The sequence below is a fragment of the Hibiscus syriacus genome, unplaced genomic scaffold (genome assembly GCF_006381635.1).
Source record: "Hibiscus syriacus cultivar Baekdansim isolate YM2019G1 unplaced genomic scaffold, ASM638163v2 tig00111208_pilon, whole genome shotgun sequence".
NCBI classification, from domain to species: domain Eukaryota; kingdom Viridiplantae; phylum Streptophyta; class Magnoliopsida; order Malvales; family Malvaceae; genus Hibiscus; species Hibiscus syriacus.
In genome coordinates this window covers 691,428-762,429 of record NW_024063020.1, presented here as the reverse complement: position 1 = coordinate 762,429, position 71,002 = coordinate 691,428, and the positions used below count along the sequence as shown (strand labels likewise).

Genomic DNA, 71,002 nt, shown 5'->3' with positions numbered 1-71,002 from the left:
CCCAGTTTGCTCCATTCGCAAAGGCTAGGATTCGAACCCCAACCTTACTTACGGGACCTAATATAAAATTTATTTTAACTCTTAATTCAATTATCTTTTATAATTATTAATATTCAGTTAATCTAAATTAAGTATTATAAAGGCCTATTATGATGACGAGATTTACAATTTAAAAATTAACTTAATTTTATTTAATATAAATATATAAAAATAGTCATATAATACTATAATAAAGATTAAATAAAGCTATTAATCGAAACTTATATTTTCAATTTTATTCCTTTTAGATTTTATATTAATTTTTTTGAGTTAATACTAATTTTAGAATTAAATAATTTAATCACTATTATTATTTAATCCTAATTTGATGTCCAATTAGTACACTTATAATAGTATTTAGATTCATTTGATAATAATTATGAGTAAAGAGGAATATTATACTCTTTAGAGGTTTCACGTTCGAGCAGTTGTGTTTATAGGTGTGTGCGCACGTTGTTAATAAACTAGAAAAATATCTGAATATATATTACCTTATAATCATCCCAAACTACTCGAAAAATTATGAAATGTATTGATCTCTAGATTCTGAACATCAACGGCAGGGATTTAAATAGCGGTCCGCGATCGCGATAGCACCCGTGATATAGCGGTAGCGGTACCATTCGCGACCGGTATTATATGAGTTGATACCCGCAGTCCCCGCAATAGCGTCCACTATATTCGCAATCGACCCGGTCGAAAACGCGATCGCAATCGCTATTTGAATATCTGATCAATAGTAAAATATAAAAATTGATATATGATCACATGATTTCGATTGCAGGATAGTATCTGTTTAGAATTTCCTTAACTAATTCATAACGCACACATCTAGCGGACACAATAACTCGATCCTTTCGTTCTGTATAATTTTATATTTTATTTTTTAAATTTTTTTGTTGAATTAATCTATCAATTATTGAGAAAACATTAGGTTATTTTGGAGACGAGGCTGGCTCCTTACAAAACCTTAGTCTCTTTGTAAACGTCCATATAAGCATAAGCGTCAAACGCGTAGATTTGAACGTGAATTGCACTAATGAGAAAACAATTTTCGAAACGAACAATAAAGCAGAATATATATTGCTAATTAACGACTCATCAGAATCTCCATTGTCCTGTTTTTCAGCTGTTACAAAGCCAACACAAGAGGAGGAAGAAGAAGAAAACAGAGTGTTGGGGATTATGTCTGGAGGAGTAACAACCTTGGAATACACTCCGACATGGGTGGTGGCTGTCGTCTGCTTCGTCATTGTCTTCATTTCACTTGCCGTTGAGAGACTCCTCCATTTCCTTGGTAAGGTATGTTCCAATTTCTGCATTTGTGTCTCTGTGTGTGTGTGTGTTTGATGACGTGTCTCAATGACCCCTTGATTTTCAGTACTTGAAGAAGAGGAATCAGAAGCCTCTCTTTGAGGCCTTGCAGAAGATCAAAGAAGGTGTGTAAAGTTGTAACACTAAAATATGGAGTTGGGATTCGGGTTTCGTGTCGTATCGGATGTCGATATATGCATACATGATATATGTTTTTGTGTGTGTGTGGATTGTAGAGTTGATGTTGCTGGGATTCATATCACTGTTACTGACAGTGTTCCAAGAGAGTATCAACAAAATCTGTATGTCAAGTGATTTGGCTGATCGATGGCTGCCTTGCCGGGAGAAGAATGGAGTGATCAAAGAACACTTCCAGACCCTTTTTTCGTCCTTTCATCCCGGTGGTATCGGACGTCGTCTTCTCGCCGAAGCCTCCGATCCCGCCGTTGCCTACTGGTACCTTTTTTACTGTAAGCAATTCTGGAACTTGGATGGAACCATATGCTTTATTAACTGCAAATGTGTCCAAATTCAATCCAGGGGAAAGTTCCATTGTTATCGACCACAGCGTTGCACCATCTACATATACTCATCTTCGTGCTGGCGGTCGTACATGTGACTTTCTGTGCTCTAACTATTGTTTTCGGAAGCGCAAAGGTATGTTTCCCCATTGAGTTACTCTGATTCATCTGATTCTAATGCCATGTATAATGCCACTGCTTTATGTTTCCTTCTGACATGTCCTTTTATGTATGATTCAAGATCCATCAATGGAAACGTTGGGAGGAAATTTTCAAGGATATGGAATATGATCCGACCGAAGGAATCGAATACCGATTGCTATTAGGATATACTTGTTGGACTGCATATTTACCAGTCCACTATGATATATGCTTATCCATTGTCAACAATGCAGCACTGGGATTGTTCAAAACTTTTTAACTCTATACCTATTTTATGTTGCACATGTTACTTTGCAGTTGTGAAAACAAAGAACACCCAGGTCCAAGAGCATGATTTTATACGGAATCGGTTCCTCGGCATTGGAAAGAATTCAGAGCTACAAGGATGGGTGGTAAGTCAAGATCTTCTGGTCATGATCATCTAACTCTTTGGTATAATAACACAGTAACAGTTTTTATGGCTTTGATTTGCTTTCAGTATTCTTTTTTCAAGCAATTCTATGGATCTGTGACGAAATCGGATTATATAACACTAAGACTAGGCTTCATCATGTCAAGTTAATCGGATTAACCTTATTTCGTTCCGTTTTTTATTCATTTTCGATGCATCAATTCTCTTCCCTCAACTCCTGCAAAATTTCTTCTCTTAGACTCATTGCAGGGGGAATCCAAAGTTTAATTTTCACAACTACATGATGCGTGCTCTCGAAGCCGATTTCAAGAAAGTCGTCGGGATAAGGTCAGTTTATGATAAAATGACGCTAACTGCAGTTTTCTTGGGTCCTACACTTCAATCAAATAGTTCAACATATGCTTAGCCTCATAAGCATTTATGTCATTGCTCACCTTTGGTGAAGAATAATGCTTTCTCTATGTATTCATCAACATATATCAGATTCTAAACTTTCATTTCATCAATCACTTAACTACAGTTGGTATCTTTGGGCATTTGTTGTCATCTTCATGTTGCTGAATTTCGTCGGTAAGTTACCGAACTTATTCGAATTTTCGGCACGAGTCTTGTTCTTAGATATGCACTTGTCACTTGATGAGACATGGAACTATGGTGTTAGTTGCTGGTTTCATGTCTGAATCAGCCAGTGAAGATTGTTAATTTTTACTCAAAATCGATATTCGGTTCCTTCCGCAGGTTGGCATACGTATTTTTGGATAGCATTCATTCCCTTCATTGTGAGTGATTCAAATAAACACTTAAGATTTATTGTACCATGTTGAATCAGCTAAGGCAGGCATATTAATTATTGCATTGACAATGGTTTTCCCTTTGGTAGCTTTTGCTTGCTGTTGGCACCAAGTTGGAGTATATAATCACACAACTAGCTCAAGAGGTAGCTGAGAAACACATTGGTTCAACCCTCGGATAACCATTTCTGGTTCAACAGGCCGCGACTCATTCTCCGACTCATTCGCATCATCCTCTTCCAAAATTCTTTGGAAATGGCCTTTTTCGCCTGGATATGGGTAAAACACACAATGTCCTTGAAACATTACCGACATGTCATTCCCCGTTTATTCAGTAAACAACAACCTTTTCTTCTTCCATACAGGTCCAATACGATTTCCACTCAGGCATGATGGGTCAAGTTCGTTTCATTATCCCCAGACTAATCATAGGGTATGAACACAACAAAAGAAACTCGGTTTCAAATCTGTTTCTTCTCCGTGTTTCCGATAATATATTCAACGTTCAAGCATTAACGTCATCTTATTCGGTCATTATTAGGGTACTCGTTCAGTTCGTATGCGGCTATAGTACCCTGCCCCTATTTGCATTTTTCACACAGGTAACATTCAACATGAACAACAATAACCAGAACAGGAGAAGCTGTTTTCTTCTGTGAACTGATACAAATCTTGGGATTGATTCATAGATGGGAAGTTCATATAAGAAGGCGATATTCGACGAACATATTCGCGAAGGGCTGGTTGGTTGGGCGAAGAAGGCGAAGAAGAATAAGGGCATCGGTTTCAAAAGGTCATCCAATGAGTCTAAACAAGTTAGTCCCAGGGAGGAGTCTCCACTGGTATTTGAGATGCAGAAGGTTAATGCAAAGGAGTCTTCATCTTCATCTCCAGTATGAGGATGAAACTTGCAGAGATTGGATCAAAGTTAATTGGAACATACAGAAATTGACAAAAGATTCAAAGAAGCACATTAGATCACAAAACAACCACCAATCGACCAGATACAACTCACAAAGCTATGTCCCCTTGTCTCTTCAACATGGGCAGAAACAGATGTAGGATTTTATACTAGGAGCAAATTTATAAAATTTTAGGGGGAGAAAACATATTGTTAATAGAAAACACAAAGAAAATTCTAAATTATACGAGAATTTGAAATTTTCAAGGGACAGTCGCCTCCGTCAGCTTCCCTCGATCCGTCATTGATCGTATATATGAATGTTCTGTAAAGATCTTACAAAAGATTGTGTTCACCAAAGAATGAAGGGGGACTTGGCATAAGACATATTATCATGGAACAAAGCTTGTGTTCTGTCTGGACTAAATCATGATCTCTTTGCATGGCTTGGGTGGAGATTTATAGGCTGAAGGGTAATGCTGTGTTACAAGTCACACATAGTCAGAGTTGGTTTTGGAAGAAGATGCTGAAACTTAGAGCCCTTTTGCCTGTTGTGGGTTGCTCTCAAACTGATTTTCAAGGCTAGCAAAATATGGGAGAAGCTTGACAATACCTTGGTAATTCATACATAGCTTGGCATGCTGCGGTTGATAGGCTTGTGGCTAGGGATGGATTTCACCTAGACTCGACAGGTTCTGACTCGATTCAACTCAGTCGAATCAGTTTTCTGTTTTGAAAATTAAAGTTTGGTTAGGTCGGGTCTTAATAAGATAATGTCAAGTTGTGTTTAGGGTTAAAAAACCCAACCCAATCCGACCTATCATAATATTATAGATGTCCCTTGTAAATTTAGGGATAATTACAATGATACATCTTTCTATTTTATTTTATTCCAATTATGTCCTTATTTTACTTAATAAATATGAACTTTTTTAATATATACATCTATGTCGGGTCAGATGCAAATTTTGACTTAAAATATCATATCGAATTTTGAGTCGGGTGGGACTCTCCTAAACCCAGATCAGGTTGGATACATGTAGAGAAATTTGATTTTTGGGTCAGGTTCGAATGGATCAAAAACTCGACACGACCCAGATGTTGATTGTGTAATGAAGAACTCGAGACCAGAGACCATTTGTTCTGGAGCTGTTCTTATTCCAAGCAACTCTGGTGTACTAAAACTGATATAAACATAAGAAAAGAGGTTCAAAAAATTGATGATAGTAGCAATAATACAACAAATTTTGTGTAAGTACATTAGTATAAGTGCCTCATTACCTACGGACGAAGCAATCAATGTTAACAAAAGAACAAATAACGATGAACAATGAAGAAGACAAGCCATTCTTTGACATACCGAGCTCGAGAAACTTCATATCTTCTTCTCTCATTTCCTTGGAATCCATCGTACCATGTCGACGATAACCAGCATCGCTGCAACTTGTTACTTTCTTTACGAGCAATTGAACCAGCATGGCCAAGGAGAGTGTACAAAAATCTTTTCTTTTTCATATTCAACGGCAAAGGTTTGATAATGCAACGTGTTTTACACAGTTGCCCGTTGTTGGACGTTCCGCTTCTCATCCAATCTATGCCGAAACAACTTTGTTACGGCTCTCCTCTCACAATCCTGCAATTGAAGAAACCAAAGATGAATAAGTTGTCTAATTTTAAAACCCAAAACCATTTTCTGTCAGAGTTCTTTACCTTGAACATGTTTAAATAAAAGGGCTTGTCGGGATTCATCTTTCTAAATTTCCGGTATGTATACGCGAAACTTAGCTGATCGCGGGGAGTAAACCGCTCAACCTCATTGAACCAAAGACATGAGAACAGATTCGACATTGGGGTGTGTGCTCTAACAATGAAAGAACCTTCAGGCACATCTGCATACACAATACCGAACACTCCAAACATCAAAATAAAAGCACAGAATCCTGTAAGGATGCTCGAGTGTAAAAGTTCTTACTGCTAGGAAGAAGCTTGTTAGGATCCGAAGCATTGAATTTTTCAGTCCATCAGCCTGATAGAATTCAAATTGCTCGTCGATGACTGTATGATTATACTTGTTCAGCTTCTTATTTTGTGCAACCTCCTCCCAGACACAATGGCGGTCGTAGTGATTAGAAATGGCATACTCGTGACCTTTTCGCCACAAGAAGTAGTCCAGGAGTTGTAAGGGGTCACGCTGTAAACGTAGTTTGCTGTCTAACCAGATTGAGTACCTGAGACCGGAAAAGTTTGCAACAAATGTCAATCCTGTCTAACTAATACATCCACAAAGTAAATAATCGTAAAATACAAATTACTACTGCTAAAAGAAAACTTCATTCATGAAAACTGCCACGAAATGTCAAATAAAAAGCCAAGCTAACTGTTGGTCAGGGTTGGAGTATGTTATAAGATAACATAAAAAGAGAATACTAACTAATAAAGAATCCGAAACATACAAAAAGCTAGTGGATGCATTATGAGATAAAAGAGTCCAAATATCCAGTTCAAACCTTGCAAAAGGAAATAGTCGATGCGGTAACATTTTTGGTATTTTCCACTCTGCGCATATCATCATAAGGAAGATTCTTTACAACCACTATCTTCCATAAACCAATAAAACCACCATCCGGTGTTTGACCGTCTGAATAAAGTGTTTGCACCGTAACTTCATCCACAAACATAACAAAGCAGACATTTTTCTTGATGAACGAGTAACCTATCAGGAGAAAATGATGATTGTGCCATTGTTATAATCCATATCACGTTTGCTCAAGTAATTCAATGATAAACAAAATGGTTGGCATTATAACCATTAAAGAATGAACAGTGTGATAATACATGTATGAATGAAACCATGCAGAACATGGTCTAATAGATTCAAATAATGAACGACAGCAGTGGCATGTCCTTCCTCCCAGTTAGATTTTGTGCCATTCAACCTAACGGGAGCAAGCTTTTTGTTTTTCAAGCTATGCCGTTGTTTTTGCTTTCCACCTTAAAAATCTTAGCTCCAGTACATACTCATGTCACCTCCAATCAGAGTCGGGGCTTGGGTGGAGGAAAGGGACAGAGACTTGAACGGAAATGCTGGTGGACACAGAACACAATCTGGCCTTTGCCGACCTAACTGAACCAAACAATGTTTTTCGGACATCTTTGCCAAACTCGAGAAAATTTTGGACAGTTATAAATTGATGGAAAGCGGAATAGAATTTACTTTGTTTTCTTTTGGCATCAGAAACTGTTTGTTCTTTTTCTCTTTCCAGTCTGAAGTCTGTGAATTAATACAGCCTCCGGCATTCAGGAAACCTAGAAAGTGCCATACAAAATGGAAAACACAAAATTTGCTAATTCTAAAATAAAATCACAAATCTAATGCAAACATCAACATATCATATGAAGAATAATAATCAGTACACCCAAATGAAGAGGATGGGTTATGACTGAAGACAGTCTAAAGAAGAGATAACAGGGAGGGAGGAGGAACAGAAGTACCAAAGTAATGCTTGCATGAGTAAAGAAAGGAGAACGGAAAAGAGAATGCCTACTTATTTCTACTCATATATATGGCTAGATACACATGTATGTGTGCATGGTGAGGTTGTCAACAGCAACATAAAGGTTCTCTTATTGATTCGTGATTGAACCTAAAACTCAAGTTATCAAACAGATAACCTAAAACATGCATGCAGATATTCTATAATTCAAAAATAACCACAAAGGACACTGATACCAAGTTTCCCAGAAGAAAGATTATCCCCATACCATTTTGCCAGCAGGTGTCCTCAGGCGATCTGAATTTCCAAAAATGCAAGATATGACAGCAATGTGGCACCTGCTGATATAATTCACATCATCTTCAGCCAGATCAAAGCCAGTGCTTGGATATCCTTGTGGACCTTTAACAAACCCACAATTTATCTTTTTATCACGTGCCAAAAAAGATTCCTCGCGTTCTTGTAAACTCTGATGTCCCACAAATTTTGGTTTCCATTGCTCTCCTTTAGGCTTCTCCATTTGTGTATACTGTAAGGAAAATCGTGCAAACTTTCGACTTTCTACAGGCTCCACAAGGTGTGTTGAATTTATTAATTTCATGTCACAAGAGCCTAAGAATTAAAAGTAAAATGTTATTCAAGAAGAAGAGGCAAATTTTTTTTTGATAGGAATAGGATGTCTCATTTAAAACCTCCTTCTAAGTAGTCCATTGCCGTAAGGCAAGAACCCTCTAGAAAAAGGAGGAAAAGAGAACATCAATTTATTAGAAATGAAACACTTACAAAAAATAACATACAGAAGAAAACACACTCCTACAAAAATACTTAAGACAAGAAACACTCCTACAATACCTCACCACATAGAAAACACACTCCAACTAAAATACCAAAGACTAGAAACACTCAGCCAATACCCTCCTTAGCCAGCTTATCCGCCTCACAGTTACAACACCTAGGGATCCACCTGATAACGATCTGATTTCGAGAAACAGCAGACACTATCTCCTTCACAAAAATAGATAGGTACAAAGGGACAGAATTTTTGATATTTAATCCATTCCACTGCTGTCTTTGAATCACTTTCAACAATAAGCCTACCCTTCGAAGCCCAAACAGATGAAACAAAGATGTCAATGCCTTTCTTGATAGCCTTTAATTCTGCTAGGATGGGAGTATTAGGACCAACATTTATCGAAAAAGAAGTCAGAATCACCCGATTCCAGTTCCTAAGAATACCCCCAATACCAGCCACCATCCCCAAACTACTCACCGCTCCTCAACATTCATTTTAAAATAATCCATAGGAGGAGGAATCCAGCAAGACCCAATGCTGTTCAAAACCTTGAAGTCTGGAAAGTTGTCTGCCACAGAGGGGTCACCAATTAAAAAATCAACTTGAGTTGAATACCGAGGAAACTTTGCAACAAACCACTTAGCTAGTCTGAAACGAACAGTAAAAGATAAAGAAATTCTGTCTAACTTTCCCTTGTCGAAAATGATCTCGTTCCTTAACTTCCAAATGGACCAAAAAACTGCCCCTGGAATGAACTTCCAAATAACTGATTTTGGCCTCAAAACAGCCCATGAACTGAGCAGTTTAGGGGGGTCTTGTGGAATAGTAAGCTGAATATCCCAGTACCCTATAATTTTCATCCATAATTCCCAAGAAACAGGACAAGAGACAAACAAATGTTGAACTGATTCTGCCCCTTGATTACACAACGGGCAGAGAATGATCCCCCCTACATCGATCCCCCTTCTCAGCAACTCCACTCTCACAGCAACCTTTTGATGAGACAACTGCCAAAGAAAAGTCTCCACTCTTGGTGGAACTAACCCCAGCCAAACAACTTTCTCCCACTGAACTGATTCATCAATAAAAACAGAAAAGGAATTCCTACACGCTTTAACAGAAAACTGCCCATCTTCCGAACCGACCCACAACAAGAATCCTCCAAAGACTGAACCAGATTGATGTTTTAAGACTGTCCAATAACCCAACCAACTGCTCAACTTCCCAATCACACAGGTTTCTCCTGGTCATAATGTTCCAAACCCACCCAGACGAGCCGAAACTCCCAAAATCAGCTACCTTACCCAATTTATTTGAGGAAAGAGCAAATATTCTGGGAAACAAGAGTTTCAAAGGAAAATCCCCATTCCACGTATCACTCCAAAAGTAAATCGACTTACCATTACCTATTTGAAGCTTAGCGTGAGATCTAAGGCAGCTTCCAATGACATCATCCTTTAAATAGCTGTTCACAATACCCCTCCATATCCAAGAGTCCTTTAAAGAAAAAACTCTATTGATATCCATCGAATGACAGCTTACATTATGTTTACTACATAAAAATTTCTTCCACATCGAATTCTTATCATTGGCAAACTTCCAAACCCACTTTCCCAACAAAGCTCTATTAGTAACCTTCAAATCCGCCACTCCCAATCCTCCTCCACTCAACGGCCTACATACATAATCCCAGCGCACCCAATGCATTCTCTTCTTGTCTTCCCTACTCCCCCATAAAAAATCCGACATCAATGAATTCAACTTTGAGAAATAGTAGCAGGCATCTTAAACATAGATAGGAAAAAAATAGGTAACGATGATAATACCGACTTTATTAACACCAATCTACCAGCCAAAGATAAAGAAGTAACTTTCCAACCAGCCAATTTCTTATTAAAATTGGCAATAACCGGATCCCACAACTTTCCGAATTCATTCTTGCCCCTAAAGGAAGGCCTAAGTACTCGTTGGAAAAGAACCAATAGCACAGCCAATATTCGTAGCCCATTCTTCAAGGATGTCACTTTCCACATTAATTCCATAAAGTTTGCTTTTAACTAAATTTAAATGGAGCCCCGTCATTAAGCCGAAAATCCTCAAAATTCTTCTAACATTCTTAATCTGTGTAATAGACGCTCTACAGAAAATAATTAAGTCATCTGCAAACTGAAGGTGGGACAAAGAGAAGGGATTCTGATTTTACCAAAAGAGAAACCTTGAAAACAGACCCAAGTCCACTGCTTAGACAGCATCCTATGAAGTAATTCCCCGACTAAATTGAACAGAAGAGGAGAAAGGCTACAACCTTGCCTCAAGCCTTTAGCAATAGAAAACTCTTTAGTAGGAGACCCGTTCACTAATACCGAGATAGAAGCTGTGGAGATACACTGTGATATCCAAGAACACCATCTCTCTCCAAAACCCATCTCCCTCATAAGCCTTTGAATAATATGCCATTCTATTGTATCATAAGCTCTACTGAAGTCCACCTTGAAAACTACCCCTTTAAGTCCTTGCTTCCTCCAAGAATCAATTCCTTCATTGGCTAGAAATGCACAATCCAACAATTGTCTACCCGGAATAAACGCGAACTGAGACGGACTAATGATATCCTTGACACAAGATATAAGTCTTTTTGAGAGAACCTTTGAAAGGATCTTATACATGCTGCCCACAAGACTAATGGGTCGAAAATCTTCAATGTTCTCGGGAATACATTTTTTAGGAATCAAAGTATAAACGTATGATTAACTCCATGATCCCACATCTTTCCTTGATAGAAATCAGAGAAAAACTCCATGATCTGCTCCTTTAGGCTTGCCCAATATTTCTTATAGAAACCCATGGTAAACCCATCCGGGCCCGGAGCTTTAGTACTATCCGAAGAAGAGATTACTTGCCATACTTCTTGCTCAGAAAATTCCACCTCCAAAGATGCACTCTGAATTGCAGTTAGTTGTGCAAATTCCAAGTTTAAGCCCTCAACCTCCATTGCTGATTTGGTGTTATACGTTGCCTTAAAAAAATTGAACACAGTACTTCTAATCATTCCTATATCCGAAATAAAATCTCCCTTAATTTTCAACGAATGAATAGTGTTGGCTCTATTCCTCGTCAAAGCACTCAAGTGAAAGAACCTTGTATTTCTGTCTCCATCCTTAATCCATCTACTCCTGGACTTCTGACACCAAATGCTCTCCTCAATCCTTAATAGCCTCCACAACTCCTTTTTCCCTTCTACCATCTGGTCCCACTCCCCCTGGACAGGATCCCACCTTGCGACTTCCTTTCCCAATTATCTATCTTCCCTTCAAGAGTCGCAATGGAGTCTGACAGCCCAACATTACTAATTCCCTGCCACCTTCTGATCTGATTTTTGGCCATCTGTAACGTCCTAAAAATTCCCCATAATCCCTCTTATTCTTCTCATCTCCCACAAGGTTTACAACAAATCATCAAAGCCTTGTTCTTGTAAAAGATAATTGAAGAATCTAAAAGGTTTGGGCCCCAGTTATACAAAAATCTTTCAACAACACCGGTTTATGATCTGACACAAAATTCGAAAGGAGGTTCTGTGTAATCTTAGGAAAACAGTTGAGGAAAGTGTCACTTATTAAGAACCGATCAAGCCTAACCCATGTTGAAACTTCTCTGTTGCTACTCCATGTGAAAGTCCCTCCTGACATGGGCAAATCAATGAGCTTAGCTCGCTGCACAAAAGTTCTAAAGATGTTTATTGTGTGCCAGTTCTGAGCTTTCCCTAGCTTTTCTTCCGGATCAATATACGCATTAAAATCACCCCCTATACAAACCGGTAAATTCATCGAAACAACGAAACACAACAGCTCCTCAAAAAAGGCCTCCTTTTCATCCTCAATTGCAGGGCCATATACATTAATAAAAACGAACTCCTTATGATCGTTTATAAATTTCCCTACAAGCGCCAAAAATCTGCTGTGCACATGCTGAAAAGTGACTTTGAACATATTCTCATTCCATAAACAGATCAATCCGCCCTTAGACCCCTGTGCTGGAGAAACCTTCACTCCCTTTAACAGATCCCCACCTAATCTCCGTACAATAGACCCCTTACAATGATCGAGCTTGGTTTCTTGAATAAAAACCATTACTGGTTTGACCTTCTAACCAGTCTAGCGCCAGAAACAATCTTCTCTCTCCTCCCTAAACCTCTAATATTCCACGACAGTATACTAAAATTCTGCATTAAAAATATCACTCCCAACCACCCAAACCAAACTCAACCGATCACAAAACCTAACCATCATAACCATCATCCTTTACAACCTCCGATCCCTTCTCAAGGCATAAAATCTTTTCAATAAATGTCTCCTTGCCATCCTTGAAAGATATGCCTAACATATGCTCACTTCCCACGTGGCCATAGCTTCCTCCACCAGTTTAGAAAAAACAGGAGAGAAGGCAGTGTTAATACTGACCAACTCCAAGGCAAGATTAATTAAACCTCTTCTGTTCTTCCTGCTATTTCTCCTGAACTTTAAGGAGGAAGAGATATCCGCTTCCACGCACTCCACGTCTTCTAATGAAGGCTGATGACAGTTTGTGCGGTCTGAACCCTTCTGATCTTGAATCGTAATAGCCTCTGAACCAGTAAAAACAGCATCATTACTCGAATTAAACCATATTCTTCTGTTCCTCGACCTTTTGTAAACTCTGGCATAATGACCTTTTTTCTTTTTTCCATCCTGTGCTGCACGCAGAGTCATACAAGTAGTAACTGGAAATCCTCTTTTCTTCCTCTTCACACTAATCTCCTTGTTTACCTCCTTCACCGATTGACTACAACTTTCATCTGCATTCTATTTTCTTCCTCCTCCTGGACACCCTCACCTTCTTTATCTCTAAGACCACCACTGTCCACCTCTATTAATTCATGGAGAGACTGACACTTGTTATGCTCTTCTAAACCATCCCACTTCAACTTAACAGCCGGCCCCTTAGGAATAATTTTAGTTACTGGTGAAAAGGAATCCCAGTTAGAATCAGATTGGGCTGAGCAACTCTGATCCACAACATCTCTCAGCCCAAGACCCGCGTACTCCTTATTGGAAACTGGCTCCATTACACATTCCAGATTCCCTGACAGCCCATAACCATAGGATTTCGTGTAGGACGACTTTTCAAGAGAATGTTCCCCACCTTCCTCAAACCCCCCACTTTCTACAACTTTTTGCCCCCACGTGCCCACCTCTGTCCCCACTACCTCTGCAGATTTTCCCCGACTGTCTACTTTCTTCCCTGAGCTATCACCGTTAACTGGAATTTCCTGTAACTCTTCTCCGGAAACATCTGTGGCTGCATAATAGCTACCTCCCAAAGAAATTTTAACCTTAAAGATCTTCCATATGACCCTACTATGATGGACTCTTGAATGTCATAAGGACTAGCAGCCCTCAACAATAATCTCGCCGAAGAGAGATCTTCTTTATTTCTAGTCTCGTCCAATATACAAACAAGATCTCCCCACCTTCCCGCTAGTTTTTCCAGAAATGGTACATTCCAGCAAAGCAGTGGTAACCCTACCAACTCTACCAAGCCATACGCCAATGGAACACCATCCTCACTCATCACCGGTGATAACCATTGAAACCAGGAAAACAATTTGTCTCGGTAATTCGACCACGCCTTAACGAAGTCTTCATTTGACTTGAACATAACAATGACAGCATTCGTTACGAATCCCCAGCTTACAATCTTTACCTGGAACCCCTCCTTTGCCATAGCCTTCTTCACCATGTTCGGCTGCAGGGGATATTTGACAACCCCTGTTAATGAATACTTCACCCAACCATAATCATCATTGGGAATGTGCATATCCCATACATTCCTCACTTCATTATCTTTCAAACCCTTACCTCCTTCACTCTCCACTATTACTTGCTCCATGTTCTTCGAACTATCCCCCATCACCACCTCATCGTACGTTCTGCCATTCCTCAAACTACTCGCTTTTTTCGTTTTCACCTGTTGCCAACCCCTGTCCCCTATGACTTGCTTGTTACCTGCTGATTGAAGCTTATTTCCCACTGTTCCTCCTCTACTATTTTTCTTGTACTTTGCCACCCCCACTGACACTCGCTTCCCATCAATCAGCGTTCCATTCACGTTCTGAACTGCTCTACTACAGCTTTTCTCTAACGCAAATTGCACAAAGGCAAACGTGGATGATTTGTAGTTCGGTTTAAAAATAACATTTGGAATATAGACCCTAACTACTTTACCATACTGGATGAAAATCTCTCTAAGCTCACTTCTCGTAACTCTCTTACTAAGGTTATCAACAAAAACAGTCCATTCCTCATCGGAGGATGGACGACCCAACTCTCTCGCCATCACTGTATTCTCACAATTACCTTAGTGTGACCTTTGTGTCAAGTTCGATGGAAGGGGTCTAATTATCTTTGATTCTATTCTTCAGTTTTTTAAGAATCAGTGGATTGTTGAATCTGACAGCAAATCTGCTGTGGATTGGATTAAGAACTTGGAGAATTGTCCTGCAGGTTTTCGGGATTTAGTCAAGGAAGTTGCTGATATGATTAAGGTTTTGCAGGGTGCTATTAAATGGGTAGACAGAACTGCTAATATTGAAGCAGATACATTAGCTAAGGCTGGTATTGGATAGTTTTCTTATGTTTGTTGGGTTTTGTTGTTTCTCTTTTATGTCAGATGTGTGTCAAAGTGGGTTGAGGGTTGTTTTTGTAAGGGGATTGTTTGTTCTTAAACATTATGTAATCTTTCAGTTATTAATAAAATTTGAGGCACTCTTTTCCTCCTTCCACTGATTAAGGAAAGCCGATCGGTGTTCCTTTAATCAAGAAGGGTTTTTTTAATGAGGCCTCCACCTCCTATAAAAAAAAGAATACATAATTTCAGCAGATAAAGAAACAAGGAGAAAACTTAGATCTAGAAATTTCATGAGGCCCTTCTTTCTTTCTTATCTTTTCTTTTTCTTTAAGAAAGCCTTTAATGGTGTACAAGAACTGATATATGAATTTAAGATGCATGGATCTCACCTCTCAGCAAGCTTACTGAATCAAATTTATTGTTAAAGAAAAATCTGAGCATAATATCATCGATCCTTGACTTGATGGAGAAGCACTATTTTCCAAATGAGGCCATTCCAACAAGATTTATATTGGTAAAGAGATTCAAATTAAGCTAAATTATTTTCAATGAAGCTATAATGGGCACTTTAAATTTTTAATTTGTGATTGTTAAGCATCCAACCTAAAAGCAACAAATGTGGGATAAAACCAATTAACACTCCCTATCATGTGTAGCAAAATAAGGGCCTATATGAGCTTAAAATACATAGTTGGGAGAACAAAATATGAAAGAGACCAGTTATCATGCCATGTCACTGCAACTTTAAAGTTCTGCTTGAGCATCGAATGTATAATATACATGTTAGCTGAAAACTGGTGTTTTAGCCTTTCCTACATTACTTTGAGATTATATTTTAAAATATTCTTTTGTAATTTGATTAGGATGCCACGTAAGGAAAATGTTTTATCAAAATCTGACAAAGTTGCTGTTGTTTAGATGGGTGACACGCCATCAAGAATTTAAAGGTAAGAAATATGTTCGCATAAAGCCATCAAGAATTCCTGTTTTTGATCTCCCAACTCAAGCCTTTTAAGCTCTTCATATTAAATCCACATTCTTTCCTTCTAATTCCTTTTAAACAAACAGAAGTTGCATACAAACCCACCAAATGAATCCTAATCCTCAAGGTTCTTTCAATCCTAATCTTTCCTAGTTCTTTTATTTTCAAACCAAAAATTACTTGTAAGCCATAGGGAAAGAAAAGCAAAACAGAGTCTGAAGATTTAGGCACTGTTTATCATCTTCAATCAAGCAGAATTAAATGTACACAGACAGACAAGTCTATGCATTGTGTAAGGATATTTGGCATGAACTTAAAAATTGTATAATTACCTGAAAATTTCCGGCGCCTTGGCTTTTTCTTTGAAACTGCTTTTGAGCTTTTTCCAGATTTAGGACTAAAGGAACCAGCATGATGAGAACCAGCATTAACATCAACATCTTGAGAGGCCTCCCTAGAGAAAGTGGATTCTTCCTTAACCTCTTTGACAATATGTTCTTTGCGAGTTTTAGCATTCAAGGAAGTAGAGGACTCATTAACATTCTCATCATGAGATTTTGCTTCGTCTAAAATATAGTCCTTGTCCCGTGCAAAATCATCATATTCATCCTTTTGAGTATCACTAGAATCAATGCCATCATCATAATTGTCATCAGCATCAACCTCATCACTCATTCCTAAATCCTTACCATCAGAAAGCTGATGACTATTTCCAAGTTCTTTTTTTGATTTGCCCCCTCCCTTCAGAGATGCCTCATATTCTGCTTCATACATTTTTAACTCATTGCGACCAACTTCATTGTACAACCCAGCAACTCTATGATCTAGGTTCCCGTCGGAATCAAGGGAAGCCCCATTCTCATTCTTTACTTTCGTGAGAACATGGCCACCATCAAGATGCACATATCTAGAATATGTGATGTTGTTCTCTACCGCATCCTCATTGTAATCATCATCCCTCCTTCTATCATCCCTATCCCAATATCGTGAATCGCGGCCATGTGATACAGACCCATTGCCAAAGTTAAGGATTTTAAAATTTTCCATTCGTGTCACATTTTTGAGGAAATCAGAATCAAACTCCTCCAATTGGTAACTATTTAACCCTGCAGCAACATACATCTAGTTAAAAAGTTTCCCTGGCAATAGATCATATTGGTTTTTCATATTTGGAATGTTCAAATTAATCAAAAAACATTCATTCTATTACCATTAGCTCAAAGGAAAAAAGTCAAACTTAATCCCTAGAAGGAAAGTTATTCCTCTCATTTAACCGAAACAAATCAAATTTTCATTATTCTAATGACATGAAAAGGTTGTCCCAACATGATAAAATCGCATATTCTAAAACCTTCTAATTTAATTTAGCCACAAATAATAATTTCTCTTTATGCTTGGAACCTAAGCTAATTCAATTTGTTCCTCTCTTTTCTATCTATTTTTGTGAATCCAAATGAATCCTAGCTATAAACAACTAGCATTGATCCATAAATAAGGAAGTAATCCATAAAAATGTGCTGATAGCCAGTAGCAAACGAATTCTGACAATTTACTCTCTCGCCTTTCTTTTTTTTTTTTTCCAAAGCAGATCGAGATTTCTAAAAATTCGCACTAGAAATCGAAAACAGACCTTTACGATTGTCATTATTATCAGCAGAGATGTAATAGTATACGAGAACAGTTACAACAAGCACGAGGAACAAAACAACGACGAGAGAGCCGAAGTAGATTCGGCGGCTCCTGTGGGCGCGTCCCGATCGGCGCCATCGAGCCGCCTTGTTACCGGCGCCTCCTCCTCGAACACCAATGGCCACGTGATCTGGCGCCGTCCCATTGCTGTATTGATACTGTTGCCTGTACTGAGCCATTCTAGCATTGTAAAAAATCTTTTCCTCTCTCAGTTTCTACTTAGCTTACTCTGCCATTCAGGAAGGGGAAAAAATATATAAAAATATTATATACTATATATTGTATGAGAAAAAGAGGAAAGAGAGATTTTAAGTGTGAATTAAGGAATGCATTTTTAGAAAATAAAAACAAAGAATTTGTTTTGAGAAAGTTTGGGGAAGAAAGGATCGGAGATGATTTTTTGAACAAAAACTAAAAGGGTAAATTACATGGTAGGTCATTGAAGTAGAGCTTAAATGATCATATTAATTATTTTAAGGGTAAATTATAGTAATGGTCACTAAACTTTTCTAAAGCTTTCATTTAGGTCTCCCAACTTTTAAAACTTGCAATATATTCCTCTAACATTTAATCTGTTTGCAATATGGTCCCTATCGTAACCGGCCGTTTGACGCTATTACATTGCCATTAGTACGTTTACAATATGGTCACTGAACTTTTAAGGCGCTTGCATTTAGGTCTCCCAACTTTCAAAACTTGCAACACAGTTCTCAATTTCATTCTAAACCCCAAATTCCTTTTCGATCTCAAATTTCCTTTTTCACTTCTCTCTTCTCATTTTCAGTGTAACTTTTCAGTCGGGGATGCATGAGAAATTCTAATCTAACTTTGAATTATGTGGATGTGTTGACTTGAATAAGGGTTCATTGAGAGAAGACCCGGCCAAGGGACTATCGGGACCATCAACGATTCCAGGTGTAATGTTAGATACATGTCATTTCAGGTGAAGCATAGATGTTCGATGAAATGCTTGTGAGAAAAAAATGGGGTTAGAAATACAGAGTTGACAAACACTACTAAGATAAACTAAGTATTATTGTTGAAAGTCATCAACAAAGTTGGAATTATTTTGTATAAATGACATATAATAATTTCTTCATTTAATTCTTGTGGTTAAAGATTTTCCAACAGATGATCAAATATAATGAAATCCCAAACAACACATTCATCTCTCAGTCTCTTTCGCTCACATGCATTCTTGTTTGGTTTTTGTTCTTCAATTGTCTTTCATCTTTTTATTTACAAAGAAAAAATGGAGGAAGAATTGTTGGAACGCAACACCGATTGCTTTTATTTCTTAGCATCTCCCCTCACTTGCAAGAAGGTATTTATTTTCTCTTTTAGACTATCCGGAAGTAAGTTTTTCCTCTTTCGCACTTTCCCTTTTCTGCTCGCATTGTATGTTTTTTGTTGAAATTTTTATGTTTCTCGAATTGCATGTCAATGATCTGGATATTTAGTGTTAGTTTTGAACCAAAACCATCTAATTTTCCTTCTTTATTCTTAATCAAAACTTTTAGTACTACTTATGAAAGATATTCAGTCTATCAGAATAGAAGTGAAAGAGGGTCCTAGGCTAATTTTTTTTTATCTTCTTGTTTGAGTTTTCTTTAAATCAGGGAAATGGTTGTGAGTATTGACACAGTGAAATCGCCAAGCTCAATCTGAGAGACTGCTGGTACTAGTTTACTGGGAATTGTATTGATCTAACTTGTGGTTTTCGGCACCTGTGAGCTCGTATTCTTTTTAATAAGTTTATTTTGATTATGAGATTGATATATCGTGAATGAATTGTATTTTTTTACATGTTTGTGAATTTTTACAATTGAATTGTATTGAATTATAGTTTTAGAATACAATTCTGTATGCACGCAACTCGAAAGAATCATAACATGGTAGTATATTTAAAGCAGCTACTTGAACCTGTCATGATGTCTTTCGAGTTACGAAAGAGACTGAGAGGTAAATGCGTTGTTTGAGACTTCATTATATTTGATCATCTGTTGAAAAATCTTTAACCACAATAATTAAACGAAGAAATTATTATATGTCATTTATACAAAATAATTTCAACTTTGTTGGTGACTTTCAAAAATAATACTTAGTTCATCTTACTAGTATTTGTCAACTCTGCATTTCTAACCCATTTTTTTTCACAAGCATTTTATCGAACATCTATGATTCACCTGAGATGACATGTATCTAACATTAGAGGTGTGAAAAAAAACCCGATCTGACCGATCCAATCCGTTGATCCGATCCGCCGATCCGTATTTTAATTTTGGATACTTCAGATCGGGTATCCGAAATTTTTTTCGGGTTATCGGGTCGGATACAAATCGGGCAAAAACTATTTTCGGATTATCCGAAAACCCAAAAAAAAAAAATTGGGCATTTATTGCTTGGTCTGTTTTCCTTTCGTCTAAACCATGTTCGCTTAGCTCCTCCCTTTGTTTTCCATATTAAATTTTCTACACGTCTTTGTTCATCCATGGTTTGTTTGACAAGTAACGGAAGCCATAATCTTGGAGACGGGAGTACTTGATGGGGGTTCGTGCGACGCCGACGCATGAGCCATCATCACTGCTATCATGGCGTTCACCAATCACCACCGTGTCTGCTGGTATCTGCAAATAAACGCTCTCAAATCCAATCCAATTCTGATCGCAGAAATTAGAAATGGTTTAGACTAGTGGTATGTTTTCCTTTCGTCTAAACCATGTTCGCTGAAATTAGAAATTGTTGTTTTCTTGCCTCGTCTGTTTTCCTTTCATCATAGCTAACAGTGTTTCGATTGGGCATTTACTGTGCGTAAGCTGTTTGACAAAATGCTTGAATGAGCTTTTAGGTGTGCAAGGGATTCTCATGATTGCTTAGGGCATCCCTCTCGCGAGGCTTTGCTTCACATACGCTCTATTTTCCACCATTCTTTTTCTTCTTCTTCTATTAACCCCTTTGCTACCAACATCGAAGCTTTAAATAAGAAATTCGTCTCTGTAAGTGGAAAGGGGAAAACGTATGATGTCTTCGATAGTGTTGGTGATGCTCTGATTATGTTTAACAAGATGATTTGCCAGTACCAAAGCCTTCAATTGTGGAATTCACTAAATTATTGGCTGCCATTGTTAGAATGAAACATTATGCCATTGTCGTTTCTTTGTATAGCAGGATGGAATTGCTAGGATTTTCCCATAATATTTATTCATTGAGCATCTTGATTAGTTGTTATTGTTAATTAGGTCGGGTTGATTTTGAGAAAAAATAGGAATATTTTAATTTCTGTTAAATTTTTTTTTTTGAATTTTTTGCCAAAAAAATTGGATTCGGATCCGGATATTCGGATATCCGATCCAAAATTTTGGATCGGATACGGATCATTATTTTAGGTATCCCAAATTTTTGGATATCCAAAATTTCGGATCGGATAATATCCGATATCCAATAATGCATACCCCTATCTAACATTACACCTTGAATCGTTGATGGTCCCGATAGTCACTTGGTTAGGTCTTCTCTCAATGAACCCTTATTCAAGTCAACACCTCCACATAATTCAAAGTTAGATTAGAATTTTCCATGCATCCCCGACTGAAAAGTTACGCTGGAAATGAGAAGAGAAAAGCGAAAAAGGAAATTCGAGATCAAAAGGGAATTTGGGGTTTAAAATGAAATTGAATATTTTGCTGTAAGTTTTAAAAGTTGGGGACTTAAATAGAAGTGCCTGAATAGTTCAGTGACTATATTGCAAACATACTAATGGCAATGTAACGGCGTTAAATGACCGATTACATCGAATACCATATTACAAACGGACTAAATGATGGAGGATTGTATTACAAGTTTTAAAAGTTAGTGGACTTAAACGAAAGTTTTAAAAAAATCATGTGACCATTACTATACTTTACCCTTATTTTAAATTTGAAAAAGGGTAAAATACATCAAATTTTCACTAATATTTGAGTAAATTTTTATTTTCCCTCCTAAAATTTTAAAAATAAAAAAATTAATCATTAATATTATTGATTTGTAACAAATTGATTACTTAACATTAACAAATGTTATTAAAATAACGAAATGTTGACGTGGAGTGCCAAGTCAGTGTCATTTACTTGTGAGAAAATACTCTTCCACTTTCAAAAAGCATTTCCAAACTGTTAGGATTACCAAAAATGACAATTTTTTAAAAAAATCTTTTCTCTACTCAAGCTAGCAGGGGTGTTCATTGTTAGTCTAAAATTGAATTAACCGACCGAATTGAAATTTCTTTCGGTTAATAAATTTTTTCAAATTTCGATTTCGATTGATTCTGTTCGAAATCGATTAATTAACTGAAATTATTAAATATTTAATATATTATACATATATTATTTAGCTTTAGGAGTATTTAAAATTAATTTTAACCAAATCAACCAAAAATATTAAATATACAATATATTATTTATAAATTTTGGTTAATTTGGTTAACCGATCAATTAACCAAACTTAATTCAGTTTGATCGGTTAACTAAATTACCTATTTGAACATCCCTACAAGCTAGTTTTCATCAAAGACGGTGAAATTAACTAATGTTACTTTGAAGGTAAAAAATTTTAAACTTATCAAGATTCAATAAACTATTCATTTTATGATGGAAAAATGATTGCGATAATGTTTATCGCAATCATCCCCAATTTCGGGACATGAGGTTTTTACCAATGAAATTATCTCTTATCTTATCGAAGATATTCGAAGGAGGTACAACACAATTTATCATCTCTCAAGACATTTTAGCTTTTGAAACGATTTCGATTAAAGATTTGGCATTAGGATAGGCTAGGGTTTGCAGCAATCTCGAGGTTCAAGATACTCTGAAAGGCATTTGGGCATATCTATTAGTAGTAGTGGACGTGTACATACTCACTCCGAGGTTTAAATTTTTTTGTGTTAATTATTTATTTTATTATTGATATTTATCTTAAAATTTTATTTATGTTTTCTTTATACGAAAAATCTAAGGAAAAACAGTGTTAATAAAGACGGAATAAGTGACACGGGACACAAACAGAGGCAAACACAATACATGCGTTATTATATAGACCCTCGTTGATTTATTTATTTTGAGAAATAACCCTTATATTAGATCAGATTTTACGTTTTACAAAAAATAAATTTCATATGTTTATTATTATTTTTATCTAAAATTAAATGATTTTATCTTAAAAAGTTAATAGGTCTTGCGTCCTATAGAACGCGAAGTTTATTAAACACGTTTTATAAAATTTGAAGTAATCTTACGTGACGGTTTAATGAATATTTTTTGAGAAAATAACCTCATTGACCAAAAATACCTTATAATATACGATTTTAACCAACTTTTTTTGGATTTGCCAAAATGACCAACTAAATCGCAATGCGATCGATAATTCGCAACGCGATCTCCGGTATCGCAAATCAGTTTCCAGATTCGCAACGCGAACTTGGACTATCGCAATGCGAACTTGGACTATCGCAATGCGAATATGTAAATCGCAATGCGATAGTCGGCTATCGCAATGCGAATATGTAAATCGCAATGCGAACTTCGATTATCGCAATGCGAATATGTAAATCGCAATGCGATAGTCCAAAATCGCAACGACTGGTTGTATTGCATTTGTTTCTTAAGAATTTTCTCTAAAAAGATAGTATTCGCGCAGACGTGTCGAAGACACGTATTACCACAACCACGACCACGATCACGACCCGACCCGAGACGAGACGAGACGGACGGAGGCGGCGGCGCGCGAGAGTCCCCCTTGTTCTCTATCACTCAACAAAGAAAGTGGGAAAGCCAAGCCTTAAATACCATTTCCAATAGTGTTTTCCAATACTATGTGGAATTGAGCATTACCAATACTTGTTTCCAATACAATGTGATTATTCAGGAAACAATTAACAATCACGCACCTTAAAACAACTGAATCGGCAACCAATTGCATTAGTATTATACGATTAAATATGTCATAATTAAATATCAATCGCGATTATTGCAATTTTAAGCAAAACATTCAAAAATAATATCACTATTTAAGGCTCAATCCCACATAGTATTGAGAACAAGTGTTGGTAATGCTCAATCCCACATAGTATTGGAAATACTATTGAGAATGGTATTTAAGGCTTGACTTTTCCACTTCCTTGTTGAGTGATAGAGAATAAGGGGGACTCTCGTGCGCCGCCGCCGCCGTCTCGTCTCGGACCGTGGTCGTGGTCGTGGTAATACGTGTCTTCGACACGTCCGCGCGAATACTATCTTTTTAGAGAAAATTCTTAAGAAATAAATGCAATACCGTCGTTGCGATTTTGGACTATCGCAACAAACTTGGAATAAATCGCAACGCGAACTTGAAATAAATCGCAACGCGAACTTCGACTATCGCAATGAACTTGAAATAAATCACAACGCGGACTTGGACTATCGCGTTGCGAATTATCAATCGCATTACGATTTAGTTGGTCATTTTGACAAATCCAAAAAAAATTGGTTAAAATCATATACTATAAAACATTTTTTTGTCACTGAAATTATTTTCTCATATTTTTTTAACTAATCTCGTTGGGGTTATTTATAATAATAATAATAATAATAATTAATTGGGGGAGGTTTAATATAATAACGCACACAACACGACTAGCTGTCCCTGTCGGTGTTCCGGGTTGTCTTTCCTGAAATTCGATGCAGTAATTAACAATACGCTGTACTGCAATACAACACGTTTCCCCATAAAACACACTGAACTTAGTACATCAAAAGAGGAAATACAATAAAATAATACAAATAAAAATAAAATTCTAAAAGTAAAAACCTGATCAAATAACTTAAAAATAAGAAAAAAAAATATTATTAACGGGTGAAAGATAAGCATTAACATAATAATAATAATAATAATAATACTTAAACTAAACCATTAAAAATAGTAATTATTTTTACAGTGATTAAATGAATCGTTATTAGTGACCTCTATGCTAAGTACATAATTCCTTCATCATCCTCACTTAAGACCCCCTCAACCGATTCAAGAGCATGAATACGATTATGACGCTTGGGGCTTGAGGCAAAACTGTGAAAAAAATGTCGTATTGTTATCCCCATTTTTCAACCAGTTCGCACGGGCATGCTATACATAATATAATTCATCCCTATCAGCCTCAATATTCAATTGTAGTTTCGTATCAATGATTTCCCCAGCACGCCATCCATAGAAGATAAATCTGCTAACTCATCCAATCTATGTTTCAACTGAGACGTCGTCATGCCCTTCACTCCACAAACTTTTTTAAACCAACGATCCAGCCCATGACAAACAAAATTTAATTTATCGAGGACCGATCCTTGTGCTTCTCTCTATAATCTCGCCACTGTATCTTCACAAGAGTCTTCCACTAGCCAGGAGGCTTCAAACCGAAAATGCCACCTTCGTGGAATCAGTGTTTGCCCATTTAATTTTAGCAATAAAGAACAATGGTCCGAAAACTTTGTGGGCGATGTTGCAACAGATAGTTCGGATATTGAGCCAACCAAGCATTATTTGCAAAACCCATATCTAAACGTTCCCTTATATTATTTTTTGCCCTTCTACCCCTCTCACAAGTGTACCAAACCCGAATATCCTATATCCTAAATACCACAATCTTCAATCGTTTCACTGAATGCCCCCATTTATCTCTCACTCCGAATCAGGCCTCCTACATTCTCATACGCAAATAAGATCTAATTTAAGTCACCCAACACAACCCATGGCACATCCAGGATACCATTTAAAGACTGCAACAAATCCCACAATTCAGCACGGCTTGCCTCTTTTGAGGCCCCATAAAAATCGGTTAGTCTCCATGTTATCCTACTGTCATTATTTGAAATCAAAGCATCAATGTGTGATACCGAAAATGACCGTAATGAAACACTTACCTCTAATATCCATGCCAAACATAAACCACCACACGCTCCCCTCGAGTCCACCTTAATACCCTCCGGAAATCCTCATCTTTTACGTACCTTCTCCATACTAACTCGCTGTAGTTTTGTTTCCACCAGAAAAACTACAGATGGATTGATATCTCTCAGCACATGCCTGAGACGTCAGACTGCTCGGGTCATCCCTAAACATGAACATTCCAATTGATATTTTCATGGTATTCGGTTGGCTTTTAACTTCAGGCTTTTAACATCCCTTAACTGCAGCTTTAATAACACCTTCTACTGGCGAATTTCTTTGACGTTTCACTCCACCAGCTTTATGTAAAGGTACCTCCTCTTCAGTCGATTCCGTTGTAATATTGAAGTTTTCTCCATGACTAATTCTCTTTTCTTTTGAAAAATCCACCCATAGCTGTGTACATCCACCTCTTACACTACTGTCTGCCAATTCACCACTCGTCCATTCCTTATTTATTCCCCCAAAATTTTCCTTCTCATCCTCCACCCTTAGCCATGGGCTAGGAGTATACACCATTCGCTGTGACGGGACCTTCAAAGAAAGATCCCATTGTGGTGTCAATTCCTGTTTCGACTGAAGAATTCGTAAAGGATAAAATCTTTCTCCATAACCCAATATGCCGCACAAGAAACAGGAAACTCGTAGTTTCTCGTACTGAAAAGTTACGTAAGTGAAACCCCTTTTCAGTAATACGTCATTCTTTCTCCTCTTTAACGATTTACGCACATCCAGTAAAACCCTAAGTCGTAGACAACCCTTATATCCAAGGGTAATGGTCGTTGCATCAAAATCTATATACTGTCCCAGAAAGCTTCGCAATTGCTTTGCTACTTGCCCAGAAATAAAACCAACTAGGAGATCATTCGCCAAAACCTAGAATCCTACCTTGTTTAGATCCACAATCTGTGGGTTCTCATCCTTCAATAAACGATGAAGGAGTAACAAGTGCGAATTAAAGTACCCGAGGCCTTTATTCCAAATTCTCTCCACATGCACCTCATGATATAACCTAAACAAGAATCGCCGATCTTCTAATTCAGTTATCGAGATTCCTCCTATTGGATGCCAAACATTCACCATCATTGTCTTCATAGCCTGAAAAATGATATTACCCGTAGTAAGAAACCGCCCCACCAAGCAATTTTCGAATGAGATTATAGGGCCATTTGTTGAAGCACTTCTTCCTCTTCCGCTCCGAGATCCAGACCCTCCAGCTCCTCCGTTATATCTCTCATCTTCCTTTTTGCTTCCTAACGAAAACCAAACAAACGAAGGTCTACTCACCTATCGCAAAAAGCAAATAAAACAATCAAAGCGGCTGAAAACCCCTAATCTTAGGTAGAGAGAAAACTCTAATCTTGAGTAAATAAATATTAAGAGTTATTTATGAATTTAGACTTTAAATTATTATAATTTAAAATCTTATATATTATCTTATAATTATTTTGTAAAATATAAATTATTAGTTTCAAGTTAGATGAACATATTAATTTAATTCTTTTAAAAATTAAATGAAATTATTTAATGCTTTAGGAATTATTAATTTAATGTTTTTATCTTAAATTTTTCATCCATTTTTTCTTGGTGTTTGAAATTGTGCTGTTTCACTGTTTCTTCCGTTTCATTCAGAAAAAGGAAAATAAAAATAAAAAACGGTCCAATTCATTTTTTTTTTAAATTAGGGTTCATCATAACACCCCATTCTATTCCCATATAAACGATTCTTTAATTCTTCAGTAACCTTTTGTTTCCATTTATTATCGTCATTTATATTCTTTTGGGATCCAAAGTTCCCAACAGCGTTGTTTTTGTGCACTTTCGTCTTGTTGATGTTCTAAAATGGCTGCGCCGAGGAATGTGATGAGGGACGAGGAGAGTGCTGCGCCGGCGTTGTTGAGCATCAGCAGCAAGGAAGATGACGATTCCCCATCGGGGAAGAGATTAAAATCGGAGAGGCTCCCCGTTTCAAGGCGGGAATTTGCTGCCTTTTTCGGGGTTTTCTTGATTTTTTCTGCCGGCTTGTTCTGCATCTACCTGACCATACCCGCTACCGAGTACGGGAAACTCAAGATCCCTCGTTCCATCTCTGATCTGCGATTGCTCAAGTAGGTTCCCCCCCCCCTTTTATAATAAAAACTGGTGTTCTCTCTCTATCTCAATTGGTGAAGAAATAAGCATAATTTGTGTGTTAAATCTTTGGATTTGATCATTGCTGTAGATTTTCGAAATGCCCATTTTAGATTTCTTGTGGTTTATAGGATTTTGAGCTAGAGAGAACTATTGGGATTATTTTAGCTTATAATTATAGTTAAAATTGCTCCTTTTTTGTGTTATATTGTAGGTGAATATAGTTGTGGATGAGAACTCTTATCATTTATATTCTGCCCGAATTAATCCTTTTATTTGTTTTGTCCTTAATGTGAAGCACTAGGGAGTTTAATAGCAATCTATGACTAATGATGAGTTTAGTTCATGTGAGGGTATCGAATAATGCAAATTGTAGGGAGAATATTGCATACCGAGTATACCCAGCTATGTATTACATATTTCTCGTATAGAGATCCGTTAAGACCGAGTGGTCATATTTTGAGAGATGACAATTAGCATATTATGTTAAATAACAGCATCAACATTTGATTTGGCTGTTTTGGTTGCTGAGTTCTGATTTGGTGTTTTCTTATGCAAAGTTCCATCATTAAGTTTCATTAGTTTCGCTCACTATATGTTAACAATGCATTGTTGTTGAAATTGCCATTCCTAATTTATTTCTATCAACTGCTTTAGTTTAATTGTTTATTCACTACTTTCTTGTTGCTTGGTGTTTCTACTTCGTCGTGAACAACTTCTTTGTGTTTTAATGCTTTAGCTGCTACTTATTTTATTGAAGTCTGTGTTTTTCTGTTTTTTTTCAGAGATAATATTGCAACATATGCAAACGATTACCCAACACAATTCATTTTGGGTTACTGCTCAACTTATATCTTCATGCAAACTTTTATGATTCCGGGAACGATTTTCATGTCTTTGCTAGCTGGAGCTCTCTTTGGTGTTAAAGGCCTTTTCTTGGTTGTCTTCAATGCCACAGCTGGAGCATGCTCTTGCTTTTTCCTGTCAAAGCTGATTGGCAGACCTTTGGTCAGTTGGTTGTGGCCTGATAAATTAGGATTCTTTCAAGCTGAGGTACCTTCATTTTTCCTCTTGTTACTGTCTTTGGAAGAACTATTCATTCGTTCGTGTTTTCCCTCTTAATTTAGCATCTTTCACTTGTTTTACCCTATCTTCTTTTCGTTTTTGAATTTGACCCTTTTTTCTCTCCGTGGAATCAGATTGCTAAGCGAAGGGACAAGTTGCTAAATTACATGCTCTTTCTGAGAATTACTCCAACTTTACCCAACCTATTTATCAATTTGGCATCACCAATAGTTGACATACCGTTTCATGTGTTCTTTTAGCAACTTTTATCGGCCTAATACCAGCCTCCTATATAACTGTCAAAGTAAGTGTCGCCATGTACCTCAATTAATTTCATGCATTCTTATGACTGTTTGTATTGTCACCTGAAAATGTCTGTTGCAAGAAAACAGATGCTTGTGTTGTCCAGGTTATTGATACGCCTTGTTTGTGAAGGTTTTATATTAATTGATGTGCATTCTTAACAATTTGGAATAAGAAAAGTTTCTACAAGATCACTATACATATAATCTGAGGTGAAATTCCGTCTACATCAGTTTTCTACTTTTAGCCAAATATGGAGTTGTTCAACCATAGAGACTAACTAGGGAGATTTCAATAAAAAATGTTTGAAGTAGGTGCTTGTTGATAAAGAACCCATTCTTATTTTAATAGGGTTCTTACGTCATATATTACTGAATTTTACTGGATACATTCTCCTAATGTCAGGTTGGGTTCAAAGGATGTTATTTGGATATATTTATTTGTATCCATTTAATGTATCATTCACTGTAATGGAATCGGGTCTCTAACTTTGTGTTGAGACTTAATTCATTTCAATTCGTTGGTGTGTATGCAAGTCAAATGATAGAAAAAGATGGCAGCCATATATATTCAGATACCTTATCTGATTTTAGGAACACCATTGTATCTTCTTTCAGGCTGGCCTCGCACTTGGGGATCTCAGGTCTGTTAAGGACCTCTATGATTTCAAGACCTTGTCCGTGCTTTTCCTTATCGGGATGGTCTCCATATTTCCTACCTTTCTGAAGAAAAAGAAGATATATGAATAAGGCTATGTTGGTGAAGTCTGTGGCATCCTCCTGACTGACAATGGAGGATTAAGAATACAAAATTTTACAATCTCCAAATTTAAGATCCGAGAAACGATAGCGCATAGTAGAAGATCATCATTTCTGCAGCTGAGTATCGAAAAGATCTAGGCATTGTCACAATATATGAAAAGCACAGGGCAGGTAACTTTTATTCTTATTTTCAATGTTATGTTAACTCAAAGTCATCTCCCGATTAGATTATTTAGAACATTTGGGAGTCAACTTTTCTTTTTACTAGAAATGCTTTGTACGCCATGGAATCCAGTTTTACTTTTACAGACAGCACTACATGATAATGTTGCTGTGGAATATGTAAAAACTGTACTCATATGTAGTGTATTCAGTAATAATAGTTTGTCATTTTAGATATAGCTGATATGTGCCTTTCTTTTTCTGGGTTCAACATTCATTATAAGTAGATAAAGTTACAAAAAGGTCTTGTAACTCCCTGGGGGTGCGAAACCGTTTTTCGTAACATTAGTTATAACTTTACAGTCAGATTCAATGATAACACGTTACGGAACCCAGTTCTCGTAACATTTGTTATCACTTTACTATCAGATTCAATGATAACATGTTGCCGGTGTTGCTGAAGTAATCTAGAGTCGAGTTTCAATGTCGAGACTCTGGCATGTAACTGTTAACTGTAAAGGTCTAACAATAACGACAATGGAGGTGGATCCGACCGAATTTCGGTTTTGGAAACGAAATTGCTTTCTTTATATAAAAAAAATTAAGTAAATACAATAGGTAGAAGTGTTTTTATTGACACAAAGCAAAGAACATCATCATCTGGTCCATTGCTAAAGAATCAGCTTGAAAAATAAATAAATACAATCACAGTGTCTATACAAAATCAAACTCAACCAAAGAAAACATTACGGTAGGTTAGCCTTTGGATTTGAGTATGGTAATTTGTAAACGTAAATGTAAAAGGTAAATGTAAAAAAGTAGCTAACTAGAAGAAGGACAAGAGGTAGTAGTAGTGGTAGGGGGCAGTGATGTTAGGTCTTTCACTCCCATTCCAAAGGCATCAGCTATGTTCTTGTTGATGTTGTTTCTCATGCTTTTGCTTCTTCCCAACCCATCTCCCTTTCTCATCATTGCTGCAAATTCCCCATAATCTATTCTCCCATCCTACCATTTTTTTATCATATCAGCAACAACAATCGGAATTATAATGTCGAAACAGTTATGCACTTACGTTATCTTGGTCGATTTCTCTGATCATGTCCTCGAGCGGAACGTCCCCTAGGCCGTACTCTTTGCAAGCTTGTTGGAGTTCATCAATGGTGATGTAGCCGCTACCGTCTTTGTCGAAATAGGTAAATGCAGCGAGTATGTTTTCCTCTCTCTCCATCTTGTTCATGTGCAGCGTCGCGGCGATGAATTCGCCGTAGTCGATCGTTCCGTTGTTGTCGATATCAGCCTGCCAGGGCAACATTTGTGATTGTCATCATGTCACTCAATCATGTTGTGAAGTAATCAATAGCAACTTGAGGAAGAAAGAATAGTTACAGCTTCCATTAAAGCTTTGATTTCGGATTCCATTAGTTCAGATCCCACTTTCTTTAAACCATCTTTGAGTTCCTGAAATGTTATCGTCCCGCTGTTGTCAGTGTCGATCATTTTGAACAACTCTTTCAGACCACCGATTTCTTCCTCGGAGAGTCTTTCTGCAATGACCTGCAAGTGTTTTTCGGTTTCCATTGGAACAGAATGGATGTGAAACATACATGTAAAGGGCTACTTATTATGTCAACATGCATAATTCGAGAATTTGGGGTAGAAGAAAACTCGATAATAGCTTCGAAATCAGATCTCGATAAACCAGAAGACTAAACAGGAAAATCACATACGCGCAGAGCCAACTTTTTAAGTTTGTTCATTGCCGAGAACTGCTTCAGGCGTGACAGCACGGCGGAATCCAGAGGTTTGTCCGGGGCAACTCTATCATCGACGATCCATGGGTGACCTGATGCATAAATCACCCCACTGCAGTGACTTCTTCAACATAATAGAAAAAGCAGGGAAATGGCATTTGGATGACTGACTTACATAGGACTTGATAAGCTGTAATTCTCTGCCTCGGGTGCCTCTGGAGCATCTTTCGTATTAGATCTTTCGCACTTTCAGAGATACTAGGCCACGGCTCGGATGCAAAGTTGAGTTTCCCATGTAAAATCTGTTTGAATATCCCGGATTCGGTTTCTACGAGCAGAGAAGAGAAGTAAAAGACCACTCTAGGATTTGAGACACATGAGAATGAGACCAAATGTTGCAGGATATATGATTGTTACCGGCCCAAAATGGTGGAACACCACCCAACAAGATGTAAAGGATAACACCAGCACTCCATATATCAATTTCTGGTCCATAATGCTTGCACAAAACCTCTGGTGCAACATAAAAGGGACTCCCGACTACATCAGAATAACGTTGTCCTGCAAAAACAACTGCCATAAACGACGAGAGGAAACTCCAAAAAAACAAAAAGGAAATCTCTAGCTGGTAGGATAGGTTTGAAGATTCCAAGCAAATGTATCATAGCAGCAAGCAGGATTTGGTACCAGAGGCACAACCTGGTCACTGACATCCCAGTATAACAGAACATTGTTCAAACCAAGCAAACCAGAATCAACATTCCACAGCTATGATACTCTAACTCAGGTGTGAGTGTTGGATACGAGTAGTCGAGTATGATTAGATTTCTTTAACCTTTTCAATATATTTACAGGATCAATGGAGGTCATATACCACCAACAGAACACTAGATCCTCAAAGTAAGATCGGGGTTCGAATCCTAACGTATTAGTCGGTATATATATCGAATATCAGCATCCATATGAAGAGAAGAAAACCTCAGAAACCAACCGGGCTTATAGAAGATAGACAAGCCAAAATCCGTGGCCTTGAGAACAGCATCATCACCAGGGGAATCAAACAAGAAATTCTCTGGCTTGAGATCTCTATGCATAACCCCAAGGGAATGGCAAGCCTCAACAACCCCAACAATCGTTTTGATAAGCTTAGCCGCCTCTCTTTCACTATAATGACCTTTAGCCACAATCCTGTCGAAAAGCTCCCCACCCTCGCAGATCTCCATGACCAAATGAACAAAAACCGAGTCCTCAAACGTCCCCTTGATCTGCACCACGCTCGGGTGGTCAGACAACTGGTGCATGATCTGAATCTCCCTCCAGACGTCGTCGTAATCCTCGCGGCACACGAGTTTCCGCTTCGGGATCGACTTGCAGGCGTAGACGGCACCGGTGGATCTGTGGATGCATCGGTACGTCGTGCCGAATTGGCCTTGCCCGAGCTTCGTCCCCAGCACGTAATGGTCCCTCAGTCTCGGGGTCTCGTATGGCAAAACCGTGCGAGTTCCTACTAGTTTCATGGTCATTGCCAACAAACTATCTTCAGATTGGATCTCTTCAATTATCTTTTGGATTTGTGACACAGAATGTTTGAGTATTTATTTTCTATTCATTGGTGATCACTCGACGTCAAACGACGTGGTTGCATGCATGAAAATGGAGAACGGAGCTCCAAAGCTCGTGTGTTCTTTTTTTGGACTTTTTCTGTATTTGATTACTATATTTATATGTTTGTGCGTATTCAATCCATCCATTTTCATTTCTTTTTGTTGGCTTCAATTTCAGCCGCTTATTCAATCATTCTATTTTAGAGTTTGAAATTTTGGGGAGTGGTTCTTGTTCATGAAGACATGGTGATTTCAGAATGGCAAATATAACTCCCATTTTGATATTAATTTCATAGACCCGGCTCATCGTGTCATTTATGGTTCTAATGAATCACATCTATTAATTTTAAACCAACTTCCAAATAAATTGTACGTTCTTTATTTACATGTAGGAAAGAGGTGAAGATTCACCTTAGAAAAAAATGAAATAGGAAAATATTATTTGTTGGGACTACGACTGACGTGGTGAGCTGAGTCCATTTAATAATTTTTCTTAGAGAAGATATAACATGAACAAATAAAATGAATCACAATGCTGATAAACAATAGATATAATGTCAAAACTAGCCTTAATTGTTTATTAAAATAGTCATTTTGATTTTTTTTGAGCGATTTGGCCCCCAATGTTTTATTTTGGGACAAAAAGGTCCCTCCGTGGATGGAATTTTTAGTTAACAAATTGGTAATGTTCCAAAATAGGGGTCTCTTTATCTTAAAATGAAACATTGGGGGTCAAAATGCAATAGAAAAAGGAATAAGAGCAAAAATTACTATGCAATCAAATATTAAGGGCCAAAATACTAAAAAAATGGAGGCCAAAATGACAATTTTGATAAATATTGAGAGTTAATTTTGATACAATGTCTAAATAATATGATCATTATTTTAAACAATGTTATGATAAATCGAGTAGATAACCACGCATAAAAATAAAATCGAAATAAGAAATTACGGGTCGAGGTCGGGGCGGCCAAAAAGGGATGGGCCCGGCCCGGCCGTGCCCATCCCTATCAACAGCAGCAAAGGGAAACATATCGAGTTTTGAGTAAGGTCTCCAACCTGTAACTTTATGGTGTATCATGCAATTGAATTGTGGAGTTTTGTTTAGATTGGAGTTCCTTTCTGATTCTCCGAGATTGAATTGTTCATAGTACAAATTTAAAATTTTTAAGAAGTCGACTGCTCGTTACAACTAATCTTTGGTCCATCCATGAGCACCCATCATTTAATTTTATGGAAGGGGACGATTGAAATGAGATAGTTTATTTCGTATTAAAGTGGCTATACGCGTACCAAAAACCAATTGGTTTCGCAATATGCAGCTAATCTCAATGCTACTACGCTCGTGGACAGATACAAGATTTTATGTTGGAGACGAACTTCTAAAATTTTTTGAAAAGAAAATAAATTATCAATAAAAAAATACAAAAAAATTACTTATATGAGAATTTGAAATTTCAAGAGACAATCGTCCCGTCAGCTTTCACTTGGTCCATTCTTAATTGTACTCTGTCCGTGGAGGTTACCGTCCACCTTTCGATCGACGCCTCGAGAGCCAAATTTGAACGACGTTTCTTCAGCAAGAAGTCCCTACGCGGCTATGCTTCGACTGGTTCACCAAATTCTTAATTGCAACTTGTAACACAAAGCATCTATACCTAAACGTATAGCCTAAATGTGAACAGCCCTACTACAACCACGACCTTGATACACTTACGCTTCGATTAGGGCGAATATTCAATTAAGTCGAGTCGAATAAAAACAATTTAAGTCGGTCGTGTCGACAGATCCTATCTTAAGATTTACACTTTATTCGAAACATATCCAAGTGCATGAACCCTAAATCTCGAACCCTAAACTTTCTTAATTAACCGATCTGATGGAATCTAATGCAAGGGTTCGTATACCAAAGAGGTAGCTTAACCAGCTAGGTCCTGTCCCAGTGTGCTTCCTACTCCCTTCCTTCACGTTTTCTGTGATGGTGGGTTAAATAATAACAATACTAATAATTTTATGCGGCAAGGCCAACCATATATCATAAAAGGGATAATAAATTAGTGATAGAAGCAAGCTTGATAGCCGTAGGGGAACGCTTTACAGGGAAACAGGTAGGTGAACTTTGTGCATTAATAAACAAATGAAGAAGAAATAGAGCAGAAACAAAAGGTACCAAAGTACCAACCAAGCACACAAGCAAAACCAAATGGTTCGGTCAATCAACAAAAGCAGAGGACTATAACATTTATGTTTTTTTGCTTTCCTCAAATTCTAGCAACACCCACTCGATCTATCCCTGATTGTCAGATCGGTGAATCTCCACCGTCAACTTATTCAAGGATGGGAGTCGGCGGGAATGGACTTTTCTTCTGAAAAATTTAAATTATCATATACTTTAAGTATATTTTTATATTTTCTAGTACTAATTATCTGTTTTTATTCTTGAAATTTTTATAAGTTTATCCCTCCTAAAATTTTATAAATCCCAATTTTATAAGTCCCATCCCTTTCACACAAAATTTTGGGTATGTCCCTGAACTTACCTAAACAAGGTTAAATTGTAGTTTCGGTCCCTTTACTATGCTTGAATCTAAAACTTAGTCCTACAAATTTAACTTTGTTTAGATAAGTTCGGGGACCAAAACCGGAGAACAAGAACTAAATTTACAACTTACGCATTATAATAAGAAATGATAAAATTTGACCTAACAAATTTCGTAGGTATTGTTTGGGCCGAGATTAAAATTTGAAAATTAAAAGGGACTAAAATGATCAGTTTAGTGTGCAAGGGACTAAATCAACAGCTTATGTAGTAAGGGACTAATAAAATATGATCCCTTTTTTTTCTACCTCTTCTAACTCATCATGTTGACGTGTATGTTTTTGTATTGGAATAGTTTTTATTGGTATATGATGATGAGGACTTAATTAGATCAAATTAAGATATAGGGACTAAATCTCAAATTTGAGTATACTACAGGGACCGAACCCTAAAACCGTGTGTGAGAGAGAGTCCCATTCAAGTGGTTTCTCATTATAAATACTACACACAATCTCTCATTATCAAGCCACAAGCACAGTCAAAAACAACAAGAGAAGCTGCTACGTGCGTGAGATATTTCAAGCCAAAAAAAAAAAAGACTCCAATGGGTTCTGCCGGTTACACCAAGCAGAGGAAATCCTCTTCATCCTTCTCCATCTTCAGCATATTCGCACCGTGTTGTTCGAACGGAGCCGACGACATGATCGAGGACGGCATCTACGTCAGGAGGACATGGCGTAGCGACGAAGACGGGAGACGCTGGACCGCCGAACCGGGTATCGACCGCAGCCTTCATCGACCGATTCAGAACTCGAGTTTCCGGCCCCGAGCGTCAAGCTCTTTCTGTTTAGCCTTACCCTATATCAGTTTTTTTTTTTGTTGCTCATTACATTGGGAATAAGGGTTCTTATTCTTGATACAATTCTTTGAACCGGATAGACTATTCCCTATAACTTCAACTGAATTTCGAGAATTAAATATAAACGTTATATTTAAATATTTGAATTTTCACTTTAAATGAAATTATAAACTTAAACGTGAGTGATCAAAACAAAAATAATTAGGATAAATATGGATGAGCATAGGTTGAGTTGGGTCGGATTTTTTATTAACCCGACCTAACCCAAAAAATAGATCTCCTCCATTCGAACCCAATCCGATTCGAGTTTAGGGTGACTTCACCTGACCCGAAACCCGACCCCGAGTTTTTGAGATAAAATCCGATTTTGATCCAAAATAAATATATTTATAAAAAATTAATTTTATTCAATAAAATAGGGATACAATAGGGATTTAATTGAAAAATAGTATAAAGATGGGCATTATTACAATTGTTCCTAAATATATAAGATATAGTTATATTACTTTTGGGTCGGTCGGGTATTTTTCATCCTATATCGAACCTGACCCGAACCCAAAACTCTTTTTAAAAAATCTGACACAATTAGTTCGGCGTCCTGTGTCCATCCTAGATAAACTACATAGGTGATCACTTATATTTTTAATGTCTTCCTTTGATCACTATTTTTTAAAAAGTTACATTTTGATCGCTTACAATATAAGTTTGTCTTATTTTAATCATTGTATTGTTAATCCATATTAATTTGATGATGTAACACGATAATAAAAAAATTAATTTCAAATTTAAATTGTGATTTTTTTTAAAAAAAATTGTTTTTCACTTTATTAAAAAAAACTCTTTCTCGCAAAAGAAGAATTCTCTAAACTAAATATTAACCATAGGTAGGGCTATAAACGAGTTGAGTCGAGCTCGAATATTGCTGAGCTCGACTCATCTCGAAAACTTTGAAATGGAGCTCGACTCGAAAATTACGAGCCTAAAATTTTTAAGCTTGACTAGAACTCAAAATTATGAACTGAAACTCGTAAAAGCTCGAAAAGCCTCAAAATGAAAAAAAAAACTTAAACTTAACTCGATTGAAGTCTCAAACTCGAACTCGAACTTGAACATTAAATACATGAATACCTTATACAACATTTTAAAAAAATCAACATAAATGTTAATATTATTAATAATTTATTTTTTAAAAAATAAATCTTAATATATTATATTATATTTTCGAGCTGCTCACGAGCTTTTCAAGTTGAGTATCAAGTAGCTCGTTTCGACTCGTTAAGAACTCAAGTCGAGTCCATTCGAATCGAGTATTTATCAAGCTTTAATCGAGAAGATCTCAAGTAGTTTGCGATCTGTTTTGTTTCATTTACAACCCTAACCATACGCTTGCTACCGTCGTCAGTCGTAGCCTTCCCTCCGTCCATAACAAGTCGAAACCACCATCTTTAACCTTTACATCATTGATGTATGTCTATTCTTAATTAAAATGAAAGAAAAATGAAATTAGTTTCAACATCTTCACCTTAAAGATTTGAGCTTTTTTTTAAACAATAAAATGATAATATGCAAGAACTAATTTACCTCAATGGTTAAAGGAATCGTTATTATTTCTACAGATCACGGGTTCGAGCACCAATGACTGTAGCAGGGTGATTGAGTGTTCATTATCAAATGGTTGAGAGTATTTAAAACAGATTTTACTTTGTAATGTACTTAGTTTAATAAAAAAAATGGCAATAAATTTCCTTCAATTGATTGATTTTTTTCGTTAACAACGTTAGTCACCAATGGTGATTTACCTTTTGAAATAACCATTTTTTCTAATAATCGATATCGGATCTATTTATCAACTAATTCAGACTGAATATTGCAAAAGAATGTGACCCTCTTGACTCAGTTTTCTACACTCACAAACAGAAATATGCTATGCGTTGATTATACCCTTCCTTTGAAAATTGAACTAATCAAATAATTCGACTTTCTAGAAAAAAGAAACAAACAAAACTTAGGGTAAACTACAGCATTGGTCATTGGTCTATGGCTTTTTCTATTTTGGTCCAAACTATTTTTGGCGTAATATCAAAATTAGCCCCCCAATGTTTACCTGAATGGCCACTTTTGTCTCCTTTTATTTCTTAGAGCATTTTAGCTTTTAAAGTTTCAATTTTTGGTCAAAGTGACTATTGTTAGATGGAAATCATTAGTTGAATAATGACCACTGCATGTTGATGACATGATATTTCAAATGTGTTTAGTTGTTGATGTGTCACGTCTAGGGTTGTAAATGAGAGAGACAGATCGCGAGCTACTCAAGATCGACTCGGTCAAGGCTCAATAAATACTCGGATCGAATGGACTCGACTCGAACTCGAGCTTGACTCGAATTCTTAACGACCGAAATGATCTACTTGATACTCGACTCGAAAAGCTCGTGAGCAGCTCGAAAATATAATATATTAAGAATTTATTTTTTTTAAAAACAAATTATTAATAATATTAACATTTATGTATTGATTTTTTTTTTAAAAATATATTAAGGCTTTCATGTATTTAAGGTTCGAGTTTGAGTTTGAGTTTGAGGATTCAATCTAGTTAAGTTTAAGTTTTTTTTTATTTCAAGCTGCTCACGAGCTTCAGTTTAGGATTTCGAGTTCGAGTCGAGCTTAAAAATTTTAAGCTCACGAGTTTTCGAGTCGAGTCGAGCTTCATTTCAGAGTTTTCGAGTCGAGTCGAGCTCAGCAATACTCGAGCTCGACTCGACTCGTTTACACCCCTAGTCACGTATCACATCATTATTTTGGTGATATGGTACAGAAAACCATTACCTTGGATGACATGCCATCATCTTGTATGACATGACATGTGGCATATCAACAATTTAGTATATGTGAAAAATATCACATTAGCAATATATGTTAACAGTTAATTAATTAATAATTTTCATCCAACATAAATCATTTTAACAAAAAATTGAAATATTTTGGACTAAAATGTTCCAGGAAAAAGAAATAAGGTTCCAAATGATCACTGGAGCAAACATTAAGATACTAAAGTGTTAAATGTTTTTAGAAGTAAAATAATGACAATTTTTTTGTGGGACTCCTAGATTTTGGGATCTTATAATGTATCACTAGTCACACTTATAAATGAACGGATAACAAGAGTTATGTTAGAGATTTGTATATAATTTGAATTTGACTGGTTTTGATTTAATCTAATTTGGTCAAATGGTTTTTTAATTTGGGTCGAGTCAAGTCAGGCCAGATTCAAATTTATGGTGAAAAAATTGATATGATTTGACCCAGCCCGACCCGACATAATATCATAATTATCTTTTATATATTTAGAAATAATTATAATAACACATTTTCTATGTTTTATTTTTTAAATTAGATCTTTATTACATTAAATAAAAATAATATATATATACACAGGGTTGGATCAGCTTTTGACCTAAAAAATAGGGTCGGATTTTGGGTCAATTAGGGGAAAAGTCTCACGTGCGGCACCCTTAATATACGATTAAGGAAAAACGCTACATGTTTTGTTATTATTATTTTTAATAAAATCGGTAAAAAATTACCGAAAACATTATTATTTCTACCAACTTTGTTATTATTGGGTGCTTTACCGGTTTTTTTAACATATCCGGTAAAACGCTATCGATTTTGTTATTTTTTCTACCAGTTTTATTATTATTAGGCACTTTATCGGAAATGTTAAAAAATATTAATGTTTTATGTATAAATAATAATGTTTTAGGTAATTTTTTACTAATTTTATTAAAAAAATAATAACAAAATTGATAACATTTTTCTTTAATCGTATATTAAAACTGCCGCACGATAGATCTTTCCGTCAACTAGGGCTCTCTTAAATTAGGCCACATCAAGTGTAGGTGGAAGGTTTAATTTTGTGTTGGGTTCGGGTAACTGACCTGACCTTAATCGTTCATACGCCTTGGCACTCTAACGTTTAGGGAAATTTGAATTTCATCCTTTATATTTTTGAAAATTTTAATTAGACCCTTTAGTTTTATTAAAAGAATAAAGTTAAATAATTTGATTGATCGACCATATATAATTGCTCAATATTTTATAAAATTTTAATTAAACCTTACAAAAACAATTAGTCCTTCAAACTACCAATATGTATATTCCTGAGAAGAAATTATTTCATTGACCTGACTTATCACATCATTCATAGTTTTAATGAATTATATCTATTAATTTTAAAATAATTTTTAAATAACCGTCAACACCTTATTTATATATAAAAAATAGATAAAGATTTATTTTAAAAAAATAAATAAATATTATTAATTAAAACTACGAATGATGTGATCAGCTGAGTTAATAATTTTTCCTTAATTGAGTTAGGTAGATAAAGTGACCGACGTGCAAGAACGAACACACAATGGCATCTATTACAAAGCCGTGAAGCAATGTCCCCAGAATACCCTCGATTTGTCTTGCTTTTTCATTGTTGTCTCCGCTATAAAAATGACAAACCATATACAAGTTTTTGTGTTCTGTATTCTCTCTCATCCTTACGTTGGACTGTACTACCTCTCCCTGCGAAGAAAATAGCAAAGGTGTAAGCTTTTTGACGACCACAAATCACGCCGTTGATTTCTCGTTTCCTTGCCGAATGGACGAATCGTCGCCGTCGTCGTCTCCGGAGAAAACGGCGCTTCTGGATTCTCCGCTCCATTTATTTGGGTTTCGGATGCACGAGTTGTCTCCCACCAAAGTCTCGGGTCTCCTCCCTATCACCGAAACGTGTTGCCAGGTTCCGGTCGTGAGATTCGATTTGTTTTTATTTTGGGTTTTTTCTTAAAATTAATGATGTTGTGAATTGTGTTGGGAGAGCAGCCGTTCAAGGTGTTGCACGGCGGATTATCGTCGCTGATAGCGGAGGCGCTGGCTAGCATCGGGGCGCACATCGCCAGCGGTTTCCAAAGAGTGGCGGGGATCCACCTTAGCATCAATCACTTGAAGCGCGCTGAACTTGGTGACCTCATCTTTGCCGAAGCTACCCCCGTTAACCGTGGCAAGACTATTCAGGTACCTGTTTTAAGCATCTTTAAGAGTTGATTGTAATCCTTAAACTTTTAAATATTTTAAATTCCATCCTTAAGTTATGACTCATTTTAAACTAATCCTAAAATTTTTAACTATTTTAATTTCGTCCTCAAACTGTAACTCTCGCTTTAAATTAGTTCTAATTTCATCCCAAGTTATTATTTTATTTAAACCCAACATTAGTTATCATGTACGCCACACCATGTGTATATGATACACATAAATATTTAAATGGTAGTTAACATTTTTGTATTGATTTAATTAAGTGATTAGCATAATAGATTGGGGATGAAATCGAAATGTTCAAAAGTTTGAGACCAATTTAGAATGAGGGTCATAGTTTAGAATGAAATTAGAATGTTCATAATTTAGAGATAAATTTAGAATAATAGTCATAGTTTGGGGATGAAATAGAATATTTAAAAATTTGAAGACTAATTTAAGAAGAAAGTCATAGTTTGAGAATTTGTGGTACACTAGGGATGAATTTGTGGTACAATATAGGAATGAAATTTGAATTTTCAAAATCTTGGAACCAATTTAGGACAAAGATCATACCTTTGGATGAAATTAAATTAGAATGTTCAAAAGTTTCAATAAGAATCATAGTTTTGGGATGAAAATTGAATGTTTAAAAGTTTGAAGACTAATTTAAGATGAAAGTTATAGTTTGAGGATGTGTGGTACAATTAATCACTGGTTTCGGACTCGTTAGATCGTTGAGCACTGGTGTCGGACTCGTTAGATCGATTAATCTAGATTCGAGTTAAATTATGACACTGTTAAATGGCAGGTATGGGAGGTGCGACTATGGAAAACAGAAGCCTCAAATCCAACCTCAGAGAGCAGTAATAGATCCTTGGTATCATCATCGAGGGTCACTCTTATTTGCAACTTGCCAGTGCCGGAGCACGCTAAGGACGCCGGAGAAAATCTCAAGAAGTATGCCAAGCTATGAGTATTCTATATTTGCTTCAATAAACTCAACAACCAGTGAAGGATCACTTGTATTATTCATATATCCATTGGTTGAACAACAATTCCTGCATTGTTCTTAATCTATAAATGTAATACATGTTCGGTTATACCGGCTCATTCAGACATCCCGATAAACCCAAGTGCTCCGCCGAGCTCAGTACCGAACTTGAAAGAACACATTCGAACCACAAACATTATTTATATAGAAGAATATATATCAAACAAGTGATAATATGCATCGCTTCCCTTGTTTATCCATCCAGTTTTGGCAGCAGGCATTTAATTTGCAGATTTTGCAAGTCCTACCCTCATGTTTCCGAAGTCGAACACCGTATGATAAGCACTCAAAAACCTATCTCCGAGTACCCTGCATATATAAACCAGTGAGTTCTTGTCCTGGTCACATTCGACGTGAGTTAAACGACAAAGGGTAACTTTCTTTTTTACGCCGATCGTACCAGAGTGGACCTCTCGGTGGAGGCACGTCTAGACCGATGAAGCTGCTAACACACACTGTTGAACAGCCTTCTTCAACTTTAATGATATACTATATATGCCAATGGACAAGACAAACTGTGAGTGTCATGTATGTAAAACTGTATGCGTTGCTCCAAGTTGCATATTTGCAGTAATAAATTCAGACCAGAATAGATGTTCATACATGGTGTGGAGTAAGAGGGAAAGATTTGTTTCCGATGGTGAATGTGATGTCCGGCAGAAGTTCGAGGTAATCGCAGTTGACGAACGATTTTCCGATGGGGTTTGGAAGAGTTTCGCATAGCTTCGACATAACGGAAAAGATTCTGTTAGTCCATCTCCACATCTATGTATGTATGTATGCATGTATTTATTCTCTCTGCAGGAAGAATCACCTGATTAATGTGTTGGAATACCATATCCTTTGTCCTTTGTTGCTTGAGCTGAACTTGAATCCAGAAAACAATCATCTCACAGAAAGTACACATCGGAGCCTCGCCCAGTGATGATCCTTCAATGGTTCCGTTTTTGACCACCATCTTCAGCCCGTCTCTGCAAGGATCGGTTCGAGCTGAGTGCTCCTCCTTGAACCAACTCAACATAAAACCAAACCCCACTTTCCACAAGTAATATCAATGGTAATAATATCAGTATTGTTACCTCGCTCGCTGTGATCCGTTATATGAACATAACCCGACATCGACACACAGAATTTCAGGGCGTATCTGCAGGAACGAATATAGATCTTTATGGCAATCAAGAGTTGGTATTCTAAAAGACTATTTGAGAATAAATGGAAGAAAATAACTAACCCCAGATATCAAGTTGTCCCATAAAGCATATCCATACTTGGAAACAACACTCTTGCATTCCAAGCTTACGATTCCTTCTGCCCCGATTGCGCGGTTGATCTTGTCCACAATTGCCTGGAAATGACTGCTAGTGAGTCTTTTAATGGCGATAGAAGTGGAAACAACAGAGATTTTTTTTATACATATCCATTTCACCGAAATTAGAGCAGTTAATTCGAACGCAAATGGTATAAACACATACAGTTGGCCCAGCAATCAAGGGTGTCCCAGAATCCAGAATGGCTGCACATCCAAACTTGCATACTCCTGAACAATACAAGTATTAATATTAAGGCCTCAACAATTGGTTCTTTCAAATCGAATCAAGTTTTTCTCACCTCTAACCTTAATGACCGCATAAAATTTTAGTACGTACATTGACCGAAGCATATATCTTAAACTTAGCCAAAGATGTTTAATCTTCTAAGACAAAGTAGATAGAAGGATACCTGTTGAGTAGTCCTCCACAAATACATCTCCCACCAAAATCTGGAATGATGAATGAAATGTTTGTTTAAATAACAACCTTTATCATGGGAGGAAGCAATGAGTAGAAGAGTATAAAAACAAATGAAGAGCAGACCTCCCAATAACCGGTTTTTGCGACCGGGACGTAAGTGTGGTCACCTCTGAAGTGCCTCCAGTCAAGACCTCCAAACACAATTTCTCCTCCGAACTCCGACGTAGAATCTCGACTTAGCCAGAGGGAGAAAAGTTTGTGGTCAATGTGACCTTGTTGCACCATGTTCATCCTGAGTATAGAGTTCTATGAGCTATGAAAAATCCATTGCTAACACTTGACCAAGAAAGAAGTATATACATACATGTATATATATATATATATATATATATATATAAGATCATTAGAAGAGAAAATTATACCACACAGGATTAGCTCGTTCCACAGAAATATCCTGGAACCCAAGTCCAAGAATTCCATCATATTTCGCAATAAGGAACGGTAGAAGAGGTTCCTTGGTAATCTCTATGAACTCCTGAAGAATTGTATTTGCCATAACATAAATTTTATGAAACACAATTCTGCAAAGCATAATATTTCATATATAAAAAAAACTCACTTGATATTCAACAACAATATCTCCAACTCTAACATGATCCAGGCCAAAAAAGCCAGAAATAGCTCCAGCCCCATAGCTGATTGTGCAAGGTATCCCTGGAAGAATCCAAAGAATGTTTCGAAAAGATGTTAAGAAAAGGCATACATTCAACAACTGCAGAGAAACAAACCAATTACCAAACGCAATGCAGGCAACAAAATTACCAATCTTGGTATAAGTACTCGACGACGAAGCTCGAAACCTCGAATGTAAATGACAAGGAATCTGCAATTTCACAATGTAGTTCATATGGCTTCAACAATATTCATCACTCTGAATTTGAATTCAAGAGCTTTGAGGACACTTACAGAGAAAATACATTTTGAAGATGGCACCCAAAGATTAGAGCTAGCTGTGTCGAAAACGACCGAAAATCTCTGAGAAGGCGAACCAATGCCAATTTCACCATAATATTGGATATCAAGATAGTTCTTTAGGTAAATTACACCAGCTTCCTGATCATTCACATTGCTATCAAGCCCTTCTTGGGTTATCCTCGCAGCATTCAATCTTTTAAGATCTAGAGGCTGCTTCTTAAGAGTGATCCGAGCTAGCCCATCAGATGACTCAGTGAGTACTATCCATGAGGTTATCCAAGTGAATACACAGATTGCAGGCAAAAGAAACTTAATCCCCATCCTTAATAAACCAAGGAGAAAGCAAAGATGAGTATAACTCACATAACAAAAACGATGATGATGATGATGGTGAAAGATAACATACATACATACCTGTGGTTGATCTTGGTGTAAAGTGATGAGAAACCCAGAGTTGCTTCATCTTTAAGTAGCTTTGGGAGAAGATGAGTAGCTTCAAAGGGTATTGCTGCACATTGATGGATGATGGGTTTTCGAATTTCATGGAGACGATCTCTCTTGCTATGTTTGCGAAGCTACCACGTAGTTTCCGATCACAGGGTGAAGCAACATGAAAGAGCAAAGGGGTGTGTTTATGACGTTGAAGCTTGGATTTGAATGTGTTGATCTTCTTTAAGTTATAGCCATGACAGGGATTCGATTGTCCTCTACCAGAGTTTTTTTCCCTGTTTGTTTTGAAATTGGAGTTGATTGTTGAAGAACACGGTGTGTGGGTTAATGGAATTAACTGGCAACTTCTACGAATTTGCGACTCTCTGATGCTAATTAGCAGTTCCAACAAGTTTGGACTGTGAAGTTCTGTGCTCTTTTTGTCAGATTGTAGAAGAAAAAGAAAGAGAAAACGATATTGATTTTTGTTGCCTAATAGAAACGATTTGAACACATGCGAGCAAAAATCGAGTTCATGCTAATGTACCATTACCTTAAAAAAAGGGGTAAAGTATAATAATGGTCATTGAACTTTTCTAAAGCTTTCATTTAGGTCTCTAAACTTTTAAAACTTGCAATAAAGTCCTCCAATATTTAGTCAATTTGCAATATGGTCCCGACGTTACACTGCCATTAGTACGTTTGCAATATGGTCACTGAACTTTTTAGGCGCTTGCATTTAGGTCCCCCAACTTTTAAAACTTGCAACACAGTTCTCAATTTCATTATAAACCTCAAATTCCTTTTCGATCTCGAATTTCCTTTTTCGATTCTCTCTTCTCATTTCCAACATAACTTTTTATTCGGGGATGCATGAGAAATTCTAATCTAACTTTGAATTATATAGAGGTGTTGACTTGAATAAGGGTTTATTGAGAGAAGACTCGACCAAGGAACTATCGAGACCATCAACGATTCAATGTGTAATGTCAGATACATGTCATCTCAGGTGAAGCACAGATGTTCGATGAAATGCTTGTGAGAAAGAAATGGGGTTAGAAATGCAGAGTTGACAACTACCACTAAGATGTACTAAGTATTATTATTGAAAGTCACCAACAAAGCTGGAATTATTTTGTATAAATGACATATAATAATTTCTTCGTTTAATCCTTGTGGTTAAGGATTTTCTAACAGATGATCAAATATAATGAAATCCCAAACAGCGCATTCACCTCTCAGTCTCTTTCGCAACTCGAAAGACATCATGACAGGGTCAAGTAGCTACTTCAAATATAATACCCTGCCATGATGCCTTTCGAGTAGTGTGCATGCAGAATTGTCTTCTAAAGCTATAATTCAATACAATTCAATTGTAAAATTTCCAAAACATGTAAAAATTCCAATTCGTTCACGATATATCAGTCCCATAATCAACATGAACTTATTAAAAAGAATACGAGCTCATAGGATGCCGAAAACCACAAGTCGGATTAATACAATTCCTAGTAAACTAGTACAACAGTCTCTCAGATTGAGTCTGGTGATTTCACTATGTCGATACTCACAACCAATTCCCTGATTTAAAGAAAAACCAAACAAGAAGATCAAAAAAAATTTAGCCTAGGACCCTTTTTCACTTCTATTCTGATGGACTGAATATATGTAATAAGGAATACTAAAAGTTTTGATTAAGAAGAAAGAAATAAAATAGATGGTTTTGGTTCAAAACTAACACTGAATATCCAGATCATTAACATGCAGTTCCAGAAACATGAAAATTTCAACAAAAAATACACAATGCGAGCTGAAAATGGGAAAGTGCGAAAGAGGAAAAGCTTACTTCCAGATAGCCCAAAAGAGAAAATAAATACCTTCTTGCAAGTGAGGGGAGACGCTAAGAAATAAACACAATCGGTGTTGCGTTCCAGCAATTCTTCCTCCATTTTTTTCTTTGTAAATAAAAAGCTGAAAGACAGAGCACTGCTTGGGTTTACAATTTTACATGACAAAATGTTGTAGAACAAAAACCAAACGAGAGTGCATGTGAGCGAAAGAGACTGAGAGGTGAATGTGTTGTTTGGCATTTCATTATATTTGATCATTTGTTGGAAAATATTTAACCACAAGGATTAAACGAAGAAATTATTATATGCCATTTAAACAAAATAATTCCAACTTTCTTGGTGACTTTCAACAATGATACTTAGTTCATCTTAGTAGTATTTGTCAACTCTGCATTTCTAACCCCATTTTTTCTCACAAGCATTTCATCGAACATCTATGCTTCACCTGACATGACGTGTATCTAACATTACACCTTGAATCGTTGATGGTCCCGATAGTCCCTCTTCTCTCAATGGACCCTTATTCAAGTCAACACCTCCACATAATTCAATGTTAGATTAGAATTTCCCTTGCATCCCCGACTGAAAAGTTATGCTGAAAATGAGAAGAGAGAAACGAAAAAGGAAATTCGAGATTGAAAAAGAATTTAGGGTTTAGAATGAAATTGAGGATTATGTTGCAATTTTTAAAAGTTGAGGAACCTAAATGCAAGTACCTAAAAAGTTCAGTGACCATATTGCAAACGTACTAACGGTAGTGTAACGTCGGGGACCATATTGCAAATGAACTAAATATTGAAAGACTGTATTGTAAGTTTTAAAAGTTGGGGGACATAAATGAAAATTTTAGAAAAGTTCAGTGACCATTACTATACTTTACCCTAAAAATACTAGTACATGTTTAATAAATGGGCATTAGGTCTCTAAAGTAAAGTCAGATGTTCGAATCCTGACGTTTACGAATGGAACAAACTATGTTAGGAGGGTCGCCCTCGCCTCTGCAGTACCCGATCTGGATTAATCGGTCAATAGATCGGATACCAGTAATTAATTCAAAAAAAATAAAAAATAAAAGGGTAAACTACAATCGCTTATGTTTGAGTAAGTTTTTATGTTCGACATTGAACACTTACACCCTTGACATCTATGGTGCTCAAACTCGGGTCTTCAAAGAACATCAACAATTCTTATACCACGATTATCCATGTTAAATTGATTTGTGCAAATCGATAACGTTATCTATGTTTAAAAATCGATAATGTTATCAATTTGTGACAGGATAATCACCAACGTTATCGATTTGTAACAAAATTGTCACTCCACCATTATCTATGTTAAATTGATGATGTGACAACGTTAATAAAATTATTAATATTTAGTTTTACTCCTATACTATTGTTAGAACAACAAATAGATCTTTAAACAATGATTTTATATCTAATTTATCCCAGAAACTTTTTAATTTATATTTATTTCAAACACCCCACCACCAAAACTATATTTAGACCACATTCCTTATAAAACAAAAATCTCACTGCATAGATAAATGGAGTTTTTTTTCAAGACAGATATATGAGTATTTAAAGCCATATATTCAATTAATTTTAATATAAGAAAAATACACAAGACAGCATGCAAATCACAAAAATTATAAACTAACTGATGACAGTTCCTCCATTAAAGATATGTTAAGCATTAAGCAAACCAAGATACAAAGGATCAAAAATGCAAAATACCTAGGCCAATAACAGTAACAAATGAATCAAATTAATAATTAACAGATATGCAAAGATTAATAATAGGGTGCAATAGCAACTCAGGGTTGTTTAGTGCAACCATTGTCATATTCTTTTCATTAACTTTCTAACCTAAAAAAAATATTATGAAAACAATTTATGTGCACTTAAAGGCAAACTAATAAGTGAGAGTTTGTTTAAGTTTGGTTTTCGTTTTGTAAGAAAAGTGGTTAGAATATGATTAAAATGGTGGGGTGTTTAAAAAACTGGAAATTAGAAAGATTTTGGGATAAATTAGATATAAAATCATTATTTAAGGACATATTCAATGTTTTAGCAATAGTTTATGTGTAAAACTAAATATTAACCTTTTTATTAACGTTGTGACGTCATCAATTTTATAGAGATAACAATGGAGAAACCATTTTGTTACAAATCAATAACGTTAGTGATTAATTTGTTACTTTTGAAACTTCAATGGAAAAAATGAGAACTTACTCAAACATTAGTGACCATTGCTGTATTTTTATCTAAATAAAATTACGTCTTCATCAAAATTATTTGGGATAAATTACACGTTTGGTAACTGAACTTTAAGCTATCTCTTATTTCACTCATTATACTTTCAATTTTTTCAATCTACTCATTATACTTTATAGAATGATTTTTTTTGTCACTCCATCGTTAAATTATTAACGGCGTTATGAAGACATCGTATTTAATCGAAACGACTCCGTTTTAGTCTAAATTTAATTCTTTAAGGAATTCAAAACGACATCGTTTTGATGTATGTGTCATGTCATAACACTGTTAATTATTTTAACAGGGAGTTGACCAAAATAATTCAATCTATAAAGTTCAATGAGTAAATTAAAAAAAATTTGAGAGTATAGGTAGTGAAATATAAGAGTAAAGTTCAATTATCATGCCACACCCTAATTTAAGAGGCTAAATATTATTAATTTAAAGTATTGAATTAAAATAGTAATAGAAAAATGGAGGACTAAAGGCATAATTTACCATTTTTCAATTATGGAGAGTTTAAAACTCGCACGGAAAATTCCCCAAATTCTTTTCTCTCTCCTACCCTTTCCTCTTTTATTTTTCTCTTTCCTCTAAGAAAGTTTCATTGGTATTTCGTCGTCGACCAGTTGTCCATTAACGACACCGCATGCGCCACCTTTCTCTTGGAGTTGAGAGGAGTCATTGTTGTCATTGCCGTTGAAAGGGGTGAGAAATGGAAAGTTTGATTATTCAAGAAGGTTGATTTTTTCCATTCTCCGTCGTTCTCCATTGTGAATCGATGTTTACACGAGAATCTTGAGCTGAAGATTTACAAATATGGATTTTTTGGTTGTTGTCCGACCACCGACGACGTCATACGCACCGCCACTCATGTGTGGGCTTCGTTTGTAGCTTATGGAGTTTCCAGAACTTGTCTGGACCGGTTCAGACTGCCTGATCGAGTCAACCGAGCAGATCGAGCCATTCGATCGAGCTGAACGTCGTTAATCGACTGTTGACCCACCGTTAACCAGCATTGACCGATCGTTGATCGTGTGTTACTTTTTACGAGACTACCTATTCTGACGTTTTTTGACATCATAAGTTCGATTTTACGGTCAGTTTTGCCAAATTTGAACCCGATAAGATTTTTTTCAGCGTTTTATCTCTTGATTCGATCCGATTTTCATGTTTAAGATTCGTTTTTGATGCAATTTATTTTGTCATGTATCCGAGACATTATGGGATGTGGAATTAAAGTTGGAGAACATTTGAATGGAGTTAAAATGACCGACCGATATGGCTAAAAAATCAAGGTAATACTCTACTACCTTTTGTATGCTTTATGGAATTTATTGATAATTGGTAAATGCATGAATGTAGATGATTGACCAATTATGTGTAGTTAGTTGTTGCGAGACCCGAATTGAATTCAGATAAAGTTGGTAAACTGAATAAGACTCAAATGACCCGTTTAAGGAATGAGAAGGTAGATAATAAATAATTTTTAGTCCAGTGAATGATTAGTATATCGATTAACTTCGGGATTTGTAAATTTTGATTATTTTCTTTAAAGGTTAAATGTCTAGAACACTTGGCCAATAAATTTTGAAAAATACCCTTGTGATGTAAAAAGACAAAGATTGCCCCTGGAAATGGAAATAACCCTAAAAAGTTATACTTGACCTGATAAAACCACTAAATTCACTTGTTAAGTGTTGGTTCTGTTTAGAAAAATCCCAAAAATTGATTTTAGCCTCCGAGTTAGAAAAAGACTTAGAAATTTGATTCTTGAGTAAACATCTGAAGATTGAATTACCGGAAATTACTCCATTGACAAAATTAATCAAATTGACTCAGATATCCTTGAAATAACAAAAAAAAAAAAGACTTAGATCTCTCTTGACAATGGAAATGATTTAGGAATTCATTATTGACTTGATAGAGCTACGAATTCATCGGCTAAATTCATAATTTGATTTGAAAACCTTGATAATTGATTCCTAACCTTTGAGATCACATTATACATGAATTTTTTATGAGTTCTGAATAAATATCCGAAGACCAACTTATCGGAAGCACTTTGTATGACTGAAATAATTGAAATGACCAAATTACTATGGAATCCTAAAATGACCAGAATAATCTCAAGTATTGAAATGATCCAAATACCTTATGATCTGATTTAAGGAAATGTTTGAGGACAAGTTCCGAAAATACCAGTGAAACATTAAATATTGTAACAACCCTTAAAGTTTATAGAGAATATCCAAGCACGTTGGTTACTCTTGATATTATTGCAAACAAAATAAAATAAATACCACCGAAATGCTAGTTCAGTTTTTCAAGACAGCGATGACTCTAAAGGTGATTAGTTCAATTAGTGTTAAAAAGTAAACAATCGTAAGATATCTCAGTCCATATGATTGACATGTATCCAAGTGTTGGGATTTATTCAGTTCGAGTTGACCCGACATCATGATAAATCAACATGAATCTTGAATACCATAAATCATCGTTTCACCCTTACTAGATTAAGTTACGAAGAATTCTAGGAAATCAAAATGTCTTAAATACCCCCAATGGCCTAAATAATGAAATCGTTCTAGTTATATCTGAAATCTTAGATTATTCTGATGTAAAAGTTCCTGAATACTTTCCTGATGCACTTGAATCCTATATGATCCAGAAGCATCAATCTCTAAAAGTTTGATTAACTCCGATAGTAATCAAACTCTTTTAATATGGTCCTCATTCCTGAAATTCAATCAATTTTACGTAAGTTCATGTTTTCTATTACTGATAACTACCAAGTGCTTCCGAAAAATATCTGAATCCTCTAGTGTGTTCTCCATGCACAAATATAGTTTCTCTGTTTATAAAAAGTATGACTCTAATATCTAAAATAAAAATTTGATCTTTATCTCTATTTTATGATATATATATTATATCTGGCTTCTGATCTCTTGTATTACTGATTATTGTTTATTATATGTATGATCTGATTTATTTTGGAGTACTACCGGGATCTGTTATGGAGTTCTATAGGTTCAGCCCCGATCAGGTTAGTAATTCCTTACTGACCTAAGGCGACTATTGGGTGGGCTCCTAGGCTCAATAAGCCTAGTGGTAAGACCTTATGGACCTTATTACACTCTCATAGGGTGGCTCATTTTCTTTGTTATTAGAGTAAGTCCTTATGGCCCTGGAGGCACTCCCTTCAGGTGGCTTCTACGCTTCGACTAGGGTAAGTCCTTATGGACCTAAGGTTAGGTTTGCTTCTTCGCCCAATTGACCTAGGATTAGTCCTTATGGATGCGGTTCTGGGGAACAACACATGAAGTGTTTGGTAGGAGGGTATTACAATGATTTTAAAAATATGTTTTTCTGAAATAAACTACTATTGTTTTTAAACTATGATATCATTTACACTGGTTTTTTGGGAACACACTAGACTTTCTATTTCGATCTTCTGAATCTGTCTCTCTGTATGTTTTCCATGAACTATAGGTTTTTCATCTATTACTTGAAGAATTAATTATATAAATCTCAGCTCCTCGCGAAAACCCGTTGATGCCTGAATCAAAAAGAAAATTCTATACTTTGTCATATCTACTTGTCCTTTAGCATTCATCTGATAGTTCTATATTACTAAGCTTTCCCAAAGTTCACTCTATTATTCATCATTTCAGGTTAAAAGAATTAATCGTATCAACATCCAAAAGGGATTTCTTTCGACGTTCCTTGCAGAGTACGATACATGTGTAATTAGGGGGCATGTAGGTCACATTTGATTTTTATATTAAGTCTGAAACTTCTATTTTATTTGTAAATTGTTTTATGATTTTACATGTTTTAACAAAAAAAATTAAATTTTTCTGGATTTTTATTGTGGGTCACTCCGATGGCCCAAATGTGACACCCGAATCGGATCGGGCCACCCCGTATCAGTCTCAGGGGTTACATATCAAACGTGTAATTTATCCTAATTATTAATCAAGTTTATTTTATTTACTAAAATTGAATAGTTAAAGAATTACTCTAATATGATTAATAATAGATCATTACCTTCTTTATAATCTTTTGAAGGGAGATAATGGTTTTATAACAATAATTATTTAATGTAATATAAAATGTTCTTACTGGAAATTTCCTGATTGCAGGTGACATATTGAGTACAATAATACAACATTGTTAGTACAACAAAGCAAAGAAAGCATTTTTCTTGCAGATATCATTGCCCAACTCCTTCAACCGATCCTAAGTAGCTTCTGCAAATCCGACTCGTAGATTACCGAAATCGAACACCGTATGATACGCTTCCATGAAGATTTCCCCAAGAATCCTACAAATTCAGGGGGGGGGGGAAGAGAGAAAAATACTATAATAAATATACATGAGAGCTTTGCATAGGAACAAGGTTTGAGCAGTTACCAGAGAGGTCCATGGGGAGGCGAAACCGGAACATCCAACGCGATAAAACCGCTGATGCAGAAGGTTACGTGATCTTGTTCCACTCTAAGGATGTACTGATTCAATCACAAAAGATCCAGACAATGATCAGCAGAGGAAATTCGATTTTGCAGTCACAAACAGAAGGTGTACCCTGCGTCTGTACCTGTTGTGGACCGAGGTCGAAGGACTTATTCCCGATGACGAATGAAACGTTAGGCATGATTGGTATTTCGGCACAATCGACGGCTAGTTGTGTTGTTGGATTTGGCAGAGTCTCACACAACTTCAGCAGAAAGTTGATTACAATTTGTTAGTCTGAAGCAAAAATTCTTGCAAGTACTAATGGAAGGGGGCAGGGGATAGGGAGAGGACCTTGTTAACATATTCGATTGCTTGTCCTTCTGTTTTATCTTGCTTGAGCTCGGTCTGTATCCATACTACGATTAACTCGCAAGCTGCGCATAAAAGGCCCTGCCCGACTCTGGTGTCGTTGTGCATCTCTCTCTTTTGTTCTACCACCATTTCGATATCGCCACTGCACGTATGATTCATATATCTTTGTCTTTATTCTGGTTTTGTAATAGGTATACTGATCGATGAAAGAAAAAGCAAACCTTTGAGCATGAGATCCGTTGAAGGAACATACACCGATATTAGAACATAATTTGTCAGGCTGTAGCCCAGATAACAAGAGCTGCCACATGATATCTCCATATTGAGAAATTACTTTCTTGCATTCCAGGTTTGCGAATCCTTTCGCCCCGATAGCATCGTTGATTTTCGTCACGGTGGCCTTAAAGTTGGACGATCTTGTTAAGATAGCTTGCAAAACAAGTAACCATGCATATTAGAAGATAGCTGCACTTACTGAGGGTCCGGCAATGAAGGATGTCCCCGAATCCACTATTGCAGAGCAGTTGATGCAAAAACCTGTGATATTGATTCGGATTGGGATATTATCGATTATTAAGCCGTTACACGAAAGGGAAACAACAAGCCATGCTAAAAGTATACAGTAGCGTTACCTGTAGGTTGGTCTGCAATTAAAAAATCTTCCAATTCAATCTAGGTGAGGACAACATTTATCAGTGAAAATTTCATACAGAATTGATATTACAAATAAGTGAAGAGAGGAAGTGCACCTGCCAATAACCCCTCCGAACGACCGGAACATAAATATGCTGTCCCTTGAAGTGCCGAGGATCGATGCCACCGAAGACGATCTCGCCACCCTCGTTTACCGACGGATCTTTGTTGAACCAGAAAGAGAATACCTTTTCAGCAAGTAGGCTTTGTTGCAGCATACTATGCCTGCATCGAAAGAGTCGAAAATATGGTGAATAAGAATGTTAAAGGTGGATCATTTGGTTAGCCAATGAAGCATACCAAAGTGGAGCAACATTCCCTACAGAAATGTCCTGAAAACCAAGTCCAAGTATCCCATCAAAGCTAGCCAAAGTGAGAATTACACTTCCTTCTCTCACAGCTTCTGCAAATATTTGATTTTTGACAACAAGGTCCCCAACTTTTATGTTGTCTTCACTGAAAAACCCCAGAATCATTCCAGAGCCATAGTTGATCTTGCAGGGCTTCCCTGGACCAAAAACCAATGAGAAATCAGTTCCTTATATCACACAGTCCGTCACCATTCGACTGACTCCTGGCCTCATCACGCAGGTGTTGGATTATAACACAACACTATGTTTGGGATCAATCGAAAGTTGATAGTCGTGAAAAAATCGTACTCCACAAACATTACCAATCTCTGTATATGTACTGGAGTTGGCAGAGCAGTATCTAGAGTGGAAAAAGCAAGCAACCTGCATGAAGAAAAGAAGAACATTTGCTAAGATTATTTAGACCAGACATACTCAAACTAATGTCCAAATCTTAACTCGATCTCTAATCGATCAAGTCCTTCTGCCGGCCTACCATCAGCTCGAGTGTCACATAGGTGTAACATTTAACATTCAAGCTGATGATTCGAGTGGCTGAAGGAAGAACCTAATCAATACGATAATTAACATTTTGAGACTCGAATCCAAATGTTTCGAAGTTGAGAGACTAATGGACTGACAGAGAAATGACAATGGGAAGAAGGAATCCAGAGATTGGAGCTGCCGGTATCGAATATGACAGTGAAATTCTGTGGTGGGGAACCGATTCCTATCTCTCCGAAATGCTGGACATCCAAATAGTTCTTCAAGTAAACCAATGTTCATCCCTGAATCATCCGAGTCACCCTTAGCATATACACGGTAACTTCTGGGAGCACCATGCACAGTCTTAAACCCTAACCGCTGTTTCTTCAGACCGAGTCTCACCACACCATTTGAGGAAGAAGCCATAGCCATGCTCATGGAGAACGAAGATGCCAGTAAACACATGTACATCACCAGTAAAACAAACTTATCCCCCATTGATGATTACGAGGTACTATCCTGTGTGAGCATTGAGCAAGAATGAGACAAAATCAGTGATGTGTTGCTTTAAACAAAAAACACAGGCCTAGTGTTTGTTTACCCGAGTCTAGGAAAGCTTGAGGAGGAAGAAAGGTCCAATGCAATGTAGCAATGGCGGAGAAAAAGACTGGGCATGGATAAATAAATAGGGTTTATTTTACGTGTGTGCAGTGGAGGGGACGACCAGCCGACAAAGGAGATGGGCTTCTTAGATAATTCCGTCTGGTGTTATTGTGTTTTTGGAGCTGTCCACGAAGTTTCTTGCGGTGCAAGGAGTGGGGTACGAGGAAGATGCTTGTTTTAACTTGGTGTAGAGACTAGGCTACAAATTCATTAACCACCCGTGGGAAACGAGACAATTCTCCCTCCGTACACTATTAACTTTGTACAAGCATTCACTTGCAGATCCAGAAATATTGTTGAGGCTGGACACGCACATATTAATTATTGAAATTTTTCGCATGAGATAACACAAGTAAAATTTCAGTGGATACTCATAGTAAAATAAACATTTAATATAAAGAAACTTGACTTCGAGCGGGCACGTGTCCACCTATTATTTAAAATAATAAGACTTATTATGTATTTAATTAAAATTTGAGGGAAAAGTCCATTTTTACTTAAATTTAAACTAATAAGAACCAAAAATTTTGGAGGGGCTCTTTCCTTCCCTTTTGTATAGCTCCGTCCTGTGTATAAGAATGTTCATTGTAGTCGAATAGAATATTTTAGGAATTTTTTTTAATAGTGAGATGATTATAAGATAGTATTTGTTAAAAAAAATTAATTATTAACAATACACGCATCCTGTAAACACATCTGCTTAAATTCAGAACAACATTTGTGGATTTAGTACCTATACTTCAATTTACTCAAATTTAGTATTTGTATTTTCGAAATGTAAAATTTTGGTCCTTCCATTTATTTTTGTTGTTAATTCGGTTTAAAAAGTGATATGATACATGTTATTGATGATAATAACCCTAGGATTCAATCTCAAAAACTCAAGTCCTTCAAAAGACTCCAACCCTGTGCTATAATACCCCAACTAAACTATATTTATTATATAATTGACAATAAATTATTTTCAAGTTCAATTAGACTTGAAATTAATTACATTAATTCTATATGAATATTTTAATTAAAATAATATTTTTTTTATAAAAAATGATTATAATATTTTCCAATTTTTTAGTTATTTTATTAAAGATCATTAAAATTATTTCTGAAAATATTAAAAATCACAAAACTCAATATTAGTTATACCAATAAAATTTAGGGTTAAGTACACAAATGGTCCCCTGATTATAGAGTAAATGGTCCCCTGATTATAGAGTATTGCTTTATTAAGTCCTCGACTATTAAAAGTTATAAAATGGTCCTTTGACTAGAGAGTGTTGCTTTGTTGAGTCCCTCGACTATTAAAAGTTACAAAATGGTCATCCAACTATTCATTATGTTCCAAACTAATCATTTTTTATTAAAAAAACTGGCAATATTCTGAGTTGAATGTTAACCTACCGATTGTGATATGATAAAATATGATCACAGAATTTCAAACGAATATCATATCCTAGTCATAATGTTAGCGTTCAATTTAGACAACCGTCAATTTTTTAACAGAAAATGATGATTTGGAACATAATGAATAGTCGGGTGACTATTTTGTAACTTTTAATAATCGAGTATCTTAACAAAGCAACATTCTATAGCCGAATGACTATTTTATAACTTTTAATAGTTAAGGAACTTAATAAAACAATACCCTATAGTCGGAGACCATCTTTATACTTTACCCAAAAAAATATAATTAATTTAAAATTTAGAATAATTTATAAAAAAATTATGACATTTCACATCTCCAGCTGTTTAACCTAAGTTCGGATTTAAATCCAATCAAGTGATACCATGTAACATGTCACTTTTTTTACATGTGACATGTCACTTTTAAAACAGCACTAACGACAAAAATAAACGGAGGGACCATAATTTACATTATGGAAAAATGAATATACTAAATTTGAGCAAATTAAAGTAGAAATATCAAGTCCACATACTTCATATAGTACAAGGTGAATGCAGATTTTGACCTTATATATAGTTATCTAAGAGGTGCAGTCATGTTGGTTTTAGGTAAGATTGTACATTGTATTAATATATTTTATATTTGTTCCAGTCCGTTGAGTTCGACTTCGAAATATGTCTCGAATTTACTTCGGATCGATTGAATCTTAATTCGATTATTTAGTTCGATTAGTATTGTTTGTGGCTATGAGTTCATAGTGCTTAAACACATATCACCAGCTCCAGTTGGAAATGAAAATGAAAAGGAGATTGGATTCAAAAGTATTAAAGGAGATGTGGCCATTAACAATGTCAACATTCTTAATAAACATCATCAAAAGTATGTATGTAGGCATGAGATGCATGTATGTATGTAGGCATGAGATGTTATGAACCCAACATCATCAAAAGTGATGGCGTACTCTATGGTTGTGCTACATTCTCCGGATTCACATCACCTCTTCAATGTGTTGTTTTGCTGGACAGCCTCCCTTCCTCCCTTCTCCCACATGCATGCATACATAAATGCACGTGTATATTATAGTCTCCCTCCACCCATGTGCATACATATATATATGTACGTATGTATGTAAATATATATATATATATATCCACAACTATCACTATTTCAGAGGACAAAATGGAAAAAAGTACTGATAAATGAAATCCATGTACCAGCCACACGACTCATGCCGATGATATTCCGGTCAACAATCCATTGGATCCCACCAGGTGCCCCGGAATGTACTGCCTAATCTCTTCAAATGCACACAACGTTTCCGAATCGAGATCTCCGGCAAACTGCGCATACAGCAGAAGCTATATAAGGAATGTTTTCATAAGCATAAGCAGGAACTGTAAAATTCCATTGTTTTTCATACCGGACCGACCCTCTAACCCGAAAAAGAAGTAAAGAATTGTATTTCCAAGACAGGTATTTGTGTTTACAGGAAAGGAAGACGGCTCAAAGATTACCTGATGAGCCCTATTTGCGAAATGCATGCCTTGAAGAAGCAGTGCCTCTTGTGCAGATTCCTTGTCTAAACTGCGTACCGATTGAAGCTCGGTTCCGACTCTCTTCATGTACATAGTGACCAGCTTCATCGAAGCCTGCTTTACCTGCAAAAATTACGAATTCTTCACTAACAATGGCTTCCGTGTGACATGGTGAAAGATCAGTTCAATATGAGCTGAGAGTGCAAGTCAATTTAAACATTTCTCTTTTGTTCACACTTGAGTGAAAAGAACAAAGAGCTTACTTTATACACCATTCCTGAATCAAGCATCCAATCGACCGGAATCTTACACTCCTGATAAGAACGCATTACTGAATTTCTCAGTTTGATAAGCCTCTGTATGCTCTTTTCCGACCTAGAACGATTACAAAGGTGACAGAACCATTCAGTTTCCTGACTAAATCACAAATAAGTCGGATAAACTAGAGTGCAGTTTAGGCAGCCCTTACTTGTCCAGTAGGCCAGCCATCCTCTTCAAGGCAAGTCCACAGGGAATGCTAGTGTCGTCCTCGTAGGAAGAAATCTCTGTTTCCAACAATTTTAGATCACGATATTCGATAGCAGCTTCTCTCATGGCATCGGCTTTTCTCTCTGGCCACTTAAAGTGCTTTAACACAGCACGCTCATCGGCCTGTAGAAGCAGGATACAGGAACCGCAAATAACTCAAATGCTCATCACCAGCATATTACAACTACCTCATTAACATATACCTTCTCTTAGACTTCTTAATATCATGGAGAACTTCTCCATTGTCAAAAAGAAATATCTCCTAATTCAAAAGCCAATTTCTTTTTGCAGATTCCGGGTGATTAACGAGTATATAGTAGGCATGGAGTCTTAAAAAGGAGATTACCACCGCTCCGTATTTTGGCAACCGGGGACAATCAACTAATAGAAATCATGAAGAGTTACACATGACTCAAGAAGTGTTGAGACCAATAATGCAGTAAGACTAGAATAGAATTAAGGTCAATATCAAAGCAAATAACATAGAGAGCTTTGAGACTTTACCAAGGATGCAAGTTCTTTGTCGAGCCAATCGACAAATTTCACAACATCTTCTATATCTGTATAGGCTGCAGCCAACACTTTGTGGATGAGGCTGTTGATGAATTCTCCCTTTGTTTCGACATCCGCTTTTATCTGGCAAAAGGGTCATCAATCTTTTAACAACCAACGAAAACAAAAGAACGAGCTATATATCTCTAATTCGAAATACTATATGCTTACAGCTAGTAGATGAGCCGAACGGTTCTGAATTTCACCAACTATGCTACTATGCACGCTAACAACTGTGGGTTTTTTCTGATTCCATGCTGCTGCTGCTGCTGCTGGAGGATCCTTTTTCTTTTCTGGGCTTGTCAACAAGTCCACCATAAGGGAATGAGCCTTGGGTGTGGTGGTTCCTTTAGCAGGGAATCGAGGCGGTGTTGGAGGTGGCGGCAACGGTGGTGGTGGAGGCGGTGGCAGGGAATGAATTACCAGTGAACCCGTCTTCGAGCCGGCATCTTTTGAAGTCAAACAAGCATTTGCCCCTAATGGTGCTTGAACTATTTTTGTCTCCCTTATAGCTTTTGAGTGTTCCAACTTGTTGGCAATGAGTTTCTGAATGTCCTTGAATTTGGGGCTCTGGTACTCTCCATTTGACACCCTCTTCTTTCAATAAACACAACCGTATAGATGAAGTTATTAGAAATCTCGCATTCTCAAAAAAAGAGTTTTTTTCTGATACATAGCTCAAATAAAGTTTGAAACTTGAAAGAAATTTGTTCAAAGAAGTTGAGTCTTCGTCATAATCATACTATTGGGTTAATATGCAAAATCAAGGATCTTACCTGCACCTGCACCTGGTCCGAGACAGGGTGAGGATGAGGGCTCGAAGAGCAGCTAATTTGACCTGAGCATCAGCAAGATCGTCCCTGAGCTTTCTATTAACAAACTCAAGCTCCATATTCAAGCTCCTTGCACCATCCAACTCAGCCCGCAAACCCATCATCTGAGCCTGCAAATCCTTAACCAAACCCTCACTACAACTCAGCTTCTCTCTCAGTCCATCAACACTGTTCTTCTCTTTAACAAGATTAGGACGCCTAGCCCTTCCAAACTGTTCAACAACACTACCCTTTTGCAGTTGGAGTTGGTCCCCAGATTTAGGCTTGGTGTTCATCACCAAACTCTTCCTGGTGCTGTTCTTGGTGCTGTCGGGGGGCACACCTTGGGGCCTTGAAGACTGGTCATTGGCCTTGGTGGTCCGAGGGTGCTTGAAATGAGGTGGTTTAAGAGTTGCTGTTGTTGGTTCGAGCTTCATTGGATCAAAATTTCAACTACAACAACAGGCTTTGCATTTGCCTGGAAATGGAAGTAAGACCGCTGGTGGTACAAGTTTTAGAGCAGATACTTTGATGAATTCCCTTTTTGTGTTGGATTGTTGTTGTGCTTTATGGGAGACCCGTGGGGGAGTGTCAACATCGCATCATCCGACTGCCAACCGGGCTGATTTGAATGGCTGCAGAGAAAGAACAAACATTTCATTTCATTTCATTATGTCCTGTCCCTGCCGTGTACAGTTTGACAGGTGTGGGATAAGGAACCCTCTCTGCTCGCCAGATGGAGATATGGATGGTGATTTTGATCCAAATTGTAAAATTCGGGTTATTAGAATTTTTATTTAAATTTAATTATAAATATGTATTGAGAATCAATCTATTAATTATTAAAAGTTTTGAATTTCTTTAGTTTTATTTTATAAATTAAATTTAAAATTTTTTAGTTAAATCGGATGTTTTAACGTCGAGTTAGAAAAATTGATTTTTCGATCGAGAAAAAAAAACCAAAAATATCTTGAACCTATAATGGTTTGACAGAAAAGTAAATTAACAAACTCTAATGATCAACTCAAAATGATTTAAACCCGAAATATATTATTTAAAAAAAAATCAAATCAAAACTATTCAAACTAACCTGATTTACCTGTTCAAACTACATGCATGAGTAAAAACTAATGACGACAATGAACACTTTGAAGGTTAATGGGAGTAGTTTGATGGTTTGCTTAAGGTTTTTCACATCATCATGCACCCAACAGATGAATTAACAACTGGCATCTCTATGCACCAGTAATACTGCATCATCACCGCCATTAATGTGAATCATTTTCCAACTGTATGCAGCCGGTTTCTTTCATTCATTACTGATGATGGCACAACATACCTTTTCGAATAAGAAACTCATTTGATAAGAGAAAAAAGGATTAAAATTGGACAGTGACTAAACTTCAATATGATGTTGACGTATACCCTTGAAATATGGCATTTTATGGTGCATTGATGTATGTATGTATGCATGCGTAGACCCTAATCATACTCAATTACATGCATGTATGTATGCATGCATGTGTAGACCCTATTCATCCATTACTGATGATGGCACAATTACATGCTCCTGGTGCTCGTGTTACTGATTTTATTGGTACATACCTTTTGTAGGAAGTAACTCATTTGATGAGAGAGGAGAATGAAAATTGGACAGCGACTGAACTACAATATGATGGTGATATATACCCTTTAAATATGACATTTTGTGGTACAACGATGTATGTATGTATACATGTATAGACCCTAATCATACTAAACTACATGCATGTACGTAATAACGGCGAATCCAAAAATTTAAAAATGATGATCTGAAATTTTAATATTCTTAAAATTAATGGGTATGCGAAAACTTTTATTTTTTTATTTTTCTTAACATATTAAACTAAATTTCCTAAATAATAGGGAAGCACGTGGCACCTAAGGCTTAGTGCATCGGCCCTTGCATGTATGCGTAGACCCTATTCATCGATTACTGATGACAGCACAATTACACGCTCATGGTGCTCGTGTTATTGATGTAATTGGTACATACCTTTTCAAGGAATTAACTCATTTGATGAGAGAGAAAGAGAATGAAAATTGGACAGTGACTAAACTACAATCTGATGGTGATGTATGCCCTTGAATTATGGCATTTTATGGTGCATTGATGTATGATTATGCATGCGTAGACCCTAATCATACTCAAATATAGATTTCGGTTCAAGTTGTCTCATCACAATCTACCAATGTAATGATTGGTTCAAAGTCACGTTAGTGCAAACCTCCTCATTAGCCCTCCTCTAGGGTTGGTTGGTGCAACTTCCCTTGCTAGTGGTAGTTCTGTTAAGCCTTACTTACCTATGCCCCTACGCATACCGACCCGAAACACAGCCCCTTTAACATGAATCACATTGCCATGATTCGAGATAATGTATCGATACAAAGTAACAAGTTATTCGATAAGTTAGTAGAGGAGAACCGGGTTCGGACAATATGGTGACAATAATCATATTGATTCCTAGTATGAATGATCCACGAATACGACCCACGGCCGCACCATACTATAAACAACTAAGCTAAAAACACAAAACAGTCTAAACTTCTTGCTCGGTTCAGCTCAGCTCAGCTAATCCATTTGTGGTTTACTCGAAATATATTAGTACATGATTACTATTTAAATAGTATTTTAGAATACACTTATCTTTGAAAACATCATTATCGTCACCATCACCACCAGAAGACGACTCCGAATTTCACTCTCCGTTTTGTTCTGAACGGTCATGTGAATATGAATCATGAGCAAGTGTCTGCAACCACAAACACAAACAACATCGTCTCAATGTCAGTTCAACTAACTCAATACCCCATATTATATTTTTGCATCAGTCAACACTCTGCGTTACCTGCTCTTGTGACCGGAAATACATGAAAGGGGTATAATTCAGAAAATTCGATACTCTAGATGTATATATATCAGCATACCTGCAAATTACAAATTGATTCATACGTGTGAATATATATATCAGAAAATTTGATACTCTAGATGTATATATATCAGCATACCTGCAAATTTCAGAAAAATGTATATCAAGACAAGGCCATGACCACTTACTTCTCAATTTGTCGCATCAAGTGACTTTTGTCCCACAGACCGGCGCGTGAAAGGAAGCCCCACCTAAACCAAAACGTTTCATACTATTTCAATCACCAGTTTCTAATGGTTTACAATGCATGCTTCTATGCAAATCACCGACAACGAAACATACATGATCAACTAATCTTAATCTTTTAACCAGTTGGCTTCACAGATGTGAGCATTCATATATTCAACATTACCTAATTTTGTAATATACAAATGAGATGAATCTAATAATCTCCAGAGATGTAAGTTCTCTGTCCTTGTTTTACCTTTTATTAAACAGCTCTCCATCTGCTTCTAGCAATGGAGCAATCTTCTCATCGAGCCTTTGCATGACAATAAGAAGCTTCTGCATGCTCTCTGTCAGTTCTCGGTCATCCATGTTAGTTGCAGCAAGTGTCTAAAAGCACGAAGAAGAAAATAAGAACTTTGTTATTTCACCAACGGAATACACACCTTATCTGCGAATATATGTTTTAGTAGCAAGGTAAAAATAAGCCCTATATAAGCATGATTACAGAATGAATAAAGGAAACTGGTGCCACAAGAAACCAGAGAGAATGTGAATGCCGCTTCCCCTTACAAAGATTACCGATGATAAGACAACGGGTACAAAATATGTATGATTTGCAAAATTTTAGAACGTCACTTTTAGCAATGAGACTGCAGATATAAAAACAAAAAGGCATTTTAATTATATGTTCCATTAAGTAAATTATTCTAGATAGTGATTACATTGTAGCATGAAGAAGAAGAAGGGATAAAAATACGAGGGATTACAAGGGGCATCGTGTAATAGGATAAAGTCACCTGAGCTGGACGTCCTTTGATTCTACGTTGCAGAGCCAACCGTAGTTGGTTAAATAGATCCCCTACAACCTCCTTTTGATTTATAAGCTCTATCACAGTCGCACGATGACCCCGGCTTAGTATCAAAGCATTATACTGTTGATGCATGCAATAAAGACCCTTTTCAGCCCTCAACAGTCAAGGATTTAAAAGAATGCCTTACAACTTAGTTTTATCCATAGTCAAAATTTACTGATCTCAAAATTAATCTTATTTTCAACAACGGTTCAGTAATTACTACCACTTCAAGTTCAATGGTAACCCTTTTACTTTACATTATAGTTCTGATTAAATTCATCCTCAACAATTAGTAAGCAAATCATTACAATAAACTATTGGCACAAAATAGAACCGAAGCTCTGAAACAAATAATTCTGCTTCAATCTAGGAAATAGAAAGCATAGTAAAGGAACAGTTTCATACCTCTTCCTCCAGTTCTCGACAAATCAATGCTGTTCGCCATCGTAAATGGACTTTGGATTGACTTACATCAGTATAAATATGATCGCCAACATAAAGAATCTCATCTCCATGGATATTTAGGAAATTCTCAACCATCTGAGCACTTCCCCCAGAGTACAACCCCCCTGGAGAAGAAACAAAAGATGAATAAATATGAATGCCAAATTATGAGCAAACTGTGATTTTTTTTGGCACACACTGCAAGATAGACAGAAAAATATATCCTATGACTAAATCATTGGTTCAGGGTGCCAAAAGTGAAGTCATCGAAAGTAAAAAGCTCATGTGTCACGGGGAGTAATTTCTTAGCACCCTGAAGTTCCGGTTGAGAAGATATTTAGAACAATGTGCACTACACGGTTAAACTTTTAGCTATGGAAAATGCTGCAGCTATTACATAGCTTTCAAATACCCAATCAAATACGCAGTCAGTAGTTTTATCTCTCTCAACCCCAAAATTTCATCCATATGCTGGCATCAACGACAACCAAGAAACAGGATCAAAAGAACTAAGGAAAAACATTTTTGCACTCTCATTTTCTCCTATATAAAATGTAACATTGTAAATAATAAGATCAAAACATATGTTACAGAGATAGGTCACCTGTACGAGCCTTGAAGCATGGACGCATTAAGCCCTCACTGGTCACCACCTCATACAATGGGTGCGACATTTGAAAAAACTCTGGCTTCCTTGCTGAGACTATTACCTATACACATACAGAACAGCAAGGAAACATAACTACATCAATATGTTTGAATGCCATCAAATCTAATCAAACATTAATATTTCCTTCTTTAGAGCAAGTTCATACTTGCAAGAAAACCAATCGCAAAAGGTTGTGCATGAAGAAGACTATACTGGAGCTATTGTTTTCCATATTACATATTATCATTTTCAGGTCATGAGATCAAAGATTATCGGTTTTCTTAATATGATTTGAAGAAACAAATCTAAAAAATAGTATTCTGTTAAAAACATCAACAGAAAGAAGCCAAATGGACCTTACTCAATGGTAAGGCAGAGACCCAACCATTGGGTCCAAGTTAAAGTCATCCTAGAATGTATTTGCCAAAACCTTGTTCTGGATTCCTTGATATATAATATATTGGTTTGTTTCCGTAATTGGTTAATGATTAATTGGTTTTATCCTAATGGCGGACTTGTTTGTTTGATGATATTAGCAGAGTCTACTAAACTCAAAGCTGGACGAGGAACATTACTGAGCATGCAGAAACACATACCATGTCAAAAAGATCTCGCCAACAGATGTCATTGGGCAAGAATCTGTTAAAAGAATGCCGCATCATTTTGTCTGTGTATTGATAATCTGAGTTTGTAATAAGCAGCAACTTTTTACCTGCCTGATCATGAAATGTACACATAAATAAAAAAATAGAGTAAATTAACGCGACGAACCAGATGAGAAGGTAAAACTGTAAAAGAAATACCTCCTTTTGATCCAAAAGTGCTAAAGGTAGCTCTGGATCAGGCTCCACAAATAATTCAGGTTTGGACATTATCTCACTCTGCATAACGTGACCCATCAGTATGAACTCATGGACCACAACGCTTAATGGTCAAACTTTCCTGGTTCTATTTACCTTAAGTTGACCTTCTACATGTGCCCTGAATAAAGCCTTTCCAACAGCCTTAAACCGAGCAAAGAGCCACAAAATAAGCACATATTCATATAAGAGTCGGATTAAATACCACATATACAGCAATAATTTACCTTGTAAAGTCCTTTATAGTCCAGTGGACCAAGATCTGCAGGAATCGCTCCATCATCCAATCTGTCCACCATCTGGAAGTAAAACCATATAACAAAGAAATTATCTCTAAAATGAATCATAAGACTATGAAATAAAGTTTAAATTATTTACACAATAACTGTCTAGTTGAGCAAATTCTTAGCAACAATGCAAGTCAGAACAAAGGGATACTAAGGTAGCAATTAAAGATTTTTTAATATGGATTATGAGATCTTACAATCACCACGCAAGAGCCAATGTAGATACATAGGACACAAATTTATTAAGTAGACCAGGAACATGAAGAAACTCATAAAATGGCAGCAGGTATCCCATAATTGCTAATTACATCAAGAAGGGAAGTAATTCATTTGTTAAAATTTCACTATGAAGTGCAAGTGACCTAAAAACAGTTTCTAAGGAAATCTAGATTGCTGTTTGTAGCTTAAACAGGAAGAAAGTACCTGCATATATGCAACAGCTTCTGAAACAGAAAATAACGTATTAAGGAACTCCCACTGACTCTCCTTCCGCAGGTCCACCAGTTCTCTCCCATAAATCTCGCTTCCAAGCATAGAAAGTTAAGCGCCACTATTGAAAATATGCCGCAAATAATGCAAGGGAACATGAAATACTGAGAAGACAACTAAGAAACCGAATAGATTGACAAGAGAGCCATCCATCAGATCAGAAAATGTAATGCACACAGAGGTTAGTATATGAAAGCACAGTAGAGATACCAAGGCAAATTGATCCAGTACCATTTGTCTATATCATATGTTCCCTATAAGATGGTTTGTACTACACTTGAAACTGTAGCCACGCATTACAGATCCAATCTATCATAATAGTTACCAACAGCTAAAGTTACACTGCTCAAATTCATACCTAACAGCTTGAGTAGATAGCATTTTAGTGCCATGCATGGCCCTTTTCACATAGCCAAACCGGTCAGCCTTAACCAAATTTCCTTTTTGTTTGTCAATAACAAGACCCCTAATTACCTACAGAAAACCGAAAAAGAAAAATCATGTTTAGGGCCATGAAATTATGAGAAAACAATTCAATAAGAAGCCATGAGTATGCTCAGACAGAAATGAAGACATTACCAAATCAGGGTCAAAGGCAAGTCCCTCAACTGGGAAACCCATATTCTTCAAATTCTCCATGCAGTAATCATAAGCACGCCCTTCCCAAGCCTGAAAATGAATCAATCCACATAATAAAATCAAAAATAGCAACAAGGAGAGACAAATCCATTTATGTTGATGAAAGCATCAAACTGAATCTAGAGTGATTTCCAATCTGTATGAATGTCAACTGATATTCACCATCACGTTATAGTGTATCAAAGTGTAGTCCATGTCATATCCTATAGCACTTATCGACCTAAGATTCAGAGTCCGGCTGCAAAATATACCACGAGAAGAGAGCCTTGCTGCTGAGGGACTCTGCAGACCAGAAAATGACACAGGTGAGGTTGACAAAAAACAGCATGCCTGCTTCTGAAATAAATCCAACCAATTTCCAGCAGGTAAGAAAGAAATAGATCCAGCTTCAAAAACAAATTAATTTACCAGAAAGCACATACTAGAAACTCTTATAATTAGGATAATGTGAGGCATAAGAAACCGAGAGTTCGATAAGACTTTAAGTTAAAAGAAAAGGATGGATTTACAGCACCGTAATACCCAGCTCTCTGAGTAAACCCCCAGCCTCCTCTGCCTCCAGCCTAGCTACCTGTTCAATTGGACCTTCTAAAGTGGCCTCACCATCAAGCCCTACATTGGTAAAAAGCATAACCCAGAAAGACACAGTATATATTATGATCATCACCATTGTTAAAGTAGAGAAAGAAGAGATTTGAAAGATACCATTTGTTCTAAAGTACACATACAATCAAACTAAGTGACAAACCAGAAACAAAGTAACCAAATGCAAGGTAGAAAAAAGAAAAACACAGAAAGAATACCGAAAGTCTCAAGATGTTGCAGATTGACGTTTAAATCGCCTTTGGTGCTTTGTCCCAGATAATCAATATCACATTCGCTGGAAGAAGTGAGGGAGAAAACATCTTCCCCTACACGAGTGCTACTGTTATTGCTACAACCACACTTGAACACCATTTTTGGAGCTTTAGTAGCTAAAAGTTTCGGAGAAAAAGTGGGTCTTGGGAATGGGTTTAGGATATACTGAAGATTGGTAGTAGCCATTTGCTAGAAACTGCGAAATCGGCCGAAATAAAATAGTTTAATTTGGTATCTCTTGGACTCGAAACTCAGAGCCGAATGCTTCCAGTGCGAGTAATGAACAATGAAAATAAAAGAAGCTTTCTTGGTTTTGGCTAATCTCCCGTTCCAGACAGACACAATGGATAATTTTTGGTCAAGCTCAATCCATCACTTTCCTTGTGTATAAAAAAATCAGGGTCAAGTCAACAACAATATGAGCTTTTTAGGGTTTTTGCTTGCTTTCCTTAACTACATTAACGTTTGGTAAGGAGATGGGAAACACATAGGGACGTCAACGATAGTATAATCAAACATTGATTTAGTTAAAGTTTGATAAATATTTAATTTGAGTTTGAGTTTAACTCTAGTTATTACTTAGTCGAAACGAATATTTAACTCGAAAAGTTTACGAACAATTCAAAAAACTAATATATTAAAATTTTATAACTTTTTAAACATAAATTCTTAATAATATTAATATTT

General features: G+C 36.5%; 6 protein-coding genes and 4 pseudogenes across 10 annotated transcripts; 4 read left to right on the top strand and 6 right to left on the bottom strand.

Annotated features, from left to right (window-relative positions):
* Positions 1-1,178: 1,178 nt before the first annotated feature.
* On the top strand, positions 1,179-3,620 carry LOC120155893 (annotated as a pseudogene).
* A 1-nt stretch (position 3,621) lies between these two features.
* Positions 3,622-4,160, top strand: LOC120155864 (MLO-like protein 1). The gene is made up of 2 exons (XM_039167326.1): positions 3,622-3,841; positions 3,929-4,160. The coding sequence occupies exons 1-2, from the start codon at positions 3,629-3,631 to the stop codon at positions 4,136-4,138; spliced, it is 423 nt and encodes a 140-aa protein (XP_039023257.1). The 5' UTR covers positions 3,622-3,628; the 3' UTR covers positions 4,139-4,160.
* Positions 4,161-5,409: 1,249 nt separating this feature from the next.
* On the bottom strand, positions 5,410-18,061 carry LOC120155866 (annotated as a pseudogene).
* A 9,355-nt stretch (positions 18,062-27,416) lies between these two features.
* On the top strand, positions 27,417-30,362 carry LOC120155854 (annotated as a pseudogene).
* Positions 30,363-30,812: 450 nt separating this feature from the next.
* Positions 30,813-33,409, bottom strand: LOC120155892 (calcium-dependent protein kinase 11-like). The gene is made up of 7 exons (XM_039167357.1): positions 32,878-33,409; positions 32,304-32,447; positions 32,062-32,214; positions 31,863-31,978; positions 31,522-31,689; positions 31,208-31,432; positions 30,813-31,140 (listed from the first exon to the last, which is right to left on the bottom strand). The coding sequence occupies exons 1-7, from the start codon at positions 33,407-33,409 to the stop codon at positions 30,958-30,960; spliced, it is 1,521 nt and encodes a 506-aa protein (XP_039023288.1). The 3' UTR covers positions 30,813-30,957.
* Positions 33,410-41,403: 7,994 nt separating this feature from the next.
* On the top strand, positions 41,404-43,067 carry LOC120155856 (1,4-dihydroxy-2-naphthoyl-CoA thioesterase 1-like). The gene is made up of 3 exons (XM_039167318.1): positions 41,404-41,679; positions 41,763-41,954; positions 42,766-43,067. The coding sequence occupies exons 1-3, from the start codon at positions 41,539-41,541 to the stop codon at positions 42,928-42,930; spliced, it is 498 nt and encodes a 165-aa protein (XP_039023249.1). The 5' UTR covers positions 41,404-41,538; the 3' UTR covers positions 42,931-43,067.
* Positions 43,068-43,113: 46 nt separating this feature from the next.
* LOC120155852 (aspartic proteinase-like) lies at positions 43,114-46,145 on the bottom strand. Of its 2 annotated transcripts, XM_039167317.1 has the most exons (14): positions 46,128-46,145; positions 45,705-46,035; positions 45,561-45,621; positions 45,358-45,452; positions 45,161-45,273; positions 44,862-45,030; positions 44,728-44,767; positions 44,481-44,545; positions 44,240-44,353; positions 44,088-44,152; positions 43,823-43,979; positions 43,612-43,731; positions 43,409-43,497; positions 43,114-43,317 (listed from the first exon to the last, which is right to left on the bottom strand). In XM_039167317.1, the coding sequence occupies exons 2-14, from the start codon at positions 46,032-46,034 to the stop codon at positions 43,230-43,232; spliced, it is 1,506 nt and encodes a 501-aa protein (XP_039023248.1). In that variant the 5' UTR covers position 46,035; positions 46,128-46,145; the 3' UTR covers positions 43,114-43,229. The 2 variants fall into 2 exon arrangements, with proteins under 2 accessions (XP_039023248.1, XP_039023247.1); XM_039167316.1 differs by having other exon boundaries at positions 45,705-46,140.
* Positions 46,146-54,410: 8,265 nt separating this feature from the next.
* On the bottom strand, positions 54,411-57,112 carry LOC120155853 (annotated as a pseudogene).
* Positions 57,113-59,885: 2,773 nt separating this feature from the next.
* On the bottom strand, positions 59,886-62,598 carry LOC120155815 (protein CHUP1, chloroplastic-like). Of its 4 annotated transcripts, none has more exons than XM_039167275.1 (7): positions 62,063-62,598; positions 61,458-61,883; positions 61,239-61,370; positions 60,676-60,857; positions 60,470-60,581; positions 60,186-60,329; positions 59,886-60,011 (listed from the first exon to the last, which is right to left on the bottom strand). In XM_039167275.1, exons 2-7 carry the CDS (start codon positions 61,602-61,604, stop codon positions 59,898-59,900), a joined length of 831 nt encoding a protein of 276 aa, XP_039023206.1. In that variant the 5' UTR covers positions 61,605-61,883; positions 62,063-62,598; the 3' UTR covers positions 59,886-59,897. The 4 variants fall into 4 exon arrangements, with proteins under 4 accessions (XP_039023206.1, XP_039023207.1, XP_039023208.1 ...); XM_039167276.1 differs by having other exon boundaries at positions 61,458-61,880; XM_039167277.1 differs by having other exon boundaries at positions 62,075-62,598.
* A 1,973-nt stretch (positions 62,599-64,571) lies between these two features.
* On the bottom strand, positions 64,572-70,576 carry LOC120155799 (5'-nucleotidase domain-containing protein 4-like). The gene is made up of 17 exons (XM_039167264.1): positions 70,261-70,576; positions 69,972-70,069; positions 69,620-69,739; positions 69,398-69,487; positions 69,177-69,292; positions 68,753-68,852; positions 68,270-68,341; positions 68,139-68,186; positions 67,986-68,063; positions 67,779-67,898; positions 67,138-67,243; positions 66,495-66,658; positions 66,033-66,167; positions 65,492-65,622; positions 65,196-65,258; positions 64,987-65,065; positions 64,572-64,890 (listed from the first exon to the last, which is right to left on the bottom strand). The coding sequence occupies exons 1-17, from the start codon at positions 70,499-70,501 to the stop codon at positions 64,837-64,839; spliced, it is 1,815 nt and encodes a 604-aa protein (XP_039023195.1). The 5' UTR covers positions 70,502-70,576; the 3' UTR covers positions 64,572-64,836.
* Between the last annotated feature and the right edge of the window lie 426 nt (positions 70,577-71,002).

Coding starts and splice junctions, on each gene's coding strand:
- LOC120155799 (XM_039167264.1), bottom strand. CDS start 70,501: ATGGCTACTACCAATCTTCAGTATATCCTAAACCCATTCCCAAGACCC. Junction 69,293..69,397: donor TTGCCTTTGACCCTGATTTG/GTAATGTCTTCA, acceptor GGTTTTCTGTAG/GTAATTAGGGGTCTTGTTAT. Junction 67,244..67,778: donor GGCGAGATCTTTTTGACATG/GTATGTGTTTCT, acceptor GTATGTGTATAG/GTAATAGTCTCAGCAAGGAA.
- LOC120155892 (XM_039167357.1), bottom strand. CDS start 33,409: ATGACCATGAAACTAGTAGGAACTCGCACGGTTTTGCCATACGAGACC. Junction 32,215..32,303: donor TGTTCCACCATTTTGGGCCG/GTAACAATCATA, acceptor CTCTGCTCGTAG/AAACCGAATCCGGGATATTC. Junction 31,979..32,061: donor TACAGCTTATCAAGTCCTAT/GTAAGTCAGTCA, acceptor TTTATGCATCAG/GTCACCCATGGATCGTCGAT.
- LOC120155864 (XM_039167326.1), top strand. CDS start 3,629: ATGATGGGTCAAGTTCGTTTCATTATCCCCAGACTAATCATAGGGTAT. Junction 3,842..3,928: donor TATTTGCATTTTTCACACAG/GTAACATTCAAC, acceptor ATTGATTCATAG/ATGGGAAGTTCATATAAGAA.
- LOC120155856 (XM_039167318.1), top strand. CDS start 41,539: ATGGACGAATCGTCGCCGTCGTCGTCTCCGGAGAAAACGGCGCTTCTG. Junction 41,680..41,762: donor TCACCGAAACGTGTTGCCAG/GTTCCGGTCGTG, acceptor TTGGGAGAGCAG/CCGTTCAAGGTGTTGCACGG. Junction 41,955..42,765: donor ACCGTGGCAAGACTATTCAG/GTACCTGTTTTA, acceptor GTTAAATGGCAG/GTATGGGAGGTGCGACTATG.
- LOC120155815 (XM_039167275.1), bottom strand. CDS start 61,604: ATGGTGGACTTGTTGACAAGCCCAGAAAAGAAAAAGGATCCTCCAGCA. Junction 60,858..61,238: donor ACAAAGAACTTGCATCCTTG/GTAAAGTCTCAA, acceptor CTGCTTCTACAG/GCCGATGAGCGTGCTGTGTT. Junction 60,582..60,675: donor ATGGCTGGCCTACTGGACAA/GTAAGGGCTGCC, acceptor TAATCGTTCTAG/GTCGGAAAAGAGCATACAGA.
- LOC120155852 (XM_039167316.1), bottom strand. CDS start 46,121: ATGTATGTTATCTTTCACCATCATCATCATCATCGTTTTTGTTATGTG. Junction 45,622..45,704: donor CTTCAAAATGTATTTTCTCT/GTAAGTGTCCTC, acceptor GTGAAATTGCAG/ATTCCTTGTCATTTACATTC. Junction 43,318..43,408: donor CCACCGAGAGGTCCACTCTG/GTACGATCGGCG, acceptor TTATATATGCAG/GGTACTCGGAGATAGGTTTT.